This window comes from Coenobita brevimanus, chromosome 18, assembly GCF_032717465.1.
Source record: "Coenobita brevimanus isolate Jiangsu-jjx chromosome 18, ASM3271746v2, whole genome shotgun sequence".
NCBI lineage: Eukaryota > Metazoa > Arthropoda > Malacostraca > Decapoda > Coenobitidae > Coenobita > Coenobita brevimanus.
Genome location: NC_136971.1, coordinates 30,917,894 through 30,989,982, shown reverse-complemented (window position 1 = coordinate 30,989,982; position 72,089 = coordinate 30,917,894). Strand labels below are relative to the sequence as shown.

General features: G+C 42.1%; 2 protein-coding genes across 2 annotated transcripts; both read right to left on the bottom strand.

Annotated features, from left to right (window-relative positions):
- Window positions 1-17,534: 17,534 nt before the first annotated feature.
- LOC145391458 (uncharacterized) lies at window positions 17,535-33,762 on the bottom strand. Its single transcript, XM_080266070.1, has 7 exons — window positions 33,705-33,762; window positions 29,455-29,576; window positions 27,409-27,524; window positions 26,149-26,321; window positions 20,657-20,850; window positions 19,033-19,143; window positions 17,535-17,717 (listed from the first exon to the last, which is right to left on the bottom strand). Exons 1-7 carry the CDS (start codon window positions 33,760-33,762, stop codon window positions 17,535-17,537), a joined length of 957 nt encoding a protein of 318 aa, XP_080122196.1.
- Window positions 33,763-44,819: 11,057 nt separating this feature from the next.
- Window positions 44,820-70,533, bottom strand: LOC145391457 (uncharacterized). Its single transcript, XM_080266069.1, has 7 exons — window positions 70,476-70,533; window positions 66,185-66,306; window positions 64,135-64,250; window positions 62,757-62,929; window positions 57,242-57,435; window positions 46,327-46,437; window positions 44,820-44,999 (listed from the first exon to the last, which is right to left on the bottom strand). Exons 1-7 carry the CDS (start codon window positions 70,531-70,533, stop codon window positions 44,820-44,822), a joined length of 954 nt encoding a protein of 317 aa, XP_080122195.1.
- Window positions 70,534-72,089: the final 1,556 nt, after the last annotated feature.

The following is a 72,089-nucleotide window of genomic DNA, read 5'->3' as shown; positions in this document are numbered from 1 at the left end:
CTGGAGCCACAGCGCCTAAGCCACTGCACGTTCCGATCTGAGGACTCTATCAATAGCACCAACAGGCTCAAAAGCTGTCAGTAAAGCAGCGTGTAAGTTCCTTCATCTTCACTCGCACAGTATCCAGCCTCTTCACAATGAAAGTAGAGAGACTACTAATGTGAAAAAAATAAAATAAACGAAAAAATTATAGCATTCTAATAATACTAACTTGCAGTGAATTTTTTATATCTGGAAAATTGGTTATACTGTTAATCTGGCCCAGATAATAGTCATTTTACAACTTATTTCTCATAGCCCAGTGGCAGGATAAGGCAATACCGCAGCCCAGCATCCTTTCCACAGAGCTTCTTCGTGACTATAATCTAGTGTTATTCTATTGCTGCAGGCCAGTACTGAAGATGGGGATGTAGCAGTTTTACGCCAAAATAAAGTGAGTGGAATATACTAGGAAAACATCTTAATCCTGGAAAGTGCTTACTCCTGATAACTTCGAACCCTGGGTGATGGGAAGGGTGGAGTGCTGCAGCCAGTGGGTTAGACACAGATTTGCACTGAGTTTCAGCAGAACAGTACAAGCTTATATATATTTCTTGAATGGTCTGGGTAAAAAGTATAGTAGAAAGAGACGAGGAAGAAGACGTTTAGTTCTACACTGAACATGTTTTATCCCCTAGATGTATTTTGTGGAAAATCAGGAGAAAAAAAAAAAAGTGGAAATGGAAGAAGCAGAAGACGCCTCACCCTCCAGTTAGCATGTATAATCCCCTTGATGTGGTTTGTGAAGGAGGGGAACTAGTAGCTCTTCAATACCATCATCCACCATCATCCAATCCTACATTGCCCCATGAGGAGTGTAGAAGCCCAGGGCTAGGCAGTTGATCCTGACATTTAAGATGAGAGTGACCAACATCACTCATCCCTGAGTGGCATTACTTGAGCAATAAACCCCAATCATCCCTTGGATATAAACCTTCACCAGCTCAATCCGACTGGAGCACAATAATAACTCACAAAACCACCAGGGGCCAAAATTTTGTTATATGGTTACCACCCAGCGTAGAAAATGATTTCCTGGTGTACAGGAAACCATTTGGCTTGTCACTCAGTGGAGAGTCACCCACAGGCAGAAGGAAGAGGAAAGAATGAAGGAATGAAAGATAGAAGAAGATGGAAGGAAAGAAGGATGGAGGAGAGGACAGGGCTGACACCCGAGAGCAGCACTACATTGAGTAAGAGGATGGTGAGCGCCCCCACCTACCACAACACGGACAATAAATAAATAAAGTGAAAATGACAAAGGAATAAATAAAATGAAGCGAAAAGACGGATATACTATGGCGATATCATTAATGTGAGTATATAATAATTATCCTTTAGATGTGCCGAACGAGGAGAATAGACTTTCATGTTCCATGGATGTCCCGCCGAATAACCCAAAATTTTAACAAAAAAGACAAAGTTTATCCCTAGAGCGAACGTGCTTCTTACGTTAGACATGGTTTAGAGAAGTATTAAATAAAAAAAAAAAAAAAAAAAAACGCAGAATTACCAATCAAGTAAATGTTCAGTGCAGGTGCAGTGTGTATTCACCGAAGGACAGTTAAAGGACAGTGTTACCTTTGTGCGCTGTGTGATCGACACTAGTTCAGTGGGGCTTCGTTTACGGTGCTGAGTGTGGATGCAGTCATTGTCCCAGTCTCGAATGTAACCACTCGGGCATGTGGCACCGGCCCTTGTGCAAGCCTGCAGACAAGTTGACAGTGATCACGTGGAATTTAAGTCAGTATTCATGGTGTGTCTTAACCAGTGTTTGTGGTAAATTACTTGTGCTTATAACTATGTTTGGGTTCTACTTTCTGATTATAGCTGATGTTTATCGAATTTTCGTTTGAGTTATGTCCATTGATGAGGTCGCAATAGTTGTAGTTTGACTGCGAATGTAGTGTGGCAGATAGATAGGGTGGGGGCAACCATCCACTTTTTCGAGTATTGCTAGTTATAGGTGATTCCACAATGAGTGACAAGCCTGTGAGTGTGGAAACCACTCAGTACATTGGGTGGTAGCCATATACCCGACGTTTAGACACGTGGTGTCCTAGTGAGTTAAGGTGCTCCATTCGTGTGTGTTCCGTAAGGACTTAAATTCGAAGGAAGGTTGTGGTTTATTGCCTACAAATTGCTCCTCGGTGACGAGGAACTGATCAACTTGCCATTAGTATTGGGAAAGAGTTGTCTCAAGCCAGGCCTCTACGCTCCTGATGGCAGAATGAAGGGCTGAAACAAGGAAAAAAAATTACTTGATGCGCCTGTTTACACAGTCAGTGACTAATGTGTATTCAAAGCATGTTTGGTGAAAAAAAATCACAATGGTCTGGAACAAAAATTAATAGACAAAAAAAAAAAAAAAAAAAAAAATCAGTGTCTGCAACAAAAGATAATACATTTACTCACCTATAACCAATTAATTCAGATTTTCTGAAGAAAATGACACTAAGTCACTACCGTAATAATTTCTAATATTTTTTATGATTTCTGCGAGCAGTTTTTATTAGCATTAAGTCATTAGCATTAAGTTTTTAGCATTAAGTTATTAACAGTAAGTTATTAACACTGAGTTAATTAGGATAAGTGTCTGTAAGTGATGGAATTAGTGGCATGGGTGCTCATTTTCTCAACAGCATAATTTTTATACCGGTATTTATTGTATTTATTAACCAAATATGAAAATGAAGGAAAATATGCAAAATGAAGGAAAAGAAGTATTTCATCCATTCATTTATCCTATTTACAGCTTCTTATCCGTAAAGAAAACACAGTTACCGTATACTAGTGTATATAATTAAGACAAGTGCTTGTCATTTCTTATATCGTGCCTGGCTGTTTCTCCAATTATATGAGTGATTGCCTTCTGATAATCTGTACGGAAAACACTCAATATTTTGCCACTAAATTTACACACACACACACACACACACACACACACACACACACACACACACACACACACACACACACACACACATGATTAGCATGGACGGACTGTGTGCGCATTTGTGTGTTTGTTTGTACGTGTATGCTCAAGCATGCGTGTTTATGTGTATTTTTGTGTGTTCGTTCATACTGTATACTAGTGAAATATTTCCCGTCAAAAAATGTTGAAAAATGCACCCGGAAACATGAAGATACATGCATGCAAAAGAATGTTAGTATAAAAGAGCAAGGCAAACAGATAAAGTATATGTATTTTGCACATGATTTTTCAGCGGGAATTATCTACAAGCTAACGAGCCTAGTAAACCCATGCAACATACTGGCTCTGTATTGTGTTACCATGAAGCGGATTGTATTAATCTTAGAGTGATCTTTCGCAGAAAAAGGGTTAGCAACGATCTCCAACAGGCCATATGATGACTCCATTCCTATTTTGTCCTTGATATTACCAGATGATTTAATCGAGAATGGGGAGAACCTCTCTCAGCGACGAGTTTAACATACAGCAGTATTTAGTAGTTCGGGGATCTATAATTAGTGAATCTATAATTAGTGAATTTCCAAAATGAAAGAAGTCATATTCCTAGTTTTCTTCACGGCGTTGATGAATTACTGTATTTTTCTGTCCCCATAAATTTGTATTCAGAACCAGAGAGACTTTTTCAACTAATGATATCAAGTATATTGTAGCCTTCATCAGTCCTTCATATCAAGGGGAATCTTCAACAAGCTGAATATATTATCAGCCGTTAGCTAGAGTGGGTTTATTATACTGTACAGAGTGTAAAAAATTTCTTTTTTCTTTCTTCATTAACCTCTATTCTCAGTGCATAATATCATTAAATTTCTCTCGTAATCATGTGATACTGTGTTGTTAAGTGAAGACGAAGGGGAACTGCAAGGTTTGGTGAATGAGTGTGGGAGAGTATGTAAGAAATGGAATCTAAAGGTGAATGTAGGGAAGAGTAAAGTTGTGGTCTTCGAAAGAAATGAAGTCACTGAGTGTGCAGTGAGGTTAGATGATGTGGAAATGGAAAATGTGGGTTCACTGAAGTGCTTGGGTAGTGTGATAAGTAAGGATGGAAGTTTGGAGGATGAAGTGCCTGAAAGAATGCAAAAGAGAAGGAAGGTTGCCGGTTCATTGAAGGCAGTGATAACGAATGGGGAAGTGAGCATGGAATTTTAAAAAGTCACTGCATGGCAGTATTGTGATCCCCACTCTGACGTGTGGAAGCGATGCTTGGACCTTGTTGCAAGGACAGAAGTAAGGAGTTGGGGCAGTGGATTATGAGTTTTTTGAGAGGAGCATGTGGAGTTACATGGAGAGACAGACTGACAAATAAGGGCGTGAAAGAGCGTTGTGGTGTGGATGTGGATGTGATAGATAGCGTTAGGGGAAATACATTGAGATGGTTTGGCCATGAGGAGTGAGAGACTAACTAGGAGAGTATATGACTTTTCCTCCATCGTAAATTATTTTTTCACTCCTTCTCCTTCAGCTTTTTCTCGTGCATTCATGACTACTTCAGTATGTATAAGAGTTATTTTAACACTTCTTCATTCTTCAGAGTACTACTGTGTATTTCATCAGTCCCGACTCTCTCTCTCACCTTGCATATTCCCCTGTCGAGTCTCTATCCCCTCGCCTCCATGTCGGTCTCTCTCTCTGTGGTGTGTGTGTGTGTGTGTGTGTGTGTGTTTTGTAGTGATGCAACGGATGGACACGTTTCCAACCCTTTACTGGGAGGGGTCTATCCTATGCTTTAAGAAAAATCGTCAAATATGATGAATAATATAGGTGGTGAAGTCCGTCTTAAACTCTGAGAAAACTAAGAATCGACCATCCAAATGGTACACAGGCTGAATATATAACTGTCCAAGGCTTTTTATATTAAAGTGCTAAGCGATGTTCAGATAGTCGGCTTGTGCATTAAGAGACGAGGGTAACAGTACCTATACGACGTCTCTGCAGTTATCAAACGAAGAGTGAATACGTTACTTTCTCATGTTTAAGTTACTATCCAGGGGCTTACCTAGAGATTTTGGGGCCCAGGGGGCTAGGTTCTTTGCGGGGCCCCCCTCCAACATCTAAATATAGAGGGCCACCCCCAAAAGCTGGGGCCTGCCATAGGTATACTGTAAGAGAACTGTGGGCAGGCTTTGTAGTGTAACATTGTAACATTCGTAATCCTTGCCATAACTGGTTTTTAATTACCAATGTACATGTTTCTGGTGTGTTTTACAGTGTTATTAATGAAACTGGTAATTATTTTTGATGCTGATGTTACAATGTTGCAACCCACCTAACCTCACCCTACTCAACCTAACCTAGTCTAGGGTAAACAAATTATCAGATTCATCAATGCATTAATAATATTGTATAATACATCAGGAAAATGTATTTTGGTACTTAAAAACCAGTTATGACAACTTCTAAATATTGTCCCGTAATCCTCTCAACTCTATAAAATTTCAAAGATGAAAAATAAATATATATTGATACACACTATTACAATAGAAAGTTATTTCCAATAATTTATACTCACAATTAGTCGTAGACAGTATGTTGTTTGTTATAAAAACCAATTTTCAAGGGCCGGGGGCGTTGTACCCACCGGTTTCAATGCCAGGTGACGACTGAGACCGTGAGACGTGTCTCGAATGTATCGGAAGGTTTAGGCCTACCGCTTGGCTACAAGTTGCCAGATATCTCATTCTCAAAACTTATCTAATATCTCAGCTGGGATTGTCGGGATGATAAATAAATAAATAAATAAATAAATATATTAATATTAATATTAATAAAAAAAGCTTATGGATTTTTAAGGCTTTTGCCCCCCCCCTCAACTGGGGGCCCGAGGGGCAGTTTCAAACAGCCCCCCCGCCCCCCCTCAGGTACCCCACTGTTACTATGCTGTCCCCGGACGCTAGGCACGTCTCCAGCTCTCCACAGCAGCCGCACCAGCCAAGGGGCGGGCCTGTCCTCTCCACCTTCGGGAGTGCCCCGGTCAGCCCACCAGGAGATGTAGGCCGTCCGCCCTTTCCATGGCCGACCGCCATTCCTCCGACACTACCTTGACCGGGGTTGTGCCCTTTGCGTCCACCAGGACCGGGCCTACCCTCCACGCTTCCACCTGCTGCTGTGGAGAGCTGGAGCGAGTCAGATGGGGGTTGAGGGCAGAGTTCGGGACTTCCACCTGAGCTTCGGCGCCCTACCATCGGCGCCGTTTTGTACATCGCTCTCTCGTCCCTCTCTGCCCTCTGTTAACATCCGAGCAGCCAGCCGCATACCATCACCGAGTCGTTTGGGGGTTCGACCTGAGCATGCCGGCGCCCTCTCCATCGGCGCCGTGCTGTCTACCGCTCTCCCCCTCGCCTCCTCGATCATCGGGTTGTTTCCATCGCCGCCTCGTTCCCTTCCTCTGCCGCCCTTGCCCTGTCTGCACGTCTTCGTCCCTGCTTTGCTCCTAAATAGGAGCTTGTTTTACGCATTTTCGCCTGACGGGCTCTTTGTTTGCCCGTTCCCCACCATGCTGTGGGGAGAATATCCCACCAACCAACCAACCCCCAACTCTGTGTGTTACAAAGGTTTGTATATAAAGAGTAGGTCTACCTATGTCAACAATATCATTTCAACACGCTAACCTTGCGGGCATTCTTGCCTTTATTTTAGTGTGTGTGTGTGTTTTTTTTTTTTTTCATGGAATATCACAATCGCAAAACAAGTACGGCAGTTTTTCTTTCGCATGGTAATGTATATCAGAATTTCCTATGACGAAGCTCGTCGAGAAGGAAGAAATTGAGGAATTATATTCCACGTGAGAAGTGAGATACTTCAAAGACATGGATGGTTAGAATATTTTCTGGAAAAAAATATTATGCTCTGTTCACGTTAACTTAGAACAAAATTGTTATCTCTCCGTCTTGATTGCTGATTTTTAAAAATGCATTAATATCTGATAATAGCTCTGATCACGAAGAAGTGTTATGGGAAGGATGCAGAGCCGTTGCAGTGTGCCATTCTTTACATTGAGCTACGAGATACAGGATGTAGAAGGACGAAAATCTGGCATAAGTTAAAGAATTATAGTAAAGGAGCTGTGAACAATTTACGAAACTGCCACTTTTGGCCTGGAATTGAAGATAGGAAAATTAAGAGGATACCGAGAAATGGTGGTTGTTAAACACTCTGTACTTTAACGTGGCCCCAAATTTCCGTCTTTCCATCTTGAATGGTGAACTGTAACGATAAATTAAAACCAGAATATGATGCGAGACATGAGGAGGTGTAATGGAATGGTCGTAGTCTTAGTACTGTTATATTCTGTCAATTAGCTGTGAAAAATAAACAGCAAAACGACGAAATGTGAGTGGAGTTGTGGTACAGTTTTTCTGAGTACGGGAAATATGTTGCGAAAAGACGAAATCTATGTAGACCTATAGAATATTTGATGTAATTGCGAGAAATAGGCTAAAAACTGACGAAACTCTCCAGGTCAAGGTGGACTAAGCACAGTGGCCTCACTCAACTCGTTCTTGATGAGGAAAAGTTACGACAAAGAAGGGTGAGAAACGGTGGTCCACGGAGAGGAAGTTAGAGGACAGGCCAAGCCTATTACACAAGTTACTGGGGAGTGAGTCAGGCAGTGTTCCAGGATATCTCCTTTGGTGTTCCCAAAAGATTATTGTCAGGGTCTATTACTAAGCAAAAAAAACTTATCTATCTATCTACTGTATATATATAGATAAATAGATAGACAGACAGGCGGATAGATAAATACCGTAGATAGAGAGACATATCTTTCGCCAGACCCCTAAATCCTGTAAGGGATGACCAAATCGAATCACCATCATTTTACTGTCCTCCGTCGACAGGTTACCTTCAAATAAAATTCTTTACCCCATCCCTCCATCTTAGGGGAAAAAAAAGCTTCCCCAGTTTCTCTTATTTAAGTTTGCGGAATAATAACTTCAGATGGTCGGGACAACTTAATTATTCTTTTAACACCTGGCGATTAAATTCAGCTAAAAATGTGCCCTAGGACCACGAGAATGTTAAGAATAAAAGGCTAATGTATGCAAATGTAAGTTTTCCAGTGTAATAAAAACGAGAACCTACTTGGACTTTATAATACCACTTTACCTAGACTAACAACGAGAGAGAGAGAGAGAGAGAGAGAGAGAGAGAGAGAGAGAGAGAGAGAGAGAGAGAGAGAGGGAGAGAGAGAGAGGGAGAGAGAGAGGGAGAGAGAGAGAGAGAGAGAGAGAGAGAGAGAGAGAGAGAGAGAGGGAGAGAGAGTCCAGGTTATATGTTCATCCGTCCATCATCAGCATAGGAGCGTAGGAGCCCGGGGTTAGACAAACTGGTCCTGACATTTAAGATGAGAGTGATCAGTCTCACTCATCCCTGAGTGGCATTACGTGAACAATAAGCCCCAACCCTCCTTGGATGTAAACCAACACAGGTTCAATCCGATTAGAGTGCCTTATTTACGTAGTAAGCCACCAGGCGCCATAATTTGGTTATATGGTTACCACCCAGTGTAGTAAATGGTTTCCTGGTGTACAGGAAACCATTTGGCATGTCAATCAGTGTACAGCCACCCATAGGCAGAGAAGAAAAAAGTGGAGGAAAGAAAGGCAGAAGAGGGAGTATAAAGTCACCCGTAAGCAGAAGGAAGAGACAAGAATAAAGGAAAGAAAGACAGAAGAAAAAGGAAGGAAGAGAGGAAAGGGCAGACACCCAAAGCAGCACTACATCGAGTGAGTGGATGGTGAGTGCTCCCACCTAGCACTAGGTTTTATGTTACAGACAGGAAATATGTATATTATCTATGGGGGTAAGAGAGAAGAAATAGTTCCTACTAATGCCCCAGTCACACTGCAGGTACGACTTGTCACAAACCTGAAAATCGCGAAACAAGTCCCCGACCATGGAGGTCTCCAAGCAGTCGTGCCACCAATCGGCTGCCAGTGGTCATCCAGTGTCCGTCCAGCGTCCGTCCAGTGGGCGGCCGAACGGCGACCATGGCCAGGTACACACAGGTCAAGACACCGACGGGTGGCCGGCAGGTCGTCGGCAGGCCACCGATAAACGGCGGCCTCCCCACGTCCTGTCGCAGTTTAGACCATGACCTCATGTAGCGGTCTAGGCCGCCACTAGACCGACACCGGCCGCGGATTGGCCGGCGGCTGGTCTCAGTCCAGCTCACCACCCGTCGGTCGACCAATCGCCGGCTGGACGGCGGCCGGACTTCAACCACCACCCCGGACAGGAGGCTTGTGGATGGCGGCTGCCGCAGTCCAGTCATCTCCTTGACGGAGTGTGGAAAGGCCACTGCACAGAGCAGGCGGCGACCTGCCTCCGTCCGGATGGCAACCACCGCTTAAAAATCAGGTCTTGTGGACCAGCTGCAGTCCGTAAGCCGGCCAGACACAGTCCAGCCACCCACCGGGTGGCTTCCGTGCCACTACATCGGTGGTTGTTGCTAGGTTTTTCGTGCAGCACGAACCTCACGACGAGTTTTTGGTCGCCATGGTGGCCTGCAGCTAGAGCTAGACATATGAAGACCGGTCGTAAACCTCATCAAAACCACCCACGACTTAAGGGTCGTGGGTGGTTTGCGATAAGTCGTACCTGCAGTGTGACTGGGGCCTTATTCCCTGTGCGTCACAGAAACCCATGGGAAGAAGGATCTGGAAATCTTCTCATTCTTGTGAAACTTTGAAAGTCATGGCAGCGGAGAATTTTGCTTTCTGATGCGATCCCTTCAAGTTAACATGAGAGAGAACATCATCAGGCCACTATTTACATTATATATTGCAAGAGGGACAGGTTATGATCGGTTTCCGTCCGTGTTTGTGGAGCGAGAGTGGTTGTTTTGATCGGTGCGCAAGCGCATATGTGTGTGTGTGTGTGTGTGTGTGTGTGTGTGTGTGTGTGTGTGTGTGTGCACGCGCGTTTTAACAAAGGAACTGAAACGAATTTATCCAATATTAGCTATAATTGTTGGAAGGGTAGATAAACGATGAGGAAAGCTTTTGTTAAAATAAAGGCCTTTGAGTGAAAGTCACAGGGCTAGGTCAAAGGCTGACCAAGCCAAATGAACTTGACAGCTTTTATCCTGCTTAGAATGGATGTTTGGAAAAGTTGTGGTTATGGCAGGAATGATGTGATTCTGTTTAAAGAACGCTCGGTGTAAGATCAATGTCACATGGTAAGCTCAAAGTTTGACCCGTATGTAAACAAAGTAACTGGAAACAGCTTTGAAACGATTTTACCAAAACCTGATGGAAGGGTTGAAGGCGACCCATAGATTTAACAGCCTTTTTTTTTTTTTTTTTTTTTTTATAAAAATGTGAGTCAAGGTGACAGGACAAGGTCAACTTAAACAGTTTTTATCCCGTTTAGATCAACTTTCTGTGAGGTTTGGGAACAAGGTAAGATGAAGAGAACTAAATTTTGAGGACCATCAAAGTCAGAGGTCTCAGGAAAAGGTCAAAGGCCAGGGTCACAGAGCAAGGTCACGTCAAGCAGTTTTGATCCGATCTGAACCAAACATACTGGACGAGTTAAGAGTCAGTTTTGAGAATAATCAGTTAAAGGTTAAGGCCATATAGCAAGGTAAGTTTTAACCTGTGGGTAGCTGTGTGTGGAGAAAATAATTAGAAAAAGTTTTGCTTTGATCTGAATCAAACTTGGAGGATGATATGAGGTTCAGGAGGTTGACCTATTGATTTCGAAAACAATAGGTCAAAGGTCAAGGCCATATGGCAAGGCCAGCTTAAACAGTTTTTATCCTATGTTGACTTTTCATTGCATAATGCTTCAGGTTAACATATGGATAAACAGCTGCGGTACGATCTTCAGAAAATCAGTAAAAAAATCAAGGTCACAGGGAGAGGTCAACGATCCAGGTCAGTGGGAAAAGTTAACTCAAACGGTTTTGATCCTATCTGAACAAACGCTGGTTGAAGGATTAAGGGATAGGCAAGTGAAAAACAATCTGTCGAAGGACAAGATCACAGGGAGAAGTCAAATATCTGGGCCATAGTCCAGTTAGTGGGTGCAAATGTGGCACTCGCTTAGTGCCACTTCTTGTCTATTCTTACTTCCTTCTCAAGATCTTTAACTAAGGAAAGATTTTTCGTACCGAATGTAACGTCTATTGTTATCTGTATCTTTAAGCGACATTAATCAGTTTGGGTTTGGGAGCCACTTCGAAATGGAGGAGTTATGTATAGCACAATGTATTCGTAGATGTAGTTGTAATCCCAGGCATATCTGAATTTTGAAGTCGGTCAGCTGCAGGTTTAAGTTGCTCTTCTGCAGTCCATCGTTGTACTTATGTGGGATAAAGAAATAGTTGAGGGACGTTTGTATAACCAGACAGTGAAGTCGCCTGCTTATATGGGTGCCACCATATGAAGGCGCCCCTCTCTATCTTGTATGGTACAATAGTATTATTTTCCGTTCTTGCTGCCTTCACAGGTTCTGTTTCACTATAGATTTTTGTTGTTCGATTCTTCCTATCTTTAGATGATTTTTTTTTTTTATTATAGATTGAACGAGTCTTTTCCAAATGGCAAGGTTAGGTACAGCTTGGTTAATCCCTTAGGTATGTATGGCTTTTCCTGAGCTAAATAAAATCGTCTAGAAGTAGCCAGAATATAATAAAAAATGAGGCCCTGGTGGTAAATGTATTAAGGCCACCGTACTGTACATGCTTCCCGGCCAACCCCATTTGTTAAGGCCGCTCTACTGTACAAACTTCCCGGCCAGCCCCAACATTACTGAGCCGGTCCCTGTAACTGGCAAAGTCCTGGCAAACTGTGTCAAATGTTGTGATGGTACTGTGTCGTTTGGGTCACTGTGTTGGTGCTGGGTGTGGTAGTGGTGGTCGTTGTGGTGGGTGTAGTGGTGGTGCTGGATGTGGTAGAATGTTGGTGGGTGTAGTGGTGGTGGTGGTTGTGGTGGTGATAATGGTTGTGGAATTGTTGGTGGTGGTTGTAGTGGTGGTGGCGGTTGTGGTGGTGATAATGGTTGTGGAATTGTTGGTGGTGGTTGTAGTGGTGGTGGTGAAATGGTGGTTGTAGTGGTGGTGGTGGTAATGGTGGTAACTGGTAATGACACTGGTGGTAATGATGGTGGTTACGGTGGATGTGTTGGTGTTAATGACGGTGGTTTTTGTGGCGATGGTGGTAAGGATGGTGGTGGATAGCGGTGAGAATGGTAGTGGTGATGGTAGTTGTGGCGTTGGTTAGGCGATTATGGTGATAGTAGGTGGTAGTGGTGATGATGCAAGTTATGGCAATAGTTGTAGTGGTGATGGCGCTACCCGTTCAAGTAGATTTTGACGTGTGAGGTATTGATTATGTTGGAAGGAGCTGATTGATGGTGGTGGTAATGGTGATGGTGGTGGTAATTCTGCTTATTCTGGTTAATGTAATAGTGATAATCGTGATGATGTAGGTGATGGTGACTGAGGTGGTGGTGCCGGTGGTGATTACTGGTAGCTGTGATTGTACTCTTGTAGTAGTGGAGGTGGTGGCTTAAGTACGATATTAGTAGTGATGATAAATGTGGGAATGGTGGTACTGTTCGTTTAGGTTCCTATGCATGCGTTGGGCGTTGTCAGCGTTGGCAGTGGTGGTGGTTGCGATGACCGTGGTGTCCTCTACTTCTGCAGGTCATTTACGTTAACCTGGCATAGATTTTCGTCCTTTTGCAGCCTATCTTTCGTAGCTTAATTGCAGAATAGATAATACTATGACCCTCCTTCCTTTCGCTAATCCTTTTTCGCTATTAGCCCCGTAATCCAGTGTTAATATGTTCTTATAGTTCAGCATTCAAGATGGATGTATGGTAGTTTTACGCCTAGTTAAAGTATAAAGAACGGATTACAGAGAGTATGTCCACATCGCGATAGTTCCTTAGCGCGATAAAGAAGCGTGAAGGACCTAAAGTCGATAACTGATGGTGAGGCGGGTAACTCAATTACCGGATAGTTTGGTGGGGGAGCGAGAGCCACAGATGCGACCAAATGTCTGTCTGTCTATCTATCTACGTGTGTGTGTATGTGTGTGTGTGTGTGTGTGTGTGTGTGTGTGTGTGTGTGTGTGCTGTGAAAAGGATGTAGAGCTAAAACACAGTCTTTTTCTGCCACTGAGTTACATGAAATGAGCTGTAAAAGAACGAAAATCTGGACCAAGTCACTGTCAAAGAACATACCAAAAATTTAGTGGATATGCGTGAGCCACAGTTGCGGTCGACCTAGTGGCACTCTGGCCTGGCCCTCGTCACACCACAGGATCATATTTTAGGTGGCATAGGAGGCTTTAGTAGCACCTTTTCCTTAGCGGTTTATTTTGTACAATACACTTAAAAATTCTCTTGTAGTTATATATATATATATATATATATATATATATATATATATATATATATATATATATATATATATATATATATATATATATATATATATATATATATATAATTTTAAAACAGACCCAGTTTACAACCTCTACATGCAAGACGATACTGAGATACAACGTGCAAAAATTTCGTCCTTTTACAACTTAATCTACGTAATTCAGTGGCACTTCATTGTGAGCAGCATCATACTCTAGGGTTAATCTTTTGTTACAACGAGCATATGAGAGAGAGAGAGAGAGAGAGAGAGAGAGAGAGAGAGAGAGAGAGAGAGAGAGAGAGAGAGAGAGAGAGAGAGAGAGAGGGAGAGAGAGAGATGTTAGGCCACGTTTCTCTGAGTAGAGTATTCGAGTATTAAGTTTAGGCCAAGTAACTCTGAAAAGAGTACAGTTTAGTTTTTTCTTGTTGGCTTCTGATGATTAAATTCAGCATAGGAATTAATTCTTGTTTCAAAGAGGTTAATGAAGACTGCATGTAACCTCTTCTGTTCGATAGGTCTGTTCTGAGGTAAGTGGAATCACCTAGAGGCAGCGGGAAGAAACTAAACAAAGACAGAAGATTGAGGATGCAGAACCATATGGGGCTTCGCCTCCGTGAAACACCACACAAGTCTTCGCCAGAGTGAAGAAACTAGCGGTTCAGAGTCTTTTATGTGTGTCTGACGGAATATCATCTTGAGGACAATAAAAACCCACAATGAAAAGAACGATGAGAGAGCTATTCGCTGTGCAGTAAACTGACTTACACAGTTGATGGTATCACGTAATGGTGTTTATGATGAATGAAATGTCTGAATCTACTGATGTGTGTTTTGTCATGTAATTTACCTACTGCACCAACGAAAAAATCAGCCATACGCAGCTATGAGTGCCACATCCTCGTGGATAACGTTAGAGTTTAATCTTTCTTCCAGTCATTTGGCATCTTTTCCTTCTCCCATGCTATTCCATCATCATCATCATCATCATCATCATCATCATCAGAACCAGTAGTTGTAGTAGTTGTAGTCATCGTTGACGTCATCGTATTAACATTATTATTACACTCAGGTTTCCAGGAGCGAGGGTGGATGTTACGATTTTAGCAGTGTGTGTGTGTGTGTGTGTGTGTGTGTGTGTGTGTGTGTGTGTGTGTTTTAACAACATAACTCGAACACTATTTAAACGATCAGAATCAAACATGGCAGAGGGTGGAGGGACAGCCCATACATACAACCGATATATAATAGCAAGTTAAAGGCCAAATTCACAGGGCGAGAGTAAACGCTGACATAGCATAATAAACAGTCTTTATTAATGTCGACCAAACTTTGGGAAGTTATTGAGGGTAAGGTAAGAATGAAGTGATTCAGTTTTTTAAAATATTCAAAGGCTAAGGTCAACTTGAACAGTTCTTACCTGATTTACACCATACTTTGGGAAAGGGTTAAGAGTGAGGGAAGAACGAAAGGGATTCAGTTTTGAAAAAAAATGAGCCAGAGTTCAAAGTTATACGGCAAGGACAAAATTCAGCCCGTGTGAGTGTTTATTTCCCGCCTTTAGCAAGGCGTAGCGATAATGTTTTTGTCCGCGTCTCTGTGTGTGTGTAGTTTTGATCAGTTCCTCGCAGTAACTTGGATTCGTTTTTACAGGAAAGCCAAGGAGAAGGGGAGGGGTGCAGAGTTTTTTGTCGAATATTCCTCCTAAAAAATTAATATTAGTTAGAAAGGGAAAATTATCGTAGGCTATCCTCTTTCTGCAGGAAGAACAAGGAAAGAGGGCAGCATCATGTTCCCTTGTACCTATTTCTTCCTGCGAAAACATTCCTAAGTAATGTTTTTGCCGGAATCCAGGGCTTCGACTTCCCGCCAGTCGCACACGTAGGATTAAAGAGTAAATGGAAACTTTGGCTTTTTTTTTTTTTTTTTTTTTTTTAGATAATTTCGTAGCGCCTCCTCTTTAGCTATTTATTTGACATAGTATACCCATTCCACTGCGTCTACTCAACATTTAGAGCTCCCTGATGCCTCATATCATAAAGACTCATCCACGGACAGATTCATAACAAATACCTCTCAGCTTAAGATTTTTACCTAAAAGAGGAAAGGTGTATGTAGAGGAGGTGAAATATTAGACAAACTTTTGTCCTTAACTGTACATTACTAAGGCAAACTAACTCGATTATAGACACATAAATAACATATGAGAAAACAACAGGGAGTATTATACACAATAAAACACTAAGGCTAAGTGGTCTCTTATGCCATGTAGAATACGGTCCTGTGACTTGAAACTGTTACATCATGATCTATTTTTTGTTGTGTCACGGGGAACTAAAGCATTCTCGCCTCCCACTTCCTCATCCTCTCTCGCCTAGCCTCCCCTCCTCCCTCCTTACCAGGTATGGTTCGGGAAGTGAGGTGTGGGAAGTGTTCTAAGAATTTCCCAAAACTTGCACCAAACCACCCCATCAGAGAAGGCCTTCCTGCCATGTCATCTGGGGGTGACGATTTCCGCTCTTTTATTTATTTATTTATTGCTTTTCCACGTAAATATAATTGGTTGCATAAAGAAATTGACCCACTGAATATTTTTTTTTGTTTATTCTTGTTACTTCCTGACAATTTCATCCAACTTAGGGAAGGACTGTGAGTAAAGGAGTAAACGAAAGTTATATCTAACACCTGCAGTTCAAAAAAATACCTCCAATGTTAAATAAAACGACCTGGAGATATAAAGAATATAATAAGCAAGATAAAGAACAACTTTGATGGTCACACACAACCCAAACTTATCTACCACCAAAAACACACCCCAGAAAATGCCCTTTGTATCTGGACATATCCCTGAGACACACTTGATGTGTACCTCAGACACACCTGATGCGCACCTCAGACACTCCCGATGCTTACCTCAGACACACCTGATGCGTACCTCAGACACACCTGATGCTTACCTCAGACACACCTGATGCGTACCTCAGACACACCTGATGCGTACCTCAGACACACCTGATGCGTACCTCAGACACACTTGATGCGTACCTCAGACACACCTGATGCGTACCTCAGACACACCCGATGCTTACCTCAGACACACCTGATGCTTACCTCAGACACACCTGATGCGTACCTCAGACACACCTGATGCGTACCTCAGACACACCTGATGCGTACCTCAGACACATCCCAAACACACCCAAAAATAAAACAATATATATCAATAGGAGTGAATGGATTATATAGAAATACACTGAAAACTATTCAGAGTGAATGTTACTCAGAAGTTAACTGATGTCCTGTATAATAGTTAAACTAGTAAACAATACCAATACAGTATTATCATTATATCATCATTATCATTATTATTATTCCTGGTTATTATTATCATTATTATTATTATTTTGTCTAGGTAAGGGTATGTCCACAGTACTACTCTCTTTCTCTCTTTTTCTCTCTCTTATTATTATTATTATTATTATTTAGTGGTAGGTGGGGGCGCTCGCCATCCACTCACTCGATGTAGTGCTGCTCTCGGGTGTCTGCCCTGTCCTCTCCTCCATCCTTCTTTCCTTCCATCCTCTTCTGTCTTTCTTGCCCTCAGTCTTTCCTCGTCCTTCTGCCTCCGGGTGACTTTACACTCCTTCTTCTGTCTTCCTTTCCTTCATTCTTTCCTCTTACTTCTGCCTGTGGGTGACTCTAAACTGAGTGACAAGCCAAATGGTTTCCTGTACACCAGGAAACCATTTACTACGCTGGGTGGCAACCATATAACCAAATTTTGGCGCCTGGTGGCTTAGTGGTTAATTACGGCGCTCCAATCGGATTGAGCCGGTGAAAGTTTATATCCAAGGGGTGGTTGGGGTTTATTGCTCATGTAATGCCACTCAGGGATGAGTGAGGCTGGTCACTCTTATCTTAAATGTCAAGACCAACTTGCATAGCCCCGGGCTCCTACGCTCCTCATGGGGCAATGAAGGATTGGCTGATGGATGGATTATTATTATTATTATCAATTATTCTCTTTTCTTCTCTCTAGGTAAGGAAATGTCCATAGTAGCACATTTTTAACCACCTCGCTCCCTCCCTCCCTCCCTCCCTCTCTCTCTCTCTCTCTCTCTCTCTCTCTCAGTAGGTGTAAGTCATCCTGATTCTATTAAGGAGGTGCTGCTTGGCTGTGATGGGCTGGTAGGTGTTGGAGCCGTCAAGGGGGCGAACCAGGGTCTCTGCGTTCGGGTCCACGAAGAAAGCAATCGACTGGCGGGGCAACTGACGCCTCACCTCCTCCTCTGGGATTATCACACGGTGCTCCTGGGAACATCAGAGTCATTATTATTATTATTATTATTATTATTATGAGTTTGTGCGTGTGTGTGTGTATGTGTGTGTGTGTGTGTGTGTGTGTGTGTGTGTGTGTGTGTGTGTGTATAGAGAATAAAGTGTGAAAAATGAGAGTGAGAGTGTGCGATAAAGTGTGTGAAAAATGGTGTGAGAATGTGAGTGTGAGAAGCACAGCGAATGTAGAGTGAGTGTGAGGAGAGAGTTTGTGATATATGTGAGAGCGAGAAATAGTGTATGTGTGTGTGTGTGAAAACATGTGTGGAAAATGTGGATGTATGAGAAATTTTAAAATGATTGAAAATAAAGGGGGGGGGGGTTGAGAGAAAGCAGGAAAAGTGAGCGTGTGAGAGAGGAATGTGTGAGAATGGATCGAGTACCGTATGTAAAAAAAAAAAAATGTTTGATAGAAAAAGTAAAGAAAGTGGGTGAATGAAGGAAGGAAAGAGTGTGTGGAGTGAGTGTGAGAAAGAATCCAGCGTGTGTGACGGATGACGAATTTATGCAACAGGGTCATGATGGTGATGATGATGATAATGATGATGATGATGATGATAATGATATACAAGACAGCGACGATTAATAAGCATGTGCAATCAGTAAAGTAAGTTCCCTTAATATTCGACCACTTCTACTCATGTCCTCAGCTGCCTAATATTCCTAAGCTGAGAGAGGCTTGGTATGGTTTCTCTGCACAAAGATGATTCCTTTTTCGATAATGCGTCACAGAAGGAAAGTGACGAACATACCTTAGTTGTGAAGTAGATGTAGTGAAATTATAGTCGACCTTTTGTCGCCATATTTATTTCATTTTTTCTAGTGGTGAGAAATAAATAAATATACGAATGAATAAATAATGCCCAAGGTAAGCCAGTCCTCCAGAATCATGTCTAACGTGGCACCTGTAAAATGCAGTAGGGAATACAATAACCCAGTCAATTTATCTTGGAGCTAACTAACATAAATATAATGTATACATGAAGAGATTAACAGAACCCTGCACCGTTGATCGTGTTTCCCGACTGCCCAGAAGTGAGGCAAATATAAAAGTAAATAAATCAGTGTGTCTCGGAACCAGATAACTTTGTTCCACTCGGGTTCCTATGACTGACTCTTAGTTGAATACAATCGTCTGGCGTTCGCTGGAATAAAGAAAGAGAGAGAGAGAGAGAGAGAGAGAGAGAGAGAGAGAGAGAGAGAGAGAGAGAGAGAGAGAGGTGGGGAGGGGGTTATTCAAAACCATCATTTCATAATAACAACAGAAAAACTATTAAAACTTCCAGCTTACCGTGGCTACATATTTTCCACTTGTCCAGAACTGAAGAAGGTCCCCAGCGTTGAGTACGATGGTCCTAGGGATGGGTGTGGCGTCCACCCATCGCCCTTCCACGTCACGCACCTAAATACATTATCCATCTAAAATTATCGCCCACCTTTACAAGGTGGAGCGATAATGTTTTTGCCCGCTTCTGTGTGTGTGTGTGTGTGTGTGTGTGTGTGTGTGTGTATGTTCATATTATATATGATGAACGGCTTGACCTATCAACATGAAACCTTCAGGGTATCAAGATATGGCCAAAATCTTGGGCGAGTCCGAAAATGGGCACTCAGGGTCAATGTCAAGGTTAGCAAAATGGCTGCCAAAGATCAGCTTGTTTTTAACGCCCTCCTTTAGCACCATTATATCTCATGAACGGCTTGAGCTATCAACATGTATCTTTCAGGGCATCAAGATATAGCCAAAATCTTGGACTTGGCCAACAGCATAATCAGGAAGGCGATTAGGATTCGGGTCCCGAATGCTTTTCTTTCATTATATTTATCTACTGTAATTTGTAAATGGACCAGAGATAATTATGCTTAAATAAAGGAAAAAAATAAATAGAACTGTAGTTTGTATTTTTGGTGATATGTGACTTCCATGTCCCCTCTCTGACAACAGCTCATTCCTGATCTTGCTTTACGTAGCTCTGAGTCTCCTACTAGTTCATTCTTTTTTTCCCTCACTTTTCTTTTTCTTTCCCATTTCTCCCACGTTTCTTTTTTCTCTTCATTCTCTTCCTCCATGCCCTTCAACCTTCCACCCTCCCCTTCCTTCCTTACCCTCCTAACCTACCTATTCAGTGGGAACTAGAAATTCCACATTAAATAGTCAATAACGTCGTCAGATCTGACCTAACTAAACCGAACTTGACTTATTCAGTGCAACTAAACAATTTCCACCCGAAATTATTCATAATCTAATCCGACTTAAAACCGACGTTAATTCTCCCTGAACGGACTAACAAAATCATTTATAAATCATGTCAAAGATTACCTAACCGACCTTGAAATATTTTTCATTAATATAAAGCTTGAAATAGTATGTCTCATGTAACCTAAACTAAGCTACATTAAAACAACCTAACTTCACCTACTAAAACTTCACCTAACTGAAGCTAATCTAACAGCATCTGCAATGATTTTATCCAACTCAGCCTTATTTAATCCCACTTAAGCAAACCAAACTTAACAAAGCATAACATGACATCATCTGACCAAACCCAAACAAACCTGGCGTCTTCCTATGTCGTCCTTGTGGTGGTGACATAATCCATCTTACTATGATTTATCCTCGCCTAAGTTAATTTATCCTAACCTCCCATGAACTTATCTCATCTAACCTAATCCAGTCATACATGGAGTCTTCCTAAGCGTTGCAAATGATCCTATTCTTACCTAATCCACAATCCTAAGCTAATATATCCTAATCTATCAGGACCTCACCTCATCTAACCTAACCCAAGCAAACATGGAGTCTTCCTAGGTGTTGCAGTCCATCTTAATCTCACTTAACGCTACTTATCCTAAGTTAAAATACTCTTATCCTGACCTCCCATGACCTCATCTCACCTAACCTAATCTAAGCTGACCTGGAGTCCTCCCATATCGTCCTGAAAGAGCAGTGTGATGGTGCCGTAGTCGGTGTGAGCACCACATCGGATGGTGTTGGGCGGGACGGTGGCGGGCACAGTGGGGTAGTAGGCCATCCGCAGCAGCGCAAGCGATTCACCACCGCTCTTGAAGAGCTCCTCCTGGGTTGAGGTGAAGAAGTCTCGTTCCAGGTCTGAGAATGTAGTATGACTGGGGCTGTGTTTTAGATGGCATAGGAGGCTTCGTAGCACCTCTTCCTCAGAGATTTATTCTGCATATTACATCTAAGTATTCTTTAGTATGTTACTGATGCACAGCATGTCCGTACTAAATATGGATGAATAACATAGAACATCAAGGCGTAAAGGGCATAACAAATCGCTAAGAAGAAGGAGCCACGAAGAGTAAGATGCATCTTGGAATACGACCCTTAATCGGACCTAGGTAAAGTTTTTGACATAAATGCTGATCGACCCCATAATTATACATAACGAGAAAGCTGCAATGACTTTTGAATCCTAAAGATGAGAAATCAACAAAGTTTTTCAGAATATTAAGCAAGAATTTCATAGGTTTTCGACTAAAATGTGGTGACATATTACGGGAAATGTTTTTGCGGGAAATCTAATATGTTCCCTGAGTGACCTGAAGAATTTTAATAACTAGCGAAATACAGGTAATTTTAAGAGAACAAATGAGTTCTTTGGATGGCCTAATCCTTACCTCCGCCAGTTCATTAGAGGAGGTTATGTACTCATCCGTGTCTATCTGTCTGTCTGTTGGTCTGGTTGTGGACAAGAGAATTCAAAAAGTTGTTATCGGATTTAAGTGAAGTTTGGTGGATAGGTGGACAGTGGGTCATGGAAGAGATTACAATATTATATTTTGAAATGGATGCGGATCCGTACGTAGGAACAAATTATTATTATTATTATTATTATTATTATTATTATTATTATTTAGCGTCGACATAGGTCTGCGCTTCCTCAGATCCTGTAACGGGGCAAAGCATCATCGCAGAATTAAAGAATTAACTGACTGACGCTGTGACACCAAAGAAGTATAGGTCTGTTAGGGAAAAAAGACTTATCACAATAAATTTTAAAGCTTATTGATGTTGGCGAAGGTATGCACTCTCTGGGTGCTTTCCAGTTCGCTATGTATTCGGCAAAACTTGGAAAGGCAGTCTCCTCTGACAGTATATTAGATTGTTATTTCTGAATAATGTTCCACTTAATGTTAACACTCCTCCTTTCACGAGGAATGAATCTCGGGTTTGGTGTAGTACTACTATTGAGTTACTGGTGGTAATGTTATTTCGAAGTTTTTAGTCCTAGTGAATTCCCTCGAAGAACTGGCGCTTTGGGGAAACAAAAAAATCGACCACCATCATCATCATTATTATTTTATTATTGACCTCCTACGCGAGGTATATATTTTACCCCACGTTGGTTTGCTTGTTTGTCTGTCTGTCTGTCTGTATGTCTGTCTGTCTTTTATCAGGATTACTAAAAAAGTTATGAACGGCTTTCCATTAAATTTTTTGGAGGGGTAGAGTATGGCTCAATGAACAGTCGATTAGATTTTGGTTGTGATCCGGAATCATTCGTTTGTTTGTTCACAAAATATCTCCAAAAATTCTCAATGAATTTCAGTGAAATATTGTGGAAGGGTGGGCCATGAGCCAAAAAAGAATTTACTAAATTTTGGGGCAGATCTGGATCCGGATCCGGATCGTACAGAATAGTATCTCCAAAAGTTATCAAATGAATTTCAATGAAATTCTGTAGAAGGGTGGGTCATACGCCAAGAAAGAATTCTTTATATTTAAAGGAGGATCCGGATCCGGATCCTATCGCACAGTATCTCCAAAAGTTATCAATGAATTTCAATGAAATTTTGTGGAAGGGTGGACTGTGAGCCAAGAAAGGATCGATTAAATTTGGGGGCAGATCCGGATCCGGCATTGCCGGAGGTATGCGCCCTCTGAGTGCTGCTCTAGTTGTTATTATTAACATTATTGTTGTTGTTGTTATTATTACTATTATTATTATTATTATTATTATTACTATTATTATTATTATTATGATGATTATTATTGCTATTATTATTATTATTATTATTATTATTATTATCATTATGACATCAATTCTACCCAGTCCTACATTAATGAATTAATACAAGCTGATACAGAATTGTTCATACCCAGTCAACAATTCACTAAAAGATTTGACTCCCCAAAATGGTTTGATAGCAATTGTGCTAGAGCAACGACCTAAAAATCCTTAACATATGACTTTTACGTAAAATAAAAAACATCTGAATCGCTCAGTCAATTTAAAATTGCTAGAAACCATGCAAAAGCAATAATAACTCTCACTAAATCAAACTTTCTTCACAACCAAGCATCCAAACAATTAAATAATTCTAATAACAATGGAATATTCTGGTCAACTCTCAGTTCTTTCAATAATAACTTTAACAAGTCATCACCCATTCCTCTACTCAAATCTTCAGGTGGTAAGGCTATTAATGACCCTCGTGGTACAGCGAACATCCTTGCCAGTACATTTGCCAGAAATTCTACCTTAGAGGAAGTCAGTCAGAACGTGCCTTTACTAGAACTTGACTTTTTCGAAATTGTTCCACTTAAGATACAGACTCGATACTTTATATCCATCCTAGATAATTTACCAACCAACAAAGCTCCAGGTCCAGATGGAATTTTTCCAATTGTTTTGAAAAAGTGTTCCCCAGAATCAGCTTCTGTTCTAGCTAAATTGTTCATACTATGCATATGTACTTCTTCATTCCCTAATTCTTGGAAAGAAGCAATATCTTCCCAGTTCCGAAGAATGGAAGTTCCTCTGACCCCCTCTGATTACAGACCAATTGCTATCACATCTTTTCTAGGTAAAGTATTTGAGACTGTATTTGATATGCACATTGTTTAACATCTTGAATCCAACAACTTAATTAGTGACATATATTATTTTTTTTTATGCGAATGACCCAGGGCTGATATTCTCAGTCTCTTGACTCACACCATCCATCAGTCAATTTACCAACATGGAGAAACTCATGCAGTATTCTTGGTATTTTTAAAGCTTTTGACAAAGTGTGGCACCGTTCCTTGCTATCCAGACTCTCTTGTTAGGGACTATTATTTTTTGTTCCTCTAATTTCCTCATACATCAGTGACAGAAAGGTAAGAGTAAAAGTCGATGATTCCGATTTCCACTCGATTAACGCCAGTGCGCCACAAGGATCAGTTCTGGCTCCAACCCTATTCCTACTTCAAATTAATGATCTCTTACCTGTCACTCATAATCACATTCATTCATATGCAGATGCCACCAAGGACAGCAGGCCGGTCATCTAACCAAATATAATACAGCCTCTGACCTCTACACCTCGAAGCAGACAAAAAAAAAAAAAAAAAAAAAACTGACTGTTACTTTTCTTCTTCTTCTGGTTCTGCTGCTGCTTCTAGTTTACTTTTATGTTCCATTCCCGTAACTTTTTTTTTAATTATCTTCTCCTGCTGAGGGTTCATCAAAAGCCTTCTAAGCTATAAATCAGGCAACATCTCTACTGAGTCGTTTTTCTTCTGCAAATTCAGTGTTCTTCACAACAGACGCCTTCCATAACCCAGACAATAACGAATCCTCGAATTATTAACATGGCTTTTTATTATGCGTATTAAGAAATGGAACAGGGAACGTATATTCAAGACAAATAATATTACCAGTCAACAGAAGGACTCATGGTCGTATGCTGAAACAAAATTTGGAGTACATGAGTCGCATGCGACAGCGACACAGTCTGGTATGCTTGAACAAACTGTGGATTCCACATTTGTATGTGCTACATATCAGTTATATCTGAATGCCAAAATTACTGCGAAAAATGTGAAGCAGATGAAGGTTCTTCAAAATCGTTCTCAGATACAGGTAATACTCGTATAATGAAATAATACAAAACCACTCTTTTCACACCATCACATTTACTAATCTTTTCTATGCCACAATTCAGGCGCCTGGTACAAGAAGGGCTTAACCATTACATCGGCCATTTTCTGTTCTTCACAGCAAACCCTTCCTTCACCCTCTCTTCACCATGTGGTACCCTTTTCCAAAGATAAAGCAACCTTCTTATGGGCGGAAATAAGGTCGGGAGTCACGTGGCCCCAGGGTGTCGTGACCAAGGCTGGCTTTGGTGGCAGTGGGTTCAAGAATACCAAAATGTTTATCATTGTCAGCGATTATAAGATGGACATCAAGGTGTAGCTAGGTTATGGCCTGACTCTATATGATCCAGTGCCCATTTGGTTGCAGAAGGACCAGGAGGAGGAGTATATCCCCTTGGTCTTCTCTTTACCTAATACGAGTGCCGCAGCTGAGTCAGGCTTACACAAGTGAAGCTTAAAGATTTGAGGGATCTCTGTAAATACGCGTCATATCAATTCCAGGGCTTCTTTGAGGATGTCTACAGCAGTCAGAGAGAAGAGGAGAGAAGGAGGGATGTTGGCTGGGAGAGAGAAAATCTGACTTGGACAAAAACTTCCTCATGTATTAACTCCCCACCTCACTCTCCATCACTCCAGTCAAGCATTACTGACCTTGAGGGATTAGTAGTTGTCCACATTTTAAATATCTTCATTCGTATCCAGACCTTCATCTGATTATGGATTACACTTTCCAGTTCTAAATCTAAACCATTGGTAAAATTCAGACTTATAAAATTCATTAAAATATATAAATAACTCAAAGCACGAGCAGATTTTTAAAGGTTTTTATCTTCATACTAATGATGTTTAAGGACACACAGTTCTACGTGTCAGTAACATTTTCATGAGGGTTTGGTAGGTAGGTTTGTTGAATAATTGCCTATAAAATTTTACAAAAATAATATTTTGATGTAAGACTCATGTAATTGAAAAACACTCCACTAGTCGATTCAACTGATCTAATACATCATTAATATAGATACTTTATCTGCTGAACCTTAACTCGGCAAAACGGATTTGGTGGTTACGCCCTTCTAGTAACGGGCGCCTCAAGTGTGACTAAGCATACGATCAAACTGCAGAATACACTCGTGGAGCGTGTCGATCGCACAGGTATAGAATGACACTCTTTTTTATGTAAGCATGCGACCAGAAGTCTCAAATGCGTCTGAGTCGGTGAAGTGAAGCAGAGGATTTCTAAGGCTGGATCAATGGATGAAAGGATGTACGAGCTATTTAATGGGCTTTCTCTTGACAAAACTCCTACTTTATGTTTTTTTCCTCATGTCAAGGAGACTTTTCATAATAAAATGGTAAGATAAAGCATTACGTAATAAAAATAAATGTTAAGGAAGAAATAATAGGTAGTCACTTAATAGGCTGGTATGGAAGAAGTGTTTAGAGCTTTTTAATATGATGAGAAGAAGATGCTGGGGAGTCACCTAACCTCATACGAGATTTTCCTGCGACCTCCAGTCTTACCAATAGCGATGGCTATGGCGGTGAGGACGTTGGATACGAGGGCCCAGCAGGAGGCGCGGAAGGTCTCCAATGCCATCCTCATCTCCGGCACCTCCTCGTCAGGCAACGGGTAGCTCATGTCCTTCACGTTAAATGCCTCACGCAGCTCCGGGAACTTGGCCGAGGCGTCCAGCCTGCCGGGGAGGAAAGGAACGAATCAACTTATGGCGTCCTTTGGTTCACACCTGACGTGGTGAGAGCAACTGTGTGTGCGTGTGTGTGTGTGTGTGTGTGTGTGTGTGTGTGTGTGTGTGTGTGTGTGTGTGTGTGTTTCTTCGTAGTAATTGCAACTCCACGCTCATCTGAGTGTGAACTCAATAGACTGCAGGCTGAAGTTTCCCTCCCCCCGCAATACTCCATCCTCCTTTTAGCAAGACAGGAAGGGAACTAAGGGACGTTTGCATAACTGAACAGCGTTACCAGCTGGTCATATCTGTGCCATCACGTGAAGGCGTCCCTCTCCAACACTATTACTCTGCTAAACAAACCACAACAGCTGCCCTGCACAGGCCAGACAAGGGCATGCGGCTCTGCTATAGTTCATTCACTTTAACACTGCGGAGATTTTAGCCTTCTTGCAACCTATGTCCCGCAGCTCAGTAGCAGAATAAGACAATGCTATGGTCCTGCTCCTTTCCTGGACACATTTTTGTGACTACCATCATATTCTAATGTAAACTATTGTTACAACTAAGCATTCAAGATGGACATATGGCAGTTGTAAGCCAAATTAGAATAAAAATGGTATAGTGGAGACAATTTCTGATCCTCACACCACAAAAGGCGTCCCCCAAACAGATTAAAATCGTCTGTCAGTAAGGAGAATGAAATCAGAAGGCGCCTTGGTAATGAAATGGGATATCAGTTTTTTTTTTTAACTCCTTCATTACAAGACACCAAACACCGTGTATAGCCAGCAGGATTGTTGGCAAGATTAACGCCTTGGATTGGTGTCACCTCCACATTTTGACCTATTCTTGTTGCCACCATGAAGATTTACTCAAGAGGAAAAAAAAATCTAGTACTAAAGGGGTTTGTGAGGGCTAGATGTACCAAGCCCCAGTTTGGAAAAGGAAAAAAAAAAGTCTCGAAAGCTGAATAAAATCGTCTGAAGATAGCAAGAATAAAATGAGAAAATAAGTAAGCGAGTAGATAGATGAACTTCCCCCCCTCTCTCTCTCTCTCTCTCTCTCTCTCTCTCTCTCTTTCTCTCAGACGTACTTCTCCCTATCCACAGCTATATATCCATGCCTCTGTGACGGTCCCTTCTTATACTTCAGCTTCGTCTCCTTCCCGAGGCTGAAGAACTTGCTGGCACTCGAGAACACCGCCTCTACCTGTCAAGGCAGAGTCAGCGTTAGAACACGGAACATAGAACACAGAACATACATCACGGTTAAACCACACTTAGAACATAGAAGATAGAACATAGAACTCAGGCCATAGAACATAGAGCATAGAATGGTTAGAACACAGAACGTAGAACACAATTATAACATGCATGGCAGTAAGAACATAGAACAGAGATTTACAGTTAAAGAGAATTAGAACTAGAACGCAGTTACAGCATAGAACATAGATCATGGTTGGAACACTCTACACGGTTAGAACACAGAACACAGATGGAACACAATTAGAACACAGAAAACAGAACACAGAACATAGGTCCTGAGGTATAATTAGTGGCTGATAATACTAAATGGTTTGCTTGGAAAACAACTCTTTTCATCGACTTACAAATACACATTTGAATGATGCTTGGGTTTCTAACGAAACTGGAACTAATTAAAAGGTCTTTATTTGAGTATGGTATCCATATTCGTAGAACGAAATGTCCCTTTAAAATGAATTTTGTGGGCCTAGATGTTAACTGTATAATAAACTATCACATGTCATTTTTTTTTTTACTTTATCTCGGAATTAGAATTCGGATAATGACAATAATAATAGTGGTAAACTATGTGGCTGGTTATCTAAAGACAAATGAGGCAGTAAAAGAGCATTGTGATATGGATGTGGAATCTTCTGATATATGATTTGGCCATGTGGAGAGGATGAAGAATGAGAGACTGACTAGTAAAGTCTACGTGAGTGAAGTGGAGGGGGAGAGGGAAAGGGAGACCAAAGAGGAAATGGAGGGATGGAGTGGTGAGAGCTATGCGAGAGGGGGGTGTATATTGGAGGGAAGGCATCCAAATGGCAAAGGACAGGACGACGTGGAGGTGATTTGTTTGTGGCCGTCCCTTACTGGATTACGGCGTCTGGCAGTACATGGATAGATTGACTGATTGACTGATTGATTGACTGTACATGCATAGTAAGTTTCAGGCCAGTCAAAGAAATAAAGTCGTAAGGATATGGCAATAAGCATCGACAAAAAGAACACCAAGAAGAAACCGAGGAGAAAAAAAACCCTCTTTGGAAATGCAAAATATTAAGAGATCATTATTTTCTTAGGTAAAAAGCGTTATTCATATTTCATTCTTGCCGCCTCAAAAAAAAAAAAAAAAAAAAAAAAAAGTTATTCGGCTCAGGACTGACTTTTCGAACTGTTAGAGCTGCATGTAGGCTTCTTTAACTCCTTCACCATCACCTAAGCTGAATATGATCACTCGGTAGCAGGAAGAATAAACTGCAAATAATGTCCTCAGACTGAAGGGGACTAGGTCATCAATAAGAAACTGACGAAAGATGCTGATAGAGAGCGAGCAGCGAGGAGAATAGCTGTTAGGTGACATATTGGAACCTTTATAAAAAACGAAAGAACGATGTAATACAATATATATCACGAAAGAAGAGGTCCTACAACATTCCGAAGACACCCAAAGCAAACAGTGGAGAAAATCGACGACCCCTTGTAAACTGGGGATCAAAAGACTTAATAAACTGAGTGCGCCATGGTGTGAGCGATGTCCCTAGATTTTGACTGTCATTGATGGAACACCTGTAATTGTTTGATGTGATCAGTCTGCATGCCAAAATACAACGTGGAGTCAGCAACGGTATAAAGATCACACGTGTACTACCGCCACCGCATACTTCAAAGATTATCGCCAAAACCTAGATTCCAGGCCACACCTTGACGCTCTCGTTTTTGAGAACACAGTGCTCAGGCCTACTCCCGAGAAGGCAGGACTGGAAACAGCCGTCCCTCCTACTGGTGAGCTGGAAGTCTTTCCTGAAAGAGAGAGGATGATGATGATGATGTTGAAAACAGTTACAGCCAATAAGTCAGAGTGGAGAAAGCTTTGCCACCCACCAACCCACCTGTTGGCTGGGAATGCCGTGGTTCTTGAGGTACACAAAGCCCACACCGGTCAGGGCCGCTCCCAGCTCCTTTGCCACCCGCTGGAGCTCATCCTCGCTCGGGCCCCCAGCCACACCCAAGCCTGGAGAAGAAGAAAGATTAGACTTTTGCCTATCGACTGCGCAGGGCTCATCTAGATGATCATTTTTTGCATAACTCTCCGCCTTCCCCCTACAACACTAGCGGCAACAGTCGAAGTTACATCCAGGTCCCCAGTTGTACATCTGGGTAAACAGGGACAAAGGGAAAATAAAATACGTCCAGCAGCTTGACTGATGCGAGATCTAACTCAAGTCCTTAAAGTAGCGAGTTGGATATCCTATCCAATGAACCGTCCCCCCTCCCCCCCACTCTCCCTTGCTCCTGAAGGAAGGTTTCTGCCGAGAATGTGGTAAAAACTTTATTCGAAACACAGGACAAAGAATTTGAAGTCAGTACCTACTTTAGGTACTAACTCATCTTTTGGAAGTCTCTCTCTCTCTCTCTCTCTCTCTCTCTCTCTCTCTCTCTCTCTGTCTCTGTCTCTCTCTCTCTAATATCCTTCAATCTCTTTCTTTGTTTTATGTGAAATATAGGTGGTCCGGAATGTGTGTGTGTGTGTGTGTGTGTGTGTGTGTGTGTGTGTGTGTGTGTGTGTGTGTGTGTGTGTGTTTCCCAAATTAAACTAACCTCGTCTAACCTGACCAAACAAACTATAATGCATACAGATCGCACAGTGCAGCAACAATGAAGCCTGACATCAGCAAGTAAAACACCTCGACCTCATCATAATATATTTTATCGAGGGTCGATGAGGTTAGTTCAGTTTCTAAATACATGTTTTCAGTCACTTACAACATAAACTGTATAAGAAACAAAATTGTGAAAGAAAAGGAGCCACTGACCTTGTTTTAAAATATTACAAGCTTAATTCCCTTGTTAAACCTGTCATCATTGGAACTGCTCAGTATTGTATTCCAGTTTACCCAGACGATTTTACTTTTTTGGGAGAGACATAAGAGCCTGAGTGTTAATGCAGTCACCAATAAACCTCTAGTGGTCTGTTCGCCATTGAGGCCGAAGCCCCTGATCGTTAAGGCACACACATATGTATACTTTAATGATTTTTTATTTGTTTTGTAATATTTTATAATATACCGGTATATTTTTTCCTTTTTTATATAAGCCATAAAAATACCTAATTAAATAAAATCAAAAACTGAAACTAATAAACCTAAGAGGCAATTCTCTAACCTACACTAAATTCTAAAGATACAAATAGGTAAACTACACTAATGGGAGAAACACCTGTACCTAGAGAACACCATCGACTGCAGATAATTAGGTCTGTTCGGACGCAAGAATATTCTTTAAAATCATTGCAATCATTCCACTTAAGCAGTAAAGGTTTAATTCTCAAAGTAATTCGCCTAAGAAGAGGTGTTAAGAATCCTTCCTAGCCTGGTACAATAAGGTTTTTATATCACCCTCTTTCTTAGTTATCTATCAGTTATTTAACTCTAAGCTATCTATCTCACCCATCACATTATTTGACCCAAAACTACCTCACCCATTGCAGCTTCTTTAACACTTGTATGTCTATTATATCTTTTTAGTAACGACATAGACTGAACAGATAACGTATAAGGGTATATTAACGTGTCAAATTAAAAAAATGGACTAGTAATGATGAGTTGCCAAGGAGCCTATTATGCTTACGGTATTAAATTAACACACAATGACAGGAGTAAATAAACTGATCACGTGACGTGACCGCAACACACACACACACACACACACACACACACACACACACACACACACACACACACACCGCTCGCTGGTGCAGTGGTAACGATCTCGCTTGCCAACTGGTAGACGGGAGTTCGCGCCTCGCTCAGGCTGCGAAATGTTTCACTGACGAAGTGGGTGGTTACTGTCCCCATTGAGCAAGGGGATGGGTGTGTGCGTGTGTGAAAGTCACAGCCTTTCCCTTAGATCGGACTATATGAGCTCTCAGCTCCCTTCCGGGAGGGTAAAAGCTGACCATCACGACCATCAAGTGATCCTGACCTACCCGGTGAATTACACAGCAGCGGGGACATGAGACGGCCAATAGTTTAATTCCTACACTCCAAAGACCTAATTTTACAGCACAGTCACCAACAAAAGTAGTGTCGCTTGTTCTGCTCCTCTTTTCATGAACTTAGAAAATCAGGCTCGTAAAACCGCAGGGACCTACACTGATGACATTGATCCATAGATAAATAAAGTCATAAGTATTCACCCAGTTCCAGAGAAATGAAGTTCCTCTGATCCCTCTGATTACAGACTAATAGCTATCACATCTTCTCTTGATAAAGTTTTTGAGACTGTAATTAATAAGCACATGGTTAAACAATGAGAATGAAGTCGCCAAAAACTATGGAAGCGAAGCACCTCATGTCCGGGGATCGTTAGTGAGAGACAGGTGCACAGAGCCGCTCCACTTAGAAGTGATCCCACATCTAGAAAAGCGATTGTCCGACCATCGTTTGAGGGCAGGGCCGCCGACAGCCATCACCAGACCCTGGGCAAGATTATCGACAGTGGGCCCCCCTTCCCCTGAAAATTGTGCTGAATATACGAGTATTGTACTCTATGTCTAGCTCATGGTTAAAGTGCTCCCTAACCAGTGTGTAATGGCAGATTGATGTCCTGCCTAAAGAATTCTGGTGTGCCATAGCACCTTCCCCTCCCTCTCTACAAAACAGCGATAATAACTACAAGGAAATTATAGTACATGTAGGCTATATTATGTAAAGAAAAATAAGAAATACTATTGTGTAATGGAAAGAAACAAATGAATACATTAAAGTTTCCTATGATTTCATGTATTCATGCAGTACTTTATATATGCAAATTGCACTCCATTCACGTAATACATGATACATGTTATATTTTCTTTCCACTTAACACTATCTTGGAGGTCTCGGGCCCCCCCTTCGGGCCCGGGCCCCGGGGATTGTCTCCATCTACCTCTCCCCCTTTTCTTCGTCCCGATTTGAACGGCGGGGCTTATCTGATCGTATCTTGACTTGCTGATTAAGACTTCTTGAACACTTTAATTGTTTTTCGTTTTTTAAAGTTATTTTTCGTCTTTTACTTCGGGTATGTATGTATGTATGTAATAGGATAGATAGGGAGGTATGTACTGTAAGTAGCCAGGTAGATAGGTGAAAATCAGAATCGATCATGTGGATGATGTGGAAAATCGTTGCTACCAATATAAAGCCGTGAGCCACTTCTGCAACGGGCTGCAGCATGCACTGAGCAAGGAGGCCGGAGTTGTGAACATTTGCTGTAAATATGAATGACGTACCAGTGTCTAGCATATTGTATAATATTGTTAATAAATCTCATTGTAAATGATGGACGTCTCATTTACAGTCCCCTGACTCCAACACATCCAGAGCCGATCTGTGGAGTGCTGTAACTCCCAAACTATTGAGATTTCGCAATATGCTCATTTAGGAATTTGCATTCAGTATCGTCTCCGGAACATCCCCCCTGATTTTTGCTACATATTTACTGAACACCCTGTATACTAATGCCTGTAATTCTACATGTCTATAATTATTACATGACATATTAATGCCTATATGTATGTATGTGTATATGTATTTATGTATGTCTCAATCTACCTCTCTTCACAGACATTTTTACTCATTCTTAATGTTTCATTCTTTTTCTTTTAATATCAGAGTTTCGTCTCACGCAATGGTTCCCATCCTATAGTTCAACAATTCTTGGTTCAGAGATCCCCAATTTCAGGACTTTGTGTTGGTCAGTATCATGCAAACGAAGGACCAATGAATATATTTGGTAAGCATGAGATGTTATGATTGTACGTTGATGATTCATGTATGACGGAGGGAGAGGATGTTAATTAAATTCATAAAATTGTTTACAACTTTTCAGCCTGTCCATATAACAGAACATGGCTTTGGCACATAGTATACTGAACACTGTGCTGCTATGACAAGAGTGAATGCGATAATTATATAAATGTGAAGAAAAACTACATTTCAAAATCAAGAGATGAAGCCGTCATTGGTCGGATCCGACAGCATAATTTTTTTACGGGCTTCTGTCCCAAACAACGTCTAACTTCCAAACAGTGTTTAGTAAATTACAGTAAGTGATAAGTAACCCATAACACCTAACTTAGAATCAGTGTTCAGTTACTCACCTAACTGGCCGAGGTCGACGATTGGGATGGTGGTGGTGTCTGGCTTCTTGCTGGACATGACTGGGGCCGCACTGAGGGTACAGAGCTTCATGAGACAGGGAGAAAAGTTAATGTACAGTGTAGTATCTACACTGTGGGTTAATGGATACACAGGTAGACCGAAAGAAAACGATAGATCGACACAGGAAGAAAGGCAAGGAGAGATAGAAAGACTTAGTTACAGGGTATGCCAAACTTCGAGATAAATATATGGTTTTATACAGTGATGGTGGTTTTTGTTGTGATAGTGGTAGTTGTGGGGATGCTTGTGGTGTAGTGGTGGTTTTGGTTGGGTGCAGTGGAGGTTGTGGTGATAATTAATGGTTGTGGTGGTAGTGGTGGTTGTGGCAGTTATAGCAGTAGTGATAGTTGTGATAACGGAGGTGATGATAAAAGTTGTGGTTGCAGTAAAGGGGATAGTTGTGGTAATGGTGATAGTTGTGGTGGAAATGGTGGTTGTGGTCATAGTGATAGTTGTGATGATAGTGGTGGTTCTGCTAATATTGGCAGGTGCAGTAAGTGCTATTTGTGGTGACGGATACTAGTGGTAATTGTGGTAGTAATGGTAAAAGTGACTGTTGTGGTGGTTGTGGCAATTGCAACTGTTGTGGTGGTAATGGTAGTTGTAGTAAAAATTGTTGTGGTTGTTGTAGGTGTAGTAATAGGGATAGTTATGGTGGCAATGGTGGCTGTGGTAGGTGTGATAATAGGGACAATTGTGGTGGCAGTGGTTGTTGTGGTAGGTGTGATAACAGGGATAGTTGTGATAGGTGAGGTAATAGGGATAGTTGTGGTGGTAGTGGTAGGTGTGGTAACAGGGATAGTTGTGGTGATCATGGTACGTACGTGTGGTGGCAAAATGAGGGACATACCCGAAGGAAGAGAAAGGTATACAAACACATGCACACAGCTCTGAGAGTGTGGCCAGACTGATAAGGATTAGCTGTGCTCCATACGAAACATTTTACACATTGTACCCTTCTACCCATCCTTCCCGTACCTGTCCCCTTCTCCCTCTCTCTCTCTCCCTCCCCCTTCCCCAACATCTCCCTCCCTCCCCATCTTCCTCCGAACAAGTCGTTTGGATGTTTAATAACGATAAAATAGGAAGTATACTGAATTGTAAAAACATCAAACACATACTTAAGTAGACATTGCTATATTGTGATGTAAGAGTAACTGAACAAAATATATGAGTAGGGTGAAGAGTACATTATGCTCTTATGTAATATCTCAGAGCAGGGTGAAAAGTACATTATGTTCTTATGTTAGTATGTAATATCTCGGAGCAGGGTGAAGAGTAGCTCAGCGTCCTCATCCTTTTGAGGTGATAATGTAATATATAGATATACCTGTATACGTATATGTATGTATAACTGTTTGTCTCAATAAACTGTCTAAATTCTAAAAAATCTTCCTCCCCTTCTCTCCCCTTCCCATAATGCACGAAGAACATTGGTGGTCACACAGCCTCCCCTCTCCACCTCCACACCGTAACTTAACCAGGAAACTCTACCACTTATGTACAGAGAAGTAAAGAAGGAGATAAGAAAAGCAAAGAGAAGTTATGAAATTAAGGTTTCCAGTGAATCAAAAGAAAACCCCAAGGGTTTTTATCAAATGTACCGTACGAAAAATAAAGATAGGATAGGACCACTCAGAACAGAATCAGGTGACATTACCAGTGAAGATAAAGAAATGTGCTCCATCCTAAATAATTATTTCATATCAGTATTCACCAAGGAAAATCTAGACCTGGTCCCTCAAGCAGCAAATATTTACGATGAGAATACGGAAAATATTCTTAGTAAAATAACCATTAGTAAGGAGGAAGTATTGAAAGAAATTATTAAGTTAAAACCTCAAAAATCGCCAGGTCTGGACGATATATACGCAAAAATTATAAAAGAAACCAAAGAAGAATTATGTCAGCCACTTTTAACATTATTTAATGACTCTTTAAGTTCAGGAGAAGTTCCCGAGGCGTGGAAGACCGCAAACGTAGTGCCCATCTTTAAAAAGGGTGATAAATCAGCTGGGTCGAATTATCGTCCGATAAATCTAACGTCAATAGTAGGAAAAATGTTGGAGTCAATTTTGGCAAATAAGATTAGAGAACACTTAGAAAGGTTTAATCTTATAAACGAAAGTCAGCACGGATTCAGGCAAGGACGATCCTGCCTCACAAACTTGTTGTCATTCGACTCGGAGGTCTATGAGGCAGTAGATAGCGATAAAGCTTACAATGTTATTTATCTGGACTTTAGTAAAGCTTTTGATAGGGTCCCACACAAAAGGTTAGTTAGAAAGGTTCGAGCACACGGTATAGACGGCGATATCTTAAAATGGATAGAATCCTGGCTGAAAGGACGAAAGCAGAGAGTATTAATAAATGGAACTAAGTCGGACTGGGGATTAGTAACTAGCGGTGTACCACAGGGTTCAGTACTCGGTCCCTTATTATTTATCATATATATAAATGATCTAGACTTAGGAGTCAGTAGCAGCATCAGCAAATTTGCCGACGATACAAAAATAGGGCGTATCATTAACTTGACTGACGATTGCCATAACTTACAAAAAGACCTCGATACATTGTCCAAATGGTCTATAACTTGGCAAATGGAATTTAACGTTGAAAAATGTAAAGTACTTAACGTAGGCAAGACCATTGGAGATACTAAATACAGCTTAGATAACAAAGAAATTAACAAATCGGAATGCGAGAGAGATCTAGGAGTTATGATTAGCAACGACCTTAAACCAAGGCAACAGTGTATCAATGCGAGAAATAAAGCAAATAGGGTCCTAGGATATATTTCGAGAAGCGTGAGCAATAGATCATCTAAAGTAATACTGAAACTTTATCTAGCATTAGTAAGGCTACATTTAGACTACGCAGTACAATTTTGGTGTCCTTACTATAGAATGGATATTAATTCGTTAGAAAATGTACAGAGAAGAATGACAAAAATGATACATGACGTCCGGAACCTGTCATATGAAGACAGACTGAAAAGACTAAGTCTGCATTCGCTAGAGAGGCGTAGAGTAAGGGGAGACTTAATTGAGGTGTTTAAGTGGATGAAGGGTATAAATAAGGGAGATATTAGCAAGGTAGTTAAAGTGAGCATACAGGATAGAACTAGAAATAATGGTTTCAAACTAGAAAAATTCCGTTTCAGTAAGGAAATAGGTAGAAATTGGTTTGGTAATAGAGTAGTAGACGAATGGAATAAGCTACCTAGTAAAGTAGTTGCTGCCTCTTTCATTGAGAGTTTCAAGCCTAGGCTAGATAAGCATATGACAAATAAGGGGTGGATATAGAAAAAAGAAAATCTTATAACCAATACTAATTCAAAAAAATTTTCTTTTCAGGTTACACTATGATAGTCTCTATTCTCCTTTCACGCTTTCCTGTAAAATGTCCACGCCGGTTTTTCTATACGACGTGGAGTTCTTTCTGACTTTTTCCTGCCGGCTTCGGCTGGAGGGTTTGGAGGGCGGGGGAGAGCCTTCTTCTTTGCTATCCTTATCTCATTCTAGTAGTTCAGTTACTCTTCTAGGAGCTGCCTAGCATGGGCCAACCGGCCTACTGCAGTTATCCTCTCTTCTTATGTTCTTATGTTCTTTCTCACGCCGGTCAGACTAGTGGACTTAGTCAGTTTTCTCCTGGATATAAAGCGGCTACAGCGGGGCGTATCATAGATGATTATAGGGCAAGATCGAGACTACGTAATGTAACGGGGGTGGGTGTTTACGACGGACCGTTTTCCCTTTCATGCTAACTGCCACCTGAATATAAAGTCAAAGCACAACCCGTCCCCTGAACTCCAGTTATTGCATGCATAAGAAAAAAAAAGGGTAAGATAACGGCTAATTACCTTAAATTATATCTTATTAAAGTCTAGGTTATAATTTAATAAAGTACACACATTATCCTGCCTACTTAGGACAACCACTACTAAAAAATACTAATACTCAAGACACGGGTAAGTGGGGCGCTTGAGGTAGGGCTCAGAGGTAGGTGTGGCGAGGTGACTATAAGGCACGGTGTCTCCACCGAAACATCTGCTAGGGCCTTTCTACCGAGATCATGGTAGCACCTTACCCAGGCATTTCTTCTCCCAGCACCTGTGCCTTGGAATTTATTTGATTTACACTATAAACATAATACTATATGTGATCCTAAGTTCACAGTAATGAGTAAGTACAAATTACAGAATTGGTAGAGTACATATTATGGTATTTGTTTGAAAAAGTAGTAGGAAATAAAATTTTTATGAGCTAGAGTTATACTTAGATCAGGTATGTTTACCCTTAAACTTCCAGTTGCTTCCCACGACCTGGAAAAAGTAAAGATTCTAACTTTTATTAATTTACCACTATAAGCCATTAATTAACTTATATTCAGTTACTACTTGGAATGTAATCACTAGTTATAAACTGGCATACAGGAATGATTCTGTACTAAAACACTGCCACGACAGTGAACAAAGGCTTTTTCCAGCAGGCCGTTCACTTCTTTTCTCTTAATCACTTCTCAGTTTATGCTAAGACTACTTCAGGCTACTTTTAATGTGTCCATGAGGAATATGCGTGTGAGTACTAACCTCTTTAGGAGGTCAAAATAACCTACACATCCACGGGGAGTATGAGTGCGAGAAGGATCCCTGCCCAGCACTGCTCCGCGTCGTGTTATAGACAGAGGCGAGGGGAGCTAAAGGGATGAAACGAGGGAAAATTCCATTTACCAACTTTTTTCTTAGCTAATTTGTCAGTATGAATTTAATATGAGAGGAAGAGTTAACGAATATGATTGTTATCATGCACTCTTCTGTTTTTAATACTTCAGTTTTACCTCACCACCTCCTATAATCATACCATCAACATAATAGGCCAGGATCATGGAAGGGAACCTGAAAAAAAATCGAGATAGCTGAGTTTTTCAGGAAAGCTACTTGGAAGCATGCCAAGTTGAAATCCACAAACATTCTAAACATTTCACATGAGCTAGCCGTGTGGGACGAAAATCCATGATGGCCGCTAACGGCATGGGACTCTTATATAACTTTGGGACCAGAAGTCACAGATGGTCATGTAATACTCTTTTTTAAAGGTTTTTGAGTATAAGAAAACCATTTTTACCATTATTTCAATGATTTATTGATGTATGTTCAAGATATGATGAAGGTAATGATATTCAAGATATGAAGGTAATGTACTGTTTTAAACAAAGTGGTAAAGTCAACACATTTAAAGCCAACAACCAGCATTAACTTTTGCCAGCAGCAGTTACTGAACTACCGTGTTTTTAAATAAAACATTTATTTAGCATCATATCTAGTAATGGTCACAATTATAGCATGGGGACTCACTATCTTCTCCATCAGGTGGGCATGGATTAGCACAAGATTGGCCAACACACGAGGAACACATCGGTGTACAGTTAAGTCCTGCTTTCCGACATTTACATCTCTTAACACACATTTGTTTACACCCACATAACACAGTGAGAAGAACATGCTCTGTTGCTACTGGTCTGTCAGTCAAAATGGGATTGGGCATTCCACCTTGAAGCTCCCAACCCCAGTCAGTAGGATTTAGATCTTCAACATTGCCCAACCACTCCTGAACTGCGAAGTAGGCTCGTTATGAGTGATACTTTGCAGCTGAGGATGTAAGAGGTAGGCTCTGAAGTTGGAAGCTGCTGAATGTCTTGCTCAACCTCTGCTTGTACTGGACAAATCTCAGCTTATCAAGTGTTGTACATGATGGATTGGGATTATATAACTTCAGTAAGAATATTTCCTCCACTCTGGCTACTTCTTCATGGCTGAAAATGCTCTTCTTAAACACCTCCAACGTCCTCATACAAATATTCAAACAGGTGACCCACTCATCCAGGACATGTTGTAAGATGTCGGGTTATTAATCTGCATGCAGCTGTGATTCTTGATTTCAGATGAGACAGCACATTATCTTCTCAACATATACGTCACTGCCTTACCTGGAATCAGGAATCACAGCTGCATGCTGAGAAATAACCCCAGACATCTTTCGTGTCCTCGATGAATGGGTCACCCTTTTGAATATTTGTATGAGGCACGACGGTCAGCACTTCGAACAAATACTCTAATCATCAGTTTTCCCTATGGTTCGTGACTCGCGAGACACCTTGTATTTATTTCTCCCTAAGTAATCCTGCTTCTTTAATTCCGGATCAGTTCTATGGTACTTCGTAAGAAAGATTGGAGAAGAAACGTACCGGTAGTTATTATCACCTGAGAAGCCTGAGCGGGTTTTTCTGTGACCACCGTTGTACAGGTATGTAGGACGTAATATTGCTAAAATTTGCCAGCGATATCATGGAGGACAGTGCCACTGACAGAGAGAGAGAGAGAGAGAGAGAGAGAGAGAGAGAGAGAGAGAGAGAGAGAGAGAGAGAATGATAATTAAAAAAAAAAATTCTACATACGTACAGGACTGGGATGATTAGGCTAATGTTACATAATTTTGCTAGGGTATTGACCCTTCATCAGACCAGAAGTAGTCTGTGAAGGCCTCTCTCACATTGCTAGCTACTGTATTCTTTTGTAGCTTTTTTCTGTTGAACTTGATAATCGAACAATGTTAGAGTTTTCTTCCCTAGTCCGGTTTGCTGATGCATTGATGCCCTCTTGTGTAGAATGCATACAGCTTTCTTTTCTCTAAACACAAAGTCGGTATTTCAGCATACTATTTTCTAGTAGTGCAGACTTTTGTAAGTATGCCATGTCTTCAGACTTTGTTGCCAGAGATGAATCATGCAGAGAATCGGTGAGTCCTTTAACCCATGGCCTGACGAGAGGTTGCTATGACAATTTAGAGATTCAGATCACAACGCATGATTAAACTATACTTGTAACCTTGACGTTTGGCCTATTGCCCTCAAACCTATTATGATTGGTCTTTGTCTGTCAAACGTTCAACCAAATTTGGTTAAAGTCGGAGAAGAACTCGTTATTTAGCTTGGCCCGAACTTTTCTGACGGCGGCTGTAATCTCCCAGAATTCCGGAAGTCTTTTTTTCCTTGGGAAGGTAGGGGTGTTCTTAAACTGAATAAAATCGGCTGGAAGTAGGAAGTATAAAATGCCCAAAGGTGTGGCGTCCCTCTTTTCTGGAAGGTTTTATTCAACCCAAAATATCATACCTTCATCATGCAATTTGAGTGTTATACGCACATGTCTGCGATACAGCCACACATGTGAACTAATTACAGTTCTGTTAACTTGAAATTACACATGAAGGGTCAGGATAAAGGCATATTGTAAGTGGCATCTGTGGCTGCTGTCTGCGTTATTAGGGGTTAACAAAACTCCAGCTTCGCCTGATGCCTGTTAGATTATTCCCATTGCAAGGCACAGCATGGAGTGCAAAACATACAATAGCCATTAGCTACAAAGATTACCTCCACCAAAACAACCATGATCCCACACTCACACACAGTCCATCAGTTATTGTTTCCTGGTAGCAAACACCAAGAGCATGTTGTTGCTTTAAAGAGTAAACGGAAACTTTATTTACTTATTTTTATTTTTTTTGATAATTTCGTAGTACCTTCTCTTTACCTATTTATTTTACATAGTATACCCATTCCACTGCGTCTACTCAACATTTAGAGCTCCCTGATGCCTCATATCATAAAGAGTCATCCACGGACAGATTCATAACAAATACCTCTCAGCTTAAGATTATTACCTAAAAGAGGAAAGGTGTATGTAGAGGAGGTGAAATATTAGACGAACTTTTGTCCCTGACTGTACATTACTAAGGCAAACTAACTCGATAATAGACACATAAATAACATATGAGAAAACAACAGGGAGTAATATGCACAATAAAACACTAAGGCTAAGTGGTCTCTTATGCCATGTAGAATACGGTCCTGTGACTTAAAACTGTTACATCATGATCTATTTTTTGTTGTGTCACGGGGAACTAAAACATTCTCGCCTCCCACTTCCTCATCCTCTCTCGCCTAGCCTCCCCTCCTCCCTCCTTACCAGGTATGGTTCGGGAAGTGAGGTGTGGGAAGTGTTCTAAGAATTTCCCAAAACTTGCACCAAAGCACCCCATCAGAGAAGGCCTTCCCGCCATGTCATCTTGGGGTGACGATTTCAGCTCTTTTATTTATTTATTTATTGCTTTTCCACGTAAATATAATTGGTTGCATAAAGAAATTGACCCACTGAATACTTTTTTGTTTATTCTTGTTACTTCCTGACAATTTCATCCAACTTAGGGAAGGACTGTGAGTAAAGGAGTAAACGAAAGTTGTATCTAACACCTGCAGTTCGAGAAAATACCTCCAATGTTAAATAAAACGACCTGGTGATATAAAGAATATAATAAGCAAGATAAAGAACAACTTTGATGGTCGCATACAACCCAAACTTATCTACCACCAAAACACACCCCAGAAAATGCCCTTTGTATCTGGACATATCCCTCAGACACACCTGATGCATACCTCAGACACACCTGATGCGTACCTCAGACACATCCGAAACACACCCAAAAATAAAACAATATATATATCATTAGGAGTGAATGGATTATATAGAAATACACTGAAAACTATTCAGAGTGAATGTTACTTAGAAGTTAACTGATGTCCTGTATAATAGTTAAACTAGTAAACAATACCCATACAGTATTATCATTATATTATCTATCTATCTATCTATTGCCAGACGCCTTAATCCCGTTTGGGGTGGCCACAAACAAATTGCCTCCATGTCGCCCTGTCCCTCGCCATTTCACTGCCCTGCTCCCAACTCACTCTCCCCTCTCTCATATACCTCTCCACTCCATCCCTCCATCTCATCCTCGGCCTCCTCCTCCCTCTTCCCCCCTCCACCTCACTCACATACACTCTCTTCGTCAGTCTTACACATGGCCAAACCACCTCAGTGTGTTCCTCATAACGCTTCCTATCACATCCACACCACAATGCTACTTTATATCCTCATTCGTCAGCCTGTCTCTCCATGTGACTCCACAGGCTCCTCTTAAATAACTCATTTCCACTGCTCTCACTCTTGATTTGTGTCCTTCCAACAACGTCCAAGCTTCACTTCCATACGTTAGAGTTGGTATCACAATACTGTCATGTAGTAACTTTTTCACTTCCATGCTCACTTCCCTGGTTCTTATCACTGCTTTCAGTGAACTAGCAACCTTTCTTCCCTGCTGTACCCTTTCAAGCACTTCACCCTCCAAACCTCCATCCTTACTCATCACACTACCCAAGTACTTAAACGCACTCACATTTTCCAATTCCTCACCATCCAACCTCGCTGTACATTCACTGACTTCACCCCTCTCAAAGACCATCACTTTACTCTTCCCTACATTCACCTTTTGATTCCGTTTCTTACACACTCTCCCAAACTCATCCACCAAGCCTTGCAGCTCCCCTTCGTCTTCACTCAACAACACAGTATCATCTGCAAACAACAGTACAGGGAGTTTCCAAACACTATCCTCTCTCACCAGGGCCACTCCAACATCCACTACCCTACCTTGTACCTGTTTTATTACCCCATCCATGTACAGATTGAACAACCATGGAGACATGACACATCCCTGTTTCAACCCAACTTTCAAAGAGAAAAATTCACTTAGTTCACCATCCATACGCACTGCAGCCTTAGCACCATCGTACATACTCTTCACAGCATTCAACAACTTCCCATCTACTCCATATATTCTTAACACTTTCCACAATCCTTGTCTATCCACCCTGTCATATGCTTTCTCCAAATCCATGAAAGCTGCATACAACTTCTTTCCCTTCTCTAGAACCTTTTCCACTAAAGATCTAAGAATGAATATCTGATGTACACAACCTCTTCCCTTCCTAAAGCCTCCCTGTTCGTCTTCAACTAATTTCTCTGTTCTTTCTCTAACTCTGTCAATAAGTATCCTACCATACACTTTTTCTATTATACTAAGAAGACAAATGCCCCTATGTTTACCACACACTTCTTTTTCCCCTTTTCCTTTGTACAAGGGAATAATTATACCTGACTTCCAATCCTCCGGGACTCTACCTTCCTCTCAGGCCAATCTGCACATCTACCACATCCATTCTACTACTATCTCTCCCCCATGCTTCAGCATTTCACCACACACTACATCAATTCTAAAACATTTTCTTACAGTCCCTCCATTTTACACTCAAATTCCTTCCAAATTCCTCATTCAGTCTCTTCTTACTCTCTCTTACTAATCATTATTATTATTCCTGTTTATTATTATCATTATTATTATTATTTTCTCTGTAGGTAAGAGTAAGTCCACAGCACTACTCTCTCTCTCTCTCTCTCTCTCTCTCTCTCTCTCTCTCTCATTATTATTATTAATATTATTATTTAGTGGTAGGTGGGGGCGCTCGCCATCCACTCAATCGATGTAGTGCTGCTCTCGGGTGTCTGTCCTTTCCTCTCCTCCATCTTTCTTTCCTTCCATCCTCTTCTGTCTTTCTTGCCCTCAGTCTTTCCTCGTCCTTCTGCCTACGAGTGACTTTACACTCCCTCTTCTGTCTTCCTTTCCTTCATTCTTTCCTCTTACTTCTGCCTGTGGGTGACTCTACACTGAATGACAAGGCAAATGGTTTCCTGTACACCAGGAAACCATTTACTACGTTGGGTGGCAACCATATAACCAAATTTTGGCGCCTGGTGGCTTAGTGGTTAATTACGGCGCTCCAATCGGATTGAGCCGGTGAGTGTTTATATCGAAGGGGTGGTTGGGGTTTATTGCTCATGTAATGCCACTCAGGGATGAGTGAGGCTGGTCACTCGTATCTTAAATGTCAAGACCAACTTGCATAGCCCCGGGCTCCTACGCTTCTCATGGGGCAATAAAGGATTTGCTGATGGATGGATTATTATTATTATCAATTATTCTTTTTTCTTCTCTCTAGGTAAAGAAATGTCCATAGTAGCACATTTTTAACCACGTCGCTCCCTCCCTCCCTCCCTCCCTCTCTCTCTCTCTCTCTCTCTCTCTCTCTCTCTCTCTCTCTCTTTAGGTGTAAATCATCCTGATTCTATTAAGGCGGTGCTGCTTGGCTGTGATGGGCTGGTAGGTGTTGGAGCCGTCAAGGGGGCGAACCAGGGTCTCTGCGTTCGGTTGCACGAAGAAAGCAATCGACTGGCGGGGGGACTGACGCCTCACCTCCTCCTCCGGGATTATCACGCGGTGCTCCTGGGAACATCATAGTCATCATCATTATTATTATTATTATTATTATTATTATTATTATTATTATGAGTGTGTGTGTGTGTGTGTGTGTGTGTGTGTGTGTGTGTGTGTGTGTGTGTGTGTGTGTGTGTGTGTACAGAATAAAGTGTGAACAATGAGAGTGAGAGTGTGCGATAAAGTGTGTGAAAAATGGTGTGAGAATGTGAGTGTGAGAAGCACAGCGAATGTAGAGTGAGTGTGAGGAGAGAGTTTGTGATATATGTGAGAGCGAGAAATAGTGTATGTGTGTGTGTGTGAAAACATGTGTGGAAAATGTGGATGTATGAGAAATTTTAAAATGATTGAAAATAAAGGGGGGGTTGGGATTGAGAGAAAGCAGGAAAAGTGAGCGTGTGAGAGAGGAATGTGTGAGAATGGATCGAGTACCGTATGTAAAAAAAAAAAAAAATGTTTGATAGAAAAAGTAAAGAAAGTGGGTGAATGAAGGAAGGAAAGAGTGTGTGGAGTGAGTGTGAGAAAGAATCCAGCGTGTGACGGATGACGAATATATGCAACAGGGTCATGATGGTGATGATGATGATGATGATGATGATATACAAGACAGCGACGATTAATAAGCATGTGCAATCAGTAAAGTAAGTTCCCTTAATATTCGACCACTTCTACTCATGTCCTCAGCTGCCTAATATTCCTAAGCTGAGAGAGGCTTGGTATGGTTTCTCTGCACAAAGATGATTCCTTTTTCGATAATGCGTCACAGAAGGAAAGTGACGAACATACCTTAGTTGTGAAGTAGATGTAGTGAAATTATAGTCGACCTTTTGTCCCCATATTTATTTCATTTTTTCTAGTGGTGAGAAATAAATAAATAAACGAATGAAATAAATAATGCCCAAGGTAGGCCAGTCTTCCAGAATCATGTCTAACGTGGCACCTGTAAAATTCAGTAGGGAATACAATAACCCAGTCAATTTATCTTGGAGCTAACTAACATAAATATCATGTATACATGAAGAGATTAACAGAACCCTGCACCGTTGATCGTATTTCCCGACTGCCCAGAAATGTGACAAATATAAAAGTAAATAAATCAATGTGTCTCGGAACCAGATAACTTTATTCCACTCGGGTTCCTATGACTCACTCTTAGTTGAATACAATCGTCTGGCGTTCGCTGGAATAGAGAGGGAGAGAGAGAGAGAGAGAGAGAGAGAGAGAGAGAGAGAGAGAGAGAGAGAGACAGACAGACAGAGAGAGAGGTGGTGGGGGGGTTATTCAAAACCATCATTTCAGAATAACAACAGAAAAACTATTCAAACTTCCAGCTTACCGTGGCTACATATTTTCCACCTGTCCAGAACTGAAGAAGGTCCCCAGCGTTGACTACGATGGTCCCCGGGATGGGTGTGGCGTCCACCCATCGCCCTTCCACGTCACGGACCTAAATACATTATCCATCTAAAATTATCGCCCACCTTTACAAGGTGGAGCGATAATGTTTTTGCCCGCCTGTGTGTGTATGTGTGTGTGTGTGTGTGTGTGTGTGTGTGTGTGTGTGTGTGTGTGTGTGTGTGTGTGTGTGTGTGTGTGTGTGTGTGTGTGTGTTTGTGTGTGTGTGTAATTCACCGGGTCGGTCAGGATCACTTGATGGTCGTGATCGTCAGCTTTTACCCTCCCGGAAGGGAGCTGAGAGCTCATATAGTCCGATCTAAGGGCAAGGCTGTGACCTTCACACACGCACACCCTTCCCCTTGCTCAAGGGGGACAGTAACCACCCACTTCGTCAGTGAAACTTTTCGCAACCTGAGCGAGGCGCGAACTCCCGTCCACCAGTTGGCAAGCGGGAACGTTACCACGTGTGTGTGTGTGTGTGTGTGTGTGTGTGTGTGTGTGTGTGTGTGTGTGTGTCTGTTCATATGATATATCATGAACGGCTTGACCTATCAACATGAAACCTTCAGGGTATCAAGATATGGCCAAAATCTTGGGCGAGTCCGAGAATGGGCACTCGGGATCAATGTTAAGGTCAGCAAAATGGCTGCCAAAGGTCAACTTGTTTTTAACGCCCTCCTTTAGGACCATTATATCTCATGAACGGCTTGAGCTATCAAGATGTATCTTTCAGAGCATCAAGATATAGCCAAAATCTTGGACTTGGCCAACAGCATAATCAGGAAGTTGATTAGCATTCGGGTCCCGAATGCTTTTCTTTCATTATATTTATCTACTGTAATTTATATATGGACCAGAGATAATTATGCTTAAATAAAGAAAAAAAAATAGAACCGCATTTTGTATTTTTGATGATATGTGACTTCCATGTCCCCTCTCTGACAACAGCTCATTCCTGATCTTGCTTTACGTAGCTCTGAGTCTCCTACTAGTTCATTTGTTTTTTCCCTCTCTTTTCTTTTTCTTTCCCATTTCTCCCATGTTTCTTTTTTCTCTTCATTCTCTTCCTCCATGCCCTTCAACCTTCCACCCTCCCCATCCTTCCTTACCCTCCTAACTTACCTATTCAGTGGGAACTAGAAATTCCACATTAAATAGTCAGTAACGTCGTCAGATCTGACCTAAGAAAACCGAACTTGACTTATTCAGTGCAACTAAACAATTTCCACCCTAAATTATCCATAATCTTATCCGACTTAACCGACGTTAATTCTCCCTGAACGGACTAACAAAATCATTTGTAAATCATGTCAAAGATTACCTAACCGACCTTGAAATATTTTTTATTAATATAAAACTTGAAATAGTATGTCTCATGTAACCTAAACTAAGCTACATTAAAACAACCTAACTTCACCTACTAAAACTTCACCTAACCGAAGCTAATCTAACACCATCTGGAATGATTTTATCCAACTCAGCCTTATTTAATCCCACTTAATCAAACCAAACTTAACAAAGCATAACTTGACATCACCTGACCAAACCTAAACAAACCTGGTGTTTTCCTATGTCGTCCTTGTGGTGGTGACATAATCCATCTTACTGTGATTTATCCTCGCCTAAGTTAATTTATCCTAACCTCCCATGAACTCATCTCATCTAACCTAATCCAGTCATACATGGAGTCTTTTGTACCCCCTCCACAATATGTCTACCCCCGATGTATATATGTTCCACCCCAATGCATACATGCCCCCACTAAATTTGCTAGGTCAGGATGCTCTCCCACGCCTGAAGACGGCGTTATTGCATCAGTTCTTAGCAGACAGCCGACACGGGTAGACTGTTTTACTGTGAGCTTGTAATAAACTCCTTATCTAGCTGTTTGTACACAGAGTTTCTATCACCAAAGCATTGCAAGTTACATTTGGTAGCAGCGGTGTTTCGAACCATCACATTCTGACCGCCTCCTTGGATTTTTAGTGATACAACAAGATACACGACGTCTCGCATCTGCCAGCCTCGCCCCTTCCTCTGTGCCTCTATACCTTGGCTGTGCTTTTCGAGTGTACCATTTTTCTCGCCAGTGCTCACCTCTCAAACAACCGCACCCATACGCCTTGTTCCTGACCGCAAGTGTCACCGTCGCCGACCTACGCACCTGTTGCACCTGTTCCCAGCACCTATTCCGGACTCATCATAGCTCCTGCCCCCACGGTGCCACTTATCACTGTCTGCCCGCTGTCTGCCCACCACCATTCTCTGCATTTGCAATTCACCAGCTCTACACCTGCCTTGCTCCGACATCTGCCTTACCACCCACCACCGGCCTCTGCCGTCGCCCGCATCTGGTCTGCATTACGGAGCCTCCTAAGACCGCCACTCCCTGCCAGTGATTCATCGCGGCGTCTCCTCTCCTCTCCGCCTAGCTGTCTCTACCCCGCAGGCCAGCCCCGCCCAGCCCCGCCCCGTCGCCCCGGCCCGCCCCGCCCCGCCCCGCCCCAGCCCAGCTACGCCCAGCCACCCTGCACGTCATACCTCTCGACACTCCCGTTTCTACTGTGTAACTATAGTATATCTTTCCTTTCTATAGAGATTATCCTCGATTTTCTCTACAGATTGGTTATTGTAAATATTCCATCTCATTTCCATTACCCCGTTTTCATCTTCCCCTACGTTATTTATTATCCATCTCATCCTTCGCATTTTATTTAAACCATCCATGCCCGCACCTTCATTCATTTTCACACCTAGTGTATTCCATTCTCTCATTGTTATTTATACATTTCCACCTGCGTATCCATCTTCATCCTTTCATCTTCCATTGCCACATTAAATGTCATACTTTCCACGTCAACCGCTTACCGCCAGCCCTCTCGACCCGGAAACATCACCTGCTCATACCCCGTCTGCCGACTCTAACACAATCACTCATTTACGAAGTGGCAAAGCGTACCACCGCCCTGTACCTGAGACTCCCGTTTCACTTCCCGCAGAATCACTTACTACCCGTCCTACCCTCGTAAATCCAGATACTTCCTCCTCTACTCCTGCCTCTACTCTCCCTTCTTCTTCCTCTACTCCTTCCACTGTTGTTACTTCTCCTGCCTCCCTTCATACCCCGTCTTCCTCGCCCTTCACTGCCACTGCCTTCTCTCTCTCCCACACCTCTCCTCCCGCCTCTTCTGCACTTCCAGCCATGGCCAACCCTCCACAGTCTATCTATCTCGACGATGCCAATCATCCCAAATTTACCGGCCAGGACCCAACTTGGTCTGTCTATGATTTCCTCAGAGAAGTCGAAACCGAAATAAATAATAGACAAATTACCGAGGAATCGCTCAAAGTAGCTTACCTCCTCGGTCGCTTGCATCACGGTAAATCATACATCGGATCCGCGATCTGTGCAGGACATTTCGATAGCATTCGTACCTTTGCTGATTTTCGTACGGAACTCATCAGCCTTTGTTGCCAGCATTCAAATTCCGCGTCTCTCATGGGATTCATTAATCTCCTAAACCAACTAGATGAGGACTTGCGCGTCCCAGCGCAATATGCCAAGCTCCGCGAAGCTGCCGCCGCCATGAAAGCAACTAGTAGCGAGATGCTCCAATTACTGGTAGGCACGAAATGGTTAGAAGACAAGAATGGCGTTCCTATGCTTTCACTCACCAACTTTGCTGACTTAATTGGTTACCTGAGATTCCTTCACTGGCTTACTCCTAAACAGCGAGAGCTAGCCTTGGAAATCGGTTTCAATCCAGGAGATAAAATTATTCAGGTCACTAAAGCCATTCATGAAAGAACAGGTTCGAACTACACGCGTCAGGGCACCACCCAACCCTTGGCCTCCTCAGTCTGTCACATCTCCACTACCCCAGACCAATCTCGCTCCCGTCCCACCACATGCGGCAGACCTGCCACACATCGCTCTCCTACCGCAGGTCGTGATCAATCTAGCGCCTTACGGAACAGACAATCTTCGATTCTTTGCTGGTACTGTGGTCTTCCTGGACATCGAGCATCCAGTTGCGACCGTACATACAGACGTCCTCACTCCCAAACCAGACAGCGTACGCCTTCCCGCTCACGTCGTCCACACTGCAAATACCACAAATCAAGCACGACTCACCCCACTGAGGAATGTCGTTACCTCAACCGCCCACAGTCGGGGGAAGCGCCGCGCCCGTATCGGACCAATATCACGTAGAACCAGAAACCCAACTCCCCATCCGCCATGTAGGTCCCATAACATCCTCGGGTTTAGTCATTCTTGGAAGCAGTCATGACATACCAACGTCATTCTTCTTGGACACAGGATCTATAGTAAATCTCATCTCCGAAAATTCCTTACAAATTATTCACCGCCATCACAACCACGTCAGTTTCTTAGAACCACCAGACATTCGCCTATGCGGTGTTAACGGCTCAGAGTTTAAGGTTAAGGGAAGAGTCACCCTTGAAGTCAAACTCCACAGCGCTTTGCCCCCTATCCTCATTGAATTTCATGTCACTAATGACTTGCAGTATCCCGCAGATGCCCTTATTGCTTTCTCCACCATGGCACAACATTCCATTGCATTATTACCTGCTTGTGGTAGTATAGACATTTCTGGATTCCCGGTTTACACTATGGAATGTCCCCGTCCTGTTCTTATGATCAAATCAGTCCTTCAATTACCTCTGTCCCTATCACTACCAAAAAGTCCAACCCAGCCCAAACCACCACTCTCATCATCTGAGAATACAGAGATCATTCCTTTACTGACTGCGAGCAAGGACATAAATTCCTCAATGTCTCCTGATACATCATCTCAGCCCTCGAACATGGCTCTTACATCCTCTCCCGACAACACTATTGCTGACTCAGACATGTCTCAGTTACCTACCTCACACAGTCTGAATGATCTTCTCCAACACACAGAGACGAAACTTGCAGTAACGAATACGTGCACAATTTTGTTACCGCATGAGTTCACCAAAGTCTCTGTTTGTGTTGCCGGTGCGAAAGAAGGAGTGGATGTACTAACCCTACCTGAGACGTGTGTGACTGGCTTGACTTATGAGTCAGCGTGGTGTACAGTCTTAGAGGACAGTTTATGCTACCTGTACTTGCTCAATGTCACAAATACTCCACTAAAACTTAAAAGTGGTGTAAAGATTGGAGACTTCCTAGTATACCCAGCGGCCTTAAAGGTGTGCCAAGATTCCTCAATTCCTACTATTCAGACTGATGATACGCCAATCGGTGTATGTACTATTAACTCTACGGGATCTGCGCCGACGCATTCACCCAATATGCTCTCACATCTCACTTGCACAGATTTCCCAGAACATACGCCTCAACTCCTCGACCTTCTAACCTCGTACAGAAACGTGGTTGCCTTACCCAGTGAACCGATGGGTAGAACAGACCTTGTCAAACATACGATTGAACTACTCCCAGGAACTCAGCCGATTTACATACCAGCGTATCGATTGCCTCAGCCAGAGAAAGCAAACAGATCAAATGATACAGAACATGTTAGACCAGGACATTATTGAACCCTCCGTCAGTCCATGGAATAGCCCACTTTTCTTAGTACCAAAGAAGGACGGCAACTTTAGACCAGTAGTCAACTATCGTAAGGTCAATTCTGTCACCGTTCCAGACCGTTTCCCGCTACCTGTCCTCACTGATTTGCTAGAATCCCTTGGTGAAAATAACGTAGTCTTTTCATCTTTAGACCACCTCAGCGGGTACTGGCAGGTCGAAATGGAAGAGTCCTCTCGCCCAGTTACAGCCTTTAGCACCCCTTCCGGACATTTTCAGTTTAAGAGACTCCCTTTTGGTCTGAGAAATGCTCCTTCCGTGTTCATGCGACTTATCCATTCAGTCTTCAGCGGTATGATGGGACACTCTCTTTTTGCTTACCTGGATGATATCATTGTTGTGAGTAAATCCATCCCTGATCATTTTACCAAACTCAAGCAAGTCTTTAAACGCCTCCAGCTCGCAGGCCTAAAAATCAATCTCAGTAAATGTGACTTCCTGTGAAAGAAAATCAAATTCCTAGGCCATGTCGTAGATGCACAAGGCATTCATACTAATGAGGATAAAACTAAGGCGATCATTAACTTCCCAAAACCTACCACTACCGACGCTGTACGAAGTTTCCTGGGCCTCAGTGGCTATTATCGTTGCTTTATCCGCGATTACGCGAAGATCGCCGCTCCTCTGACCCACTTACTCAAGCAGAATGTGCCCTTTGTTTGGACTAACGACCAGTCACAGGCTTTCCAAAAGCTAAAGACAGCTCTTGTAAATGCCTCTATTCTAGCGTTCCCTGATTATGCCACACCATTCCTTCTCTGCACAGACGCCTCAGGCACTGGACTTGGTGCCGTTTTGATGCAACTCGATGAAGCATCAAGGAAGCGCGTAATAGCGTATGCTAGTCGCACCCTTACAACCGCTGAACGTAACTACAGTGTCACAGATCTCGAAGCACTAGCGGTAATCTGATCCTTGAAACATTTCAGAGATATCGTCTATGGTTATCCAGTGTATATCCAAACAGACCACCTTCCACTATGTGATTTGTTCAAAAATCGCAACCTAACAGGTAGGTTAGCTAGATGGTCTGTCATCATCCAGGACTTTAATCCCACTTTTCAATATGTACCAGGCAAGTTGAATGTAGTCGCAGACGCACTCTCACGTCACGTAGCAGCAGCTATAACATCACTGCAGCCTGAAGTAACTGAAAACACTACACTAACGTCAGAAGTTGTTCGAAACTTTCAACACCAAGACCCCATGTGGTCCAAAGTCATTTATTTCCTAGAATCTGGCGATGCCTCGACCTTACCTACTCTGCCAGTATCACTAGATGAGTTCATGCTAGATGATGATCTCTTGTACAGGAAAACACTGCTAACAGGCAAAGATATGCCCAATCGCGAAGTACGCCAACTTGTTGTCCCCACTGCCCTGATACCAAAGGTTCTTCATATTGTTCATAATACTCCTCAAGCTTCCCATCCAGGTAAAGACCGATGCTTGCGCCAAGCACGTCTCAAATACTATTGGCCAACCATGCGCCGCGATATCAATGCCCACTGTGACTCTTGCCTCTCCTGCCACCGCCACAAAGGATCAACCGGCTTACCAGCACCTCTCTTACAATACCCAATCCCGTCACGACCATGGGAAACTGTCTCAATCGATCTCTTAAAACTACCTCTCACAGAATCTGGCGCTGAGTACTTGTTCATAGCGGTCGACCACTTCTCCCGCTACTGTGTCCTCGTCCCCCTCTCCGACAAGACCGCGAAGAGCGTTGCCCGTGCCTTTGTAGATCACGTAATTTGCCCATTCAGTACCCCTCATACCATTCTTACTGACAACGGTACAGAATTCAACAATAGCCTTCTCGATGAGATCTGTCGCCACTTTCATATCAGTAAGTGCAATGTCGTGCCTAACCATCCGGCTTCCAATGGCCTTGTAGAACGCCACAACCGTAAAATCTTAGAATGCCTCAGACATCTAGGGTCCCATAGTTCGTCCTGGGATGACTGGATTCCCCAAGTGGCATCTTCCATCAATAGCTCCATCAATGCATCCATTGCTGAATCTCCCTTCTTCGTCCTTTTTGGCTTTGACAAGGACCTCCCATACTCTCTCTTATCCTCAAAGCCAGAACCCATCTACAACATGGATGATTATGTTAAACTAAAATTGGCCAACTTCCAGACAATCCACCAGTATGTCCAATCCACTTTGGCTTCCTCTCAGGAGGACATGCTGCAGCGCCAACATAAGTCCGCCTCTCCTATCACTATCAGTGTAGGCGATCTTGTCTTTGCTCATTCCCATACGCGTTCCTCTAAGTTGGATGACAAATTTACAGGGCCCTACCGCGTCCTCACTCAACAAGGCAACAAATTTCACCTCCAGGACCTGTCCACTAAGGACAACAAATGGGTCCACATCGATGACTTAGAGCGAGCACCCCGTGGCCTCGTGTTGGAAGAGTCACTTACACAACCTCCTGCCCCCTCTTCTCCTCCTCCCATCCTTCAGTCTACCTTGTCTCCACCTATCCCTCAGTCTCCTTCATCTCCATCTCCACCTGCTCATTCATCAACCAATCAATATCGGTCCAAACTGCGCTCTGCCCATCAACCTCTTCACGACCTGCCCCATTAACTCTACCCTGATTTTCTAGGTACGATGTTAGCGATCTCCCTGCTGGCAGTGCTGACCCTCCTGGGGCCTGGGTCAGGTCAGGACGATGGTGGAGTACGTCCCGGGGCCTTAGTCGGCTCGGGAGGCGAGGTAATGCTTATCGACGCCATCGCCTCTTTGCGCTACGATCTTGTGCCCCTGGCCAACGTAGCCATTGCCCTACCTGCCTACGCGCACCAGCTCCACGGAATCAGGAACCATCTCACGGCCCTCATGGGGACACACAACCCAAATGAGTATCTCTATAACCTTTTCCTCCCACTCTCCTGGCAGTTGCAATACATAAGTAACAGATTCACTGAGCTCAATGACACATTTTCCATTCAGACACCCGTGGGTCGTTCTCGTGTGAAACGAGGTCTCTTCGACTTCGGCGGTGAGATTCTGAGTGGCTTGTTTGGCGTTGCTACAGCCCGCGACATTTCTGGCTTCAAATCTGATCTCACTCATTTAGCTTCCGCCCTAGAATCACAACGCTAAGTCATTAAAATCCAACACTCTGTGTTACAGAAGCTCACAACCCAACTCAATGAAGTCAAGTCCACTCTAAACAATTTCACCGATATCTTACAACGCCACCTTTCAGATCTCAACGTTATCTCCCAGTTCTTCTACCTCAAACTCAACATGGATAATCTCCAACTGGCCGTTGACTCTCTCCTGTCTCAAGTCTCTACCTTGGTTCGTATCCTGGTCGATGCTATCAATGGACGTGTCACTGCCGACTTAGTACCTGTCTCAGCTCTCCGTTCTGTCCTGGAATGGGCTCACTCCACCTTCGGGCTCTCCCCAGTCCTCCCTTACTCCTCCCTTGAATATTATTATCCTGTTCTCGAAGCCACTCTTCTCACTACATACGTCGTCGTCCATATTCCTCTCCGTTCTGCCATAACCTTTAACCTTTTCCACATCATTCCCTTCCCTTTCCGCCTCAACAACTCCTTGTTACAGGTATCTGTTCCTTCAGAATATTTCCTCCTCTCCCATGATCATCTTTCCGTTGCCTTCCTTTCTTCCACAGACCTCCAGCAATGTTCCTCCCTTACTCCGACCTCTCGTCTCTGTGCTGCCCACCTTTTCGCTATCTTCCCTAGCAGTGCTACACCCTGTGAGTCTGCTTTAGTTCGCAACCATTCCATCTACTCGGCCTGTTCTTTTGTCCCAGCTCCTGACCTCCCGGTCCACCATGCTCACCTCATCCATGTCCAGTACTTCTTCTTTGCTGTTCCCATTTCTGTCACAATCATGTGTCCTGGTTCTTCCGTTCGCTCCGTCCCCGCTAGTGGTCTCTACAAAGCACCTGACTATTGTACCATCAAATCAGAGTCCGTCATCACTTACGCCACTCGCTATCACCAAGCTGTTCGTAAACACTCCTATGACATCTTTCAACCAATCGACATGCCTTCAACCCTACCATCTGCCAACATTACCATCACCTCCCCTCACTTGCGCATGCTCACCTTCCTCAGTGACAGTGATTTCATTATGGATCAATTTTCTCTGGCCTTCAGCCGTTCATGGGTTCATCCGACAGTTGTGTTTCCCCCTGTGGTTATCGCTTTCATAGGTTTTCTACTCATCATCTGTGCAGTGCATTGTTGTGTCAGAAAAATGGAATGTCGACTCCAGGAAATCAGAGTCGCTACAGGCATAGTACGCCCTACACACGATGTAGAAACTCCCCGTACTTAGTGCCCTCACATTCAGTGACTAGCAATGCCATCTGACAATTAACCAAACTGTGAACAGCACTCTGCCTACTAGAAAATGATGGTATTTCTTTCATGCATTACTCAGTGACAGTGTGTCCTACAGAAAATCCACACACACAAAAAAAAAATGAAGGAAGAACAACAATAGAACTCTCATATCTACTCCTTGTTTATCATGTATCAAACTATTATTGAGTAATTCCCATTATGTTCATATATCCCTTCGACCCTTACTGGATTTGTACCTATTATTCCTTGTATATCTTATATGTATATATCCTTCTAATTCCCTCCCCTCAACATGGCCATGTCTCCCCTACTGCCCCTGTATCATACTTATCCTTTGTACAAACCTCCCCGGTCCTGCCTTACTACTATAATCACCCACCATTTACCTCCTGGTGTCAGGAGACACCATCTCAGCTACCCGGGGGAGTAGTGTACCCCCTCCACAATATGTCTACCCCCGATGTATATATGTTTCCCCCCAATGCATACATGCCCCCACTAAATTTGCTAGGTCAGCATGCTCTCCCACGCCTGAAGACGGCGTTATTGCATCAGTTCTTAGCAGACAGCCGACACGGGTAGACTGTTTCACTGTGAGCTTGTAATAAACTCCTTATCTAGCTGTTTGTACACGGAGTTTTTATCACCAAAGCATTGCAAGTTACACTTCCTAAGCGTTGCAAATGATCCTAATCTTACCTAACCCACAATCCTAAGCTAATATATCCTAATCTATCAGGACCTCACCTCATCTAACCTAACCCAAGCAAACATGGAGTCGTCCTAGGTGTTGCAGTCCATCTTAATCTCACTTAACGCTACTTATCCTAAGTTAAAGCACTCTTATCCTGACCTCCCATGACCTCATCTCAGCTAACCTAATCTAAGCTGACCTGGAGTCCTCCCATATCGTCCTGAAAGAGCAGTGTGATGGTGCCGCAGTCGGTGTGAGCAGCACATCGGATGGTGTTGGGCGGAACGGTGGCGGGCACAGTGGGGTAGTAGGCCATCCGCAGCACAGCAAGCGATTCACCACCGCTCTTGAAGAGCTCCTCCTGGGTTGAGGTGAAGAAGTCTCGTTCCAGGTCTGAGAATGTAGTATGACTGGGGCTGTGTTTTAGATGGCATAGGAGGCTTCGTAGCACCTCTTCCTCAGAGATTTATTCTGCATATTACATCTATGTATTCTTTAGTATGTTACCGATGCACAGCATGTCCGTACTAAATATGGATGAATAACATAGAACATCAAGGTGTAAAGGGCATAACAAATCGCTAAGAAGAAGGCGCCACGAAGCGTAAGATGCATCTTGGTATACGACCCTTAATCGGACCTAGGTAAAGTTTTTGACATAAATGCTGATCGACCCCATAATTATACATAACGAGAAAGCTGCAATGACTTTTGAATCCTAAAGATGAGAAATCAACAAAGTTTTTCAGAATATTAAGCAAGAATTTCATAGGTTTTCGACTAAAATGTGGTGACATATTACGGCAAATGTTTTTGCGGGAAATCTAATATATTCCCTGAGTTACCTGAAGAATTTTAATAACTAGCGAAACACAGCTAATTTTAAGAGAACAAATGAGTTCTTTGGATGGCCTAATCCTTACCTCCGCCAGTTCATTAGAGGAGGTTATGTACTCACCCGTGTCTATCTGTCTGTCTGTTGGTCTGGTTGTGGACAAGAGAATTCAAAAAGTTGTTATCGGATTTAAGTGAAGTTTGGTGGATAGGTGGACAGTGGGTCATTGAAGAGATTACAGTACAATATTAGATTTTGAAATGGATGCGGATCCGTACGTAGGAACAAATTATTATTATTATTATTATTATTATTTTTTTAGCGTCGACATAGGTCTGCGCTTCCTCAGACCCTGTAACGGGGCAAAGCATCATCGCAGAATTAAAGAATTAACTGACTGACGCTGTGACACCAAAGAAGTATAGGTCTGGTAGGAAAAAAGACTTATCACAATAAATTTTAAAGCTTATTGATGTTGGCGAAGGTATGCACTCTCTGGGTGCTTTCCAGTTCGCTATGTATTCGCCAAAACTTGGAAAGGCAGTCTCCTCTGACAGTATATTAGATTGTTATTTCTGAATAATGTTCCACTTAATGTTAACACTCCTCCTTTCACGAGGAATGAATCTCGGGTCTGCTGTAGTACTACTATTGAGTTACTGGTGGTAATGTTATTTCGAAGTTTTTAGTCCTAATGAATTCCCTCGAAGAACTGGCGCTTTGGGGAAACAAAAAAATCGACCACCATCATCATCATTATTATTTTATTAATGTCCTCCTCCGCAAAGGTATACTGTATATTGTACCCCAGGATGGTTTGCTTGTTTGTCTGTCTGTCTGTCTGTATGTCTGTCTGTCTTTTATCAGGATTACTAAAAAAGTTATGAACGGCTTTCCATTAAATTTTTTGGAGGGGTAGAGTATGGCTCAATGAACAGTCGATTAGATTTTGGTTGTGATCCAGAATCATTCGTTTGTTTGTTCACAAAATATCTCCAAAAATTCTCAATGAATTTCAGTGAAATATTGTGGAAGGGTGGGCCATGAGCCAAAGAAGAATTTACTAAATTTTGGGGCAGATCTGGATCCGGATCCGGATCGTACAGAATAATATCTCCAAAAGTTATCAAATGAATTTCAATGAAATTCTGTAGATGGGTGGGTCATACGCCAAGAAAGAATTCTTTATATTTAAAGGAGGATCCGGATCCGGATCCTATCGCACAGTATCTCCAAAAGTTATCAATGAATTTCAATGAAATTTTGTGGAAGGGTGGACTGTGAGCCAAGAAAGGATCGATTAAATTTGGGGGCAGATCCGGATCCGACATTGCCGGAGGTATGCGCCCTCTGAGTGCTGCTCTAGTTGTTATTATTAACATTATTGTTGTTGTTGTTATTATTACTATTATTATTATTATTATTATTATTATTATTATTATTGTTATTATTATTATTACTATTATTATTATTATTATGATGATTATTATTGCTATTATTATTATTATTATTATTATTATTATTTTTATTATTATGACATCAATTCTACCCAGTCCTACATTAATGAATTAACACAAGCTGATACAGAATTGTTCATACCCAGTCAACAATTCACTAAAAGATTTGACTCCCCAAAATGGTTCGATAGCTATTGTGCTAGAGCAACGACCCAAAAATCCTTAACATATGACTTTTACGTAAAATAAAAAACATCTGAATCGCTCAGTCAATTTAAAATTGCTAGAAACCATGCAAAAGCAATAATAACTCTCACTAAATCAAACTTTCTTCACAACCAAGCATCCAAACAATTAAATAATTCTAATAACAATGGAATATTCTGGTCAACTCTCAGTTCTTTCAATAATAACTTTAACAAGTTATCACCCATTCCTCTACTCAAATCTTCAGGTGGTAAGGCTATTAATGACCCTCGTGGTATAGCGAACATCCTTGCCAGTACATTTGCCAGAAATTCTACCTTAGAGGAAGTCAGTCAGAACGTGCCTTTACTAGAACTTGACTTTTTCGAAATTGCTCCACTTAAGATACAGACTCGATACTTTATATCCATCCTAGATAATTTACCAACCAACAAAGCTCCAGGTCCAGATGGAATTTTTCCAATTGTTTTGAAAAAGTGTTCCCCAGAATCAGCTTCTGTTCTAGCTAAATTGTTCATTACTATGCATACGTACTTCTTCATTCCCTAATTCTTAGAAAGAAGCCAATATCCTCCCAGTTCCGAAGAATGGAAGTTCCTCTGACCCCCTCTGATTACAGACCAATAGCTATCACATCTTTTCTTGGTAAAGTATTTGAGACTGTATTTAATACGCACATTGTTTAACATCTTGAATCCAACAACTTAATTAGTGACATACATTATGGTTTTTGATGCGAATGACCAAGGGCTGATATTCTGTCTCTTGACTCACACCATCCATCGGTCAATTTACGAATATGGAGAAACTCATGCTGTTGTTCTTGATATTTCTAAAGCTTTTGACAAAGTGTGGCACCGTTCCTTGCTATCCAGACTCTCTTGTTAGGGACTATTATTTTGTGTTCCTCTAATTTCCTCATACCTCAGTGACAGAAAGATAAGAGTAAAAGTCGATGATTCCGATTTCCACTCGATTGACGCCGGTGCGCCACAAGGATCAGTTCTGGCTCCAACCCCATTCCTACTTCAAATTAATGATCTCTTACCTGTCACTCATAATCACATTCATTCATATGCAGATTCCACCAAGGATAGCAGGCCGGTCATCTAACCAAATATAATACAGCCTCCGACCTCTACACCTAGAAGCAGACAAAAAAAAAAAATGACTGTTACTTCTCTTCTTCTTCTTCTGGTTCTGCTGCTGCTGCTAGTTTCCTTTTATGCTCCATTCCCTTAACTTTTTTTTTAATTTTCTTCTCCTGCTGAGGGTTCATCAAAAGCCTTCTAAGCTATAAATCAGGCAACATCTCTACTGAGTCGTTTTTCTTCTGTAAATTCAGTGTTCTTCACAACAAACCACTTCTATAACCCAGACAATAACGAATCCTCGAATTATTAACATAGCATTTCATTATGCGTATTAAGAAATGGAACAAGGAACGCATATTCAAGACAAATAATATTACCAGTCAACAGAAGAACTCATGGTTGTATGCTGAAACAAAATGTGGAGTACATGAGTCGCATGCGACAGCGACACAGTCTGGTATGCTTGAACAAACTGTTGATTCCACATTTGTGGTGTGCTACATATCAGCTATATCTGAATGCCAAAATTACTGCGAAAATTGTGAAGCAGATGAAGGTTCTTCAAAATCGTTCTCAGATACAGGTAATACTCGTATAATGAAATAATACAAAACCACTCTTTTCACACCGTCACATTTACTAATCTTTTCTATGCCACAATTCAGGCGCCTGGTACAAGAAGGGCTTAACCACCACCTCGGCCATTTTCTGTTCTTCACAGCAAACCCTTCCTTCACCCTCTCTTCACCATGTGGTACCCTTTTCCAATGATTAAGCAACCTTCTTTTGGGCGGAATTAAGGTCGGGAGTCACGTGGCTCCAGGGTGTCGTGACCAAGGCTGGCTTTGGTGGCAGTGGGTTCAAGAATACGAAAATGTTTATCACTGTCAGCGATTATAAGATGGACATCAAGGTTTAGCTAGGTTATGGCCTGACTCTATATGATCCAGTGCCCATTTGGTTGTAGGAGGACCAGGAGGAGGAGTATATCCCCATGGTCTTGTCTTTACCTAATACGAGTGCCCCAGTTGAGTCAGGCTTACACAAGTGAAGCTTAAAGATTTGAGGGATCTCTGTAAATACGTGTTATATCAATTCCAGGGCTTTATTGAGGATGTCTACAGCAGTCAGAGAGAAGAGGAGAGAAGGAGGGATGTTGGCTATGAGAGAGAAAATATGACGAACAAAAACTTCCTCATGTATTAACTTCCCACCTCACTCTCCATCACTCCACTCAAGGATTACTGACCTTGAGGGATTAGTAGTTGTGCACATTTTAAATATCTTCATTCGTATCCAGATCTTCATCTGATTATGGATTATAATTTCCAGTTCTAAATCTAAACTATTGGTAAAACTCAGACTTATAACATTCATTAAAATATATAAATAACTCAAAGCACGAGCAGATTTTTAAAGGTTTTTATCTTCTTACTAATGATGTTTTAAGGACACACAGTTCTACGTGTCAGTAACATTTTCATGAGGGTTTGGTAGGTAGGTTTGTTGAATAATTGCCTATAAAATATTACAAATATAATATTTTGGTTTAAGATTCATGTAATTGAAAAACACTCCACTAGTCGATTCAACTGATCTAATACATCATTAATATAGATATTTTATCTGCTTAACCTTAACTCGGCAAAACGGATTTGGTGGTTACGCCATTCTAGTAACGGGCGCCTCAAGTGTGACTAAGCATACGATCAAACTGCAGAATACACTCGTGGAGCGTGTCGATCGCACAGATCTAGAATGACACTCCTTTTTTATGTAAACATGGGACCAGAAGTTTCAAATGCGTCTGAGTCGGTGAAGTGAAGCAGAGGATTTCTAAGGCTGGAACAATGGATGAAAGGATGTACGAGCTATTTAATGGGCATTCTCTTGACAGAACTCCTACTTTATGTTTTTTTCCTCATGTCAAGGAGCCTTTTCATAATAAAATGGTAAGAAAAAGCATTACCTAATAAAAATAAATGTTAAGGAAGAAATAATAGGTAGTCACTTAATAGGCTGGTATGGAAGAAGTGTTTAGAGCTTTTTAATATGATGAGAAGAAGATGCTGGGGAGTCACCTAACCCTATACGAGATTTTCCTGCGACCTCCAGCCTTACCAAGAGCGATGGCTATGGCGGTGAGGACGTTGGATACGAGGGCCCAGCAGGAGGCGCGGAAGGTCTCCAATGCCATCCTCATCTCCGGCACCTCCTCGTCAGGCAACGGGTAGCTCATGTCCTTCACGTTAAATGCCTCACGCAGCTCCAGGAACTTGGCCGAGGCGTCCAGCCTGCCGGGGAGGAATTGAACGAATCAACTTATGGCGTCCTTTGGTTCACACCTGATGTGGTGAGAGCAACTGTGTGTGTGTGTGTGTGTGTGTGTGTGTGTGTGTGTGTGTGTGTGTGTGTGTGTGTGTGTGTGTGTGTGTGTGTGTGTGTGTGTGTGTGTGTGTGTGTGTGTGTGTGTGTGTGTGTGTGTGTGTGTTTCTTCGTAGTAATTGCAACTCCACGCTCATCTGAGTGTTATCTCAATAGACTGCAGGCTGAAGTTTCCCTCCTTCCGCAATACTCCATCCTCCTTTTAGCAAGACAGGAAGGGAACTAAGGGACGTTTGCATAACTGAACAGCGTTACCAGCTGGTCATATCTGTGCCATCACGTGAAGGCGTCCCTCTCCAACACTATTACTCTGCTAAACAAACCACAACAGCTGCCCTGCACAGGCCAGACAAGGGCATGCGGCTCTGCTATAGTTCATTCACTTTAACACTGCGGAGATTTTAGCCTTCTTGCAACCTATGTCCCGCAGCTCAGTAGCAGAATAAGACAATGCTATGGTCCTGCTCCTTTCCTGGACACATTTTTGTGACTACCATCATATTCTAATGTAAACTATTGTTACAACTAAGCATTCAAGATGGACATATGGCAGTTGTAAGCCAAATTAGAATAAAAATGGTATAGTGGAGACAATTTCTGATCCTCACACCACAAAAGGCGTCCCCCAAACAGATTAAAATCGTCTGTCAGTAACAAGAATGAAATCAGAAGGCGCCTTGGTAATGAAATGGGATGTCAGTTTTTTTTTTTTTTTAACTCCTTCATTACAAGACACCAAACACCGTGTATAGCCAGCAGGATTGTTGGCAAGATTAACGCCTTGGATTGGTGTCACCTCCACATTTTGACCTATTCTTGTTGCCACCATGAAGCTTTACTCAAGAGGAAAAAAAAATCTAGTACTAAAGGGGTTTGTGAGGGCTAGATCTACCAAGCCCCAGTTTGGAAAAGGAAAAAAAAAAGTCTCGAAAGCTGAATAAAATCGTCTGAAGATAGCAAGAATAAAATGAGAAAATAAGTAAGCGAGTAGAAATGGTTAGACTAGATCAACTCTCTCTCTCTCTCTCTCTCTCTCTCTCTCTCTCTCTCTCTCTCTCTCTCTCTCTCTCTCTCTCTCTCTCTCTCTCTCTCTCTCTCTCTCTCTCAGACGTACTTCTCCCTATCCACAGCTATATATCCATGCCTCTGTGACGGTCCCTTCTCATACTTCAGCTTCGTCTCCTTCCCGAGGCTGAAGAACTTGCTGGCACTCGAGAACACCGCCTCTACCTGTCAAGGCAGAGTCAGCGTTAGAACACGGATCATAGAACATAGAACTTACATCACGGTTAAACCACACTTTGAACATAGAAGATAGAACATAGAACTCAGGCCATAGAACACAGAGTATAGAATAGCTAGAACACAGAACGTAGAACACAATTATAACATGCATGACCGTAAGAACATAGAACAGAGATTTACAGTTAAAGAGAATTAGAACTAGAACACAGTTACAGCATAGAACATAGATCATGGTTGAAACACTCTACACGGTTAGAACACAGAACACAGATGGAACACAATTAGGACACAGAAAACAGAACACAGAACATAGGTCCTGAGTTATAATTAGTGGCTGATAATACTAAATGGTTTGCTACGAAAACAACTCTTTTCATCGATACAAATACACATTTGAATGATGCTTGGGTTTCTAACGAAACTGGAACTAATTAAAAGGTCTTTATTTGAGTATGGTATCCATATTCGTAGAACGAAATGTCCCTTTAAAATGAATTTTGTGGGCCTAGATGTTAACTGTATAATAAACTATCACGTGTCATTTTTTTTTTACTTTATCTCGGAATTAAAATTCAGATAATGACGATAATAATAGTGGTAAACTATGTGTCTGGTTATGTAAAGACAAATGAGGCAGTAAAAGAGCATTGTGATATGGATGTGGAATCTTCTGATATATGATTTGGCCATGTGGAGAGGATGAAGAATGAGAGACTGACTGGTAAAGTCTACGTGAGTGAAGTGGAGGGGGAGAGGGAAGGGGAGACCAAGGGTGAAATGGAGGGATGGAGTGGTGAGAGCTATGCGAGAGGGGGGTGTAAATTGGAGGGAAGGCATCCCAACGGCAGAGGACAGGACGACGTGGAGGTGATTTGTTTGTGGCCGTCCCTTACGGGATTACGGCGTCTGGCAATACATGGATAAATTGACTGACTGACTGATTGATTGACTGTACATGCATAGTAAGTTTCAGGCCAGTCAAAGAAATAAAGTCGTAAGGATATGGCAATAAGCATCGACAAAAAGAACACCAAGAAGAAACCGAGGAGAAAAAAAAAATCGCTTTGGAAATGCAAAATATTAATAGATCATGAATTTTTTTAGGTCAAAAGGGTTATTCATATTTCATTCTTGCCGCCTCAAAAAAAAAAAAAAAAAAAAAAAAAAGTGTTATTCGGCTCAGGACTGACTTTTCGAACTGTTAGAGCTGCATGTAGGCTTCTTTAACTCCTTCACCATCACCTAAGCTGAATATGATCACTCGGTAGCAGGAAGAATAAACTGCAAATAATGTCCTCAGACTGAAGGGTCTGGGTCATCAATAAGAAACTGAACAGAGAGGCTGCTAGAGAGAGAGCAGCGAGGAGAGCAGCTGTTAGGTGACATGTTGGAACTTTTATAAAAAACGAAAGAACGATGTAATACAATATATATCACGAAAGAAGAGGTCCTACAACACTCCGAAGACACCCAAAGCCAACAGTGGAGAAAATCGACGACCCCTTGTAAACTGGGGATCAAAATACTTGATAAACTGAGTGCGCCATGGTGTGAGCGATGTCCCTGGATTTTGACTGTCACTGATGGAACATCTGTAATTGTTTGATGTGATCAGTCTGCATCCCAAAATACAACGTGGAGTCAGCAACGATATAAAGATCACACGTGTACTACCGCCACCGCATGCTTCAAAAATTATCGCCAAAACCTGGATTTCGGTCCACACCTTGGCGCTCTCATTTTTGACAACACAGTGCTCAGGCCTACTCCCGAGAAGGCAGGACTGGAAACAGCCGTCCCTCCTACTGGTGAACTGGAAGTCTTTCCTGAAAGAGAGGATGATGATGGTGATGATGATGCTGAAAACAGTTACAGCCAGTAAGTCAGAGTGGAGAAAGCTTTGCCACCCACCAACCCACCTGTTGGCTGGGAATGCCGTGGTTCTTGAGGTACACAAAGCCCACACCGGTCAGGGCCGCTCCCAGCTCCTTTGCCACCCGCTGGAGCTCATCCTCGCTCGGGCCCCCAGCAACACCCAAGCCTGCAGAAGAAAGATAAGACTTTTGCGTATCGACTGCGCAGGGCTCATCTTTTTTTTTTTTTTTTTTTTTTTTTATGTGTCCGACTCTGGGCATAGGCTTCACAACCTGCTATCAAGGCCCAGCAGTCCACCTACATACCATACACCTCTACATGTCACCACTTCGACGCTAACACCCACTGTCCATACTGAATACATGCCAGGGCTGTCTCATACAGGACTGGTGAATTGGTATTAGCGGGGGTACTTTTACGACATGTCGGCGAGTCTTCTGGTAGATCAGTAAAGCCTGATTTAATGAAATTCAAATCCTTAAACTGTTCTCTGCCCCAGCCGGGATTTGAACCTGGGTCCGTTAGGACCGCACGCCACCTCTCCGTCTTCCCCCTACAACACTAGCGGCAACAGTCGAAGTTACATCCAGGTCCCCAGTTGTACATCTGGGTAAACAGGGACAAAGGGAAAATAAAATACGTCCAGCAGCTTGACTGATGCGAGATTCTAACTCAAGTCCTTAAAGTAGCGAGTTGGATATCCTATCCAATGAACCGTCCCCCCTCCCCCACTCTCCCCTGCGCCTGAAGGAGGGTTCCTGCCGAGAATGTGGTAAAAACTTTATTCGAAACACAGGACAAAGAATTTGAAGTCAGTATCTACTTTAGGTACTAACTCATCTTTTGGAAGTCTCTCTCTCTCTCTCTCTCTCTCTCTCTCTCTCTCTCTCTCTCTCTCTCTCTCTCTCTCTCTCTCTCTCTCTCTCTCTCTCTCTCTCTCTCTCTCTCTCTCTCTCTCTGAAATATCCTTCATCTTCTTTCTTTCTTTTAGGTGAAATGAAGGTGGTCCGGAATGTGTGTGTGTGTGTGTGTGTGTGTGTGTGTGTGTGTGTGTGTGTGTGTGTGTGTGTGTGTGTGTGTTTCCCAAATTAAACTAACCTCGTCTAACCTGACCAAACAAATGATAATGCATACAGATCGCACAGTGCAGCAACAATGAAGCCTGACATCAGCAAGTAAAACACCTCGACCTCATCATAATATATTTTAACGAGGGTCGATGAGGTTAGTTCAGTTTCTAAATACACGTTTTCAGTCACTTACAGCTCAAACTATATAAGAAAGAAAATTGTGAAAGAAAAGGAGCCACTGACCTTGTTTTAAAATATTACAAGCTTAATTCCCTTGTTAAACCTGTCATCATTGGAACTGCTCAGTATTGTATTCCAGTTTACCCAGACGATTTTACTTTTTTGGGAGAGACATAAGAGCCTGAGTGTTAATGCAGTCACCAATAAACCTCTAGTCGTCTGTTCGCCATTGAGGCCGAAGCCCCTGATCGTTTAGGCACACACATATGTATATTTTAATTATTTTTTATTTATTTTTTAATATTTTATAATATACTGGTTTATTTTATCCTTTTTCATATAACCCATAAAAATACCTAATTAAATAAAAACAAAAACTATAACTAATAAACCTAACAGTCAAATCTCTAACCTACACTAAATTCTAAAGATACAAATAGGTAAACTACACTAATGGGAGAAATACCTGTACCTAGAGAACACCATCGACTGCAGATAATTAGGTCTGTTCGGACGCAAGAATGTTCTTTAAAATCATTGCAATCATTCCACTTAAGCAGTAAAGGTTTAATTCTGAAAGTAATTCGCCTAAGAAGAGGTGTTAAGAATCCTTTCTAGCCTGGTAGAATAAGGTTTTTATATCACCCTCTTTCTTAGTTATCTATCAGTTATTTAACTCTAAGCTATCTATCTCACCCATCACATTATTTGACCCAAAACTACCTCACCCATTGCAGCTTCTTTAACACTTGTATGTATATTATATCTTTTTAGTAACGACATAGACTGAACAGATAACGTATAAGGGTATATTAACGTGTCAAATTAAAAAAATGGACTAGTAAGGATGAGTTGCCAAAGAGCCTATTATGCTTACGGTATTAAATTAACACACAATGACAGGAGTAAATAAACTGATCACGTGACCGCAACACACACACACACACACACACACACACACACACACACACACACACACACACACACACACACACACAGCAGCGGGGACATGACGGCCAATAGTTTAATTCCTACACTCCAAAGACCTAATTTTACAGCACAGTCACCAACAAAAGTAGTGTCGCTTGTTCTGCTCCTCTTTTCATGAACTTAGAAAATCAGGCTCGTAAAACCGCAGCGACCTACACTGATGACATTGATCCATAGATAAATAAAGTCATAAGTATTCACCCAGTTCCAGAGAAATGAAGTTCCTCTGATCCCTCTGATTACAGACCAATAGCTATCACCTCTTCTCTTGAATGAAGTCGCGAAAAACTATGGAAGCGAAGCACTTCATGTCCGGGGATCGTTAGTGAGAGACAGGTGCACAGAGCCGCTCCACTTAGAAGTGATCCCACCTCTAGAAAAGCTATTGTCCGACCATCGTTTGAGGGCAGGGCCGCCGACAGCCATCACCAGACCCTTGGCAAGATTATCGACAGTGGGCACCCCTTCCCCTGAAAATTGTGCTGAATATACGAGTATTGTACTCTATGTCTAGCTCATGGTTAAAGTGCTCCCTAACCAATGTGTAATGGCAGATTGATGTACTGCCCAAAGAATTCTGGTGTGCCATAGCACCTTCCCCTCCCTCTCTACAAAACAGCGATAATAACTACAAGGAAATTATAGTACATGTAGGCTATATTATGTAAAGAAAAATAAGAAATGCTATTGTGTAATGGAAAGAAACAAATGAATACATTAAAGTTTCCTATGATTTCATGTATTCATGCAGTACTTTATATATGCAAATTGCACTCCATTCACGTAATACATGATACATGTTATATTTTCTTTCCACTTAACACTATCTTGGAGGTCTCGGGCCACCCCTTCGGGCCGGGCCCCGGGGATTGTGCCCATCTACCTCTTCCCCTTCTCTTCGTCCGGATTTGAACGGCGGGGCTTATCTGATCGTATCTTGACTTGCTGATTAAGACTTCTTGAACACTTTAATTGTTTTTCGTTTTTTAAAGTTATTTTTCGTCTTTTACTTCGGGTATGTATGTATGTATGTAATAGGATAGATAGGGAGGTATGTACTGTAAGTAGCCAGGTAGATAGGTGAAAATCAGAATCGATCATGTGGATGATGTGGAAAATCGTTGCTACCAATATAAAGCCGTGAGCCACTTCTGCAACGGGCTGCAGCATGCACTGAGCAAGGAAGCCGGAGTTGTGAACATTTGCTGTAAATATCAATGACGTACCAGTGTCTAGCATATTGTATAATATTGTTATTAAATCTCATTGTAAAAGATGGGCGTCTCATTTACAGTCCCCTGGCTCCAACACATCCAGAGCCGATCTGTGGAGTGCTGTAACTCCCAAACTATTGAGATTTCGCAAAATGGTCATTTAGGAATTTGCATTCAGTATCGTCTCCGGAACATCCCCCCTGATTTTTGCTACATATTTACTGAACACCCTGTATACTAATGACTGTGATTCTACATGTCTATAATTATTAAATGACATTTTAATGCCTATATGTATGTATGTGTATATGTATTTACGTATGTCTTAATCTACCTCTCTTCACAGACATTTTTACTCATTCTTAATGTTTCATTCTTTTTCTTTTATATCAGAGTTTCGTCTCACGCAATGGTTCCCATCCTATAGTTCAACAATTCTTGGTTCAGAGATCCCCAATTTCAGGACTTTGTGTTGGTCAGTATCATGCAAACGAAGGAGCAATGAATATATTTGGTAAGCATGAAATGTTATGATTGTACGTTGATGATTCATGTATGACGGAGGGAGAGGATATTAATTAAATTCATAAAATTGTTTACAACTTTTCAGCCTGTCCATATAACAGAACATGGCTTTGGCACATAGTATACTGAACACTGTGCTGCTATGACAAGAGTGAATGCAATAATTATATAAATGTGAAGAAAAACTACATTTCAAAATCAAGAGATGAAGCCGTCATTGGTCGGATCCGACAGCATAATGTTTTTACGGGCTTCTGTCCCAAACAACGTCTAACTTCCAAACAGTGTTTAGTAAATTACAGTAAGTGATAAGTAACCCATAACACCTAACTTAGAATCAGTGTTCAGTTACTCACCTAACTGGCCGAGGTCGACGATTGGGATGGTGGGGATGTCTGGCTTCTTGCTGGACATGACTGGGGCCGCACTGAGGTTAGACAGAAAGAAAACGATAGATCGACACAGGAAGAAAGGCAAGGAGAGGTAGAAGACTTAGTTACAGGGTATGTCAAACTTCGAGATAAATATATGGTTTTATACGGTGATGGTGGTATTTGTGGTGATAGTGGTAGTTGTGGGGATGGTTGTGGTGTAGTGGTGGTTTTGGTTGGGTGCAGTTGAGGTTGTGGTGATAACTAATGGTTGTGGTGGTAGTGGTGGTTGTGGCAGTTATAGCAGTAGTGATAGTTGTGATAACGGAGGTGATGATAAAAGTGGTGGTTGCAGTAAAGGGGATAGTTGTGGTAATGGTGATGTTTGTGGTGGAAATGGTGGTTGTGGTCATAGCGGTAATTGTGGTAGTAATGTTAAAAGTGACTTGATGGTGGTTGTGGTAATTGTAACTGTTGTGGTAGTAATGGTAGTTGTAGTAAAAGTTGTCGTGGTTGTGGTAGGTGTAGAAACAGAGATCGTTATGGTGGCAATGGTGGCGTGGTAGGTGTGGTAATAAGGACAATTCTGGTGGCAGTCGTTGTTGTGGTAGGTGCGGTAACATGGATAGTTATGGTGGTTGTGGTAGGTGAGGTAATAGTGATAGTTGTGGTGGTAGTGGTGGTTGTGGTAGGTATGGTAACAGGGATAGTTGTGGTGATCGTGGTAGGTGTGGTGGCATACTGAGGGACATACCCGAGGGAAGAGAAAGGTATACAAACACATGCACACAGCTCTGAGAGTGTGGGCAGACTAATAAGGATTAGCTGTGCTCCATACGAAACATTTTACACATTCTACCCTTCTACCCATCCTTCCCGTACCTGTCCCCCTCTCCCTCTCTCTCTCCCTCCCCCTTCCCCAACATCTCCCTCCCTCCCCATCGTCCTCCCCTTCTCTCCCCTTCCCATAATGAACGAAGAACATTGGTGGTCACACAGCCTCCCCTCTCAACCTCCGCATCGTAACTTAACCAGTAAACTCTACCACTCTCTTTCTCACGCCGATCAGACTGGTGGACTTAGTCAGTTTTCTCCTGGATATAAAGCGACTACAGCGGGGCGTATCATAGGTGATTATAGGGCAAGATCGAGACTACGTAATGTAACGGGGGTGGGTGTTTACGACGGACCGTTTTCCCTTTCATGCTAACTGCCACCTGAATATAAAGTCAAAGCACAACCCGTCCCCTTAACTCCAGTTATTGCATGCATAAGAAAAAAAGGGTAATATAACGGCTAATTACCTTAAATTATATCTTATTAAAGTCTAGGTTATAATTTAATAAAGTACACACATTATCCTGCCTACTTAGGACCACCACTACTAAAAAATACTAATACTCAAGACACGGGTAAGTGGGGCGCTTGAGGTAGGGCTCAGAGGTAGGTGTGGCGAGGTGACTATAAGGCACGGTGTCTCCACCGAAACATCTGCTAGGGCCTTTCTACCGAGATCATGGTAGCACCTTACCTGGGTATATCTTCTCCCAGCACCTGTGCCTTGGAATTTATTTGATTTACACTAGAAACATAATACTA

What these genes read in the sequence shown, in the direction of transcription:
- LOC145391458 (XM_080266070.1), bottom strand. Translation starts at nt 33,762, where the DNA reads ATGTCCAGCAAGAAGCCAGACACCACCACCATCCCAATCGTCGACCTC. An exon ending in ACGGCATTCCCAGCCAACAG is followed by an intron (nt 27,525 to 29,454) that starts GTGGGTTGGTGG and finishes CTGCCTTGACAG; the next exon opens with GTAGAGGCGGTGTTCTCGAG. An exon ending in ATAGCTGTGGATAGGGAGAA is followed by an intron (nt 26,322 to 27,408) that starts GTACGTCTGAGA and finishes CCTCCCCGGCAG; the next exon opens with GCTGGACGCCTCGGCCAAGT.
- LOC145391457 (XM_080266069.1), bottom strand. Translation starts at nt 70,533, where the DNA reads ATGTCCAGCAAGAAGCCAGACATCCCCACCATCCCAATCGTCGACCTC. An exon ending in ATAGCTGTGGATAGGGAGAA is followed by an intron (nt 62,930 to 64,134) that starts GTACGTCTGAGA and finishes CCTCCCCGGCAG; the next exon opens with GCTGGACGCCTCGGCCAAGT. An exon ending in GTGGAAAATATGTAGCCACG is followed by an intron (nt 45,000 to 46,326) that starts GTAAGCTGGAAG and finishes TGATGTTCCCAG; the next exon opens with GAGCACCGCGTGATAATCCC.